The sequence below is a fragment of the Rhinolophus ferrumequinum genome, chromosome 13, assembly GCF_004115265.2.
Source record: "Rhinolophus ferrumequinum isolate MPI-CBG mRhiFer1 chromosome 13, mRhiFer1_v1.p, whole genome shotgun sequence".
NCBI lineage: Eukaryota > Metazoa > Chordata > Mammalia > Chiroptera > Rhinolophidae > Rhinolophus > Rhinolophus ferrumequinum.
Window position 1 is genome coordinate 45,140,765 of NC_046296.1, and position 72,089 is coordinate 45,212,853.

Below are 72,089 nucleotides of genomic sequence, written 5' to 3' on the forward strand. Positions count from 1 at the left end.
TTCTCAGAGTTGTACACCCACCACCCAAATGTAGGTTCAGAACATTTACTCCAAAAAGGAACCCCCTACCCAATAGCAGTCACTCTCATCCCCACCCCCACCCCACCCTCAGGTCTAGGCAACCACTAATTCATTTTCTGTTTGAGAACAAATATTTTTAAAAGTTTGATTTTTCTGCTGGAAAGTCAGTAGAAAGCACTATAAAAATGAACTTCAGGGTAGAAAGTTAGATTTAAATATATTATGAAAAGCAATTCATCTGCTGTGGTAGAGTTTTTTTGTGAAGGAACTGATTTAGGATCACAGTGAAAGCGGGATTTCTAAGCACCTCATCCCTTTTCTCATTTTGTCCTGAAGAATCATGCTGTTTTTCTAAATTTTGTCTGTCTGATATTTCAGCCTTTCTTTAAGATGAGTGAGATTTATAAAGATGTAAAGTAGACGTAAAGATACAAAACTCCAAAGTCTCGTAGTGGGAAGTCTTTAATTAAAAAAAAAAAAAAAAAAATTTACCCAAGGTCTGAAAAGGCCAAGCAAGCTGCTGGTTGACAGTGAGTACTGAAGCCAGGTGACTTTTCTTCTCTGCTTGTACAGGGACAGCCCCTGTCACACTTTTAGCGTTATTTGCAAGAGATAATATCCTTTACCTACTCACATGAAAATGGGCAAATGGGCCTGCGACTGAGTAACTGCTTTCATTATTGTTTGCAACATTCCCTCTAAATGTCATATCCTGCTTTCCTCGTATCTGTGGCATCAAGATGAGAGAGAAAACAGGAAATGAAGCATGTATGTAGCATAGACAACGGTCTGTCACCAAGGAGTTCCAGGGTCAGGGCTTTCTGATCAGAGGTTTCAAGAACTGGGGAGTGAAACAGAAAATTTGTGCCAGATAATAGTGGGAAAAAAAAGAAAAAAGAAAAACTGTGCCCAAACAGAAGTGAGGGAACATTTCAGTGAGTCACCTTTGATACTGGGCTATAAACCACTTCAAGTGGAGCTCTTAGCCCCGAAGACAGCAGATTTGAATATTGTTCCTTTGGTTTCAGTCACAATCGAACTAACACTTTTCTTCTCTTAGCTATTTGTTTTTCCCTTTTGTCTTGAGTTACCATCACTAGAACAGGATAGTAACGCAAGACAGTTTGCCATTACAAATGTCGTACAGTTAGTTTAGCTTTATGTCCCTCCCAGGGAGCACTCCCCACGGCCTCACGTTGGGCTTCAGTATCTGAGGCTTTGGACAGTAACTGCTCTCTTGTCCTCCCCCAAATTTTGCAACTTGTTTGTAAACCGTGTAGCCTATAGTTTAAGTCAGATCTTTCTTTGCAAATATTCCTTCTAAATTTAGCAAAAACTGGTCCAGAATCTTACATTGATTTAATTAGCTAGGCAATAGTGGGTTTTACCACTGACTCGTTATGTGATGTGGGTAGGTTATGTAATTTTTCTGAGTCTGAATTTCCAGTTGTAAAATGAGGCTAATAATACCGTATGAGGTTCCTGTAATGAGGAAATGAGCCAGTGTATTTAAAGGATCTTGTGGCAAGGCACATGGAATGTATTTACTAATGGTGACGACAATAATAGCAAACACATGGCCCTTACTAAGTGCTGCATTATTCACGTGCCTTATGTCTGTATTGACTTGAATAAACCTTACAATAACCTTATACATAGGTATTATGATTATCCCAGTGTTACAGGTAAGAAACTGGAAGAAGAAGAAGAGGTCACGCATCTAGGAACTGACGTACCTTGGATTTAAAACCGGGCAGTCTGGCTCCAGAGTCCATGCTCTTACTCCTTTATTCCTATTGTTCTCATGTTGCCCTAATAAGAATAAAAGAAGAGGCGGGTGGGAGATGAGGGTCAGGGGGATCCAATATATGGTGATGGAAGGAGAACTGACTCTGGGTGGTGAACACACAATGGGATTTATAGATGATGTAATACAGAATTGCACACCTGAAATCTATGTAACTTTACTAACAATTGTCACCCCAATAAATTAAAAAAAAAAAAAGAATAAAAGAAGAAGAGCGTGCTCTAATTTCTTGGCTATTGTAATGCTGCAATGTGTACCTTTGTTCTCATATCTTTGTCCATATATCAGATTATTTCCTTAAGACCCTTGCATATTTTCATTTATAATATCAAATCAAAGCATGGAAGAAGTTTTGGGGAATGGAAGGGACTTCAAGAATTTAACACTATTTCAGTAATCCTATGAGAAGAGGGACCCCTTCACACCATTTGCAAAAAACCTCTTATTTCACAGTTCAGTAGTCTCTCAGAGTCCTTCTGAAATGTCAGGAAGGAGATCAAGATCGTTACACTGATCCCACCATCATGAACATGTCTACGAAATGGTATATATGTGGCGTATAAAGGAGAGCACGATGTACACATACTATGCTTGTATCATCATGTTACTGTAAGCTGCGTCCTTGCCTCTAAACCGAACAAATACGAGTCTAGGAGCAATTCTCTCTTGCTTCCTTTCTTGGTGTATGGCTCAGGACCTATTTAAGAGCAATTTAATGCAGTGAGTGGTTGCCATGGTAAATACTTTTCATAAGAACTAAGTAATTGTTGGAAGCTGTTAAAATTTATCGTTATTTAGTTTCAGAGTGATTGGAATGTTCTCACTTTTCCCCTTAAACGTTTTATCTGCGTCGAAACTTCTATTTTAATTTTCTCTGGAAAAGAAATATCTCATTAAGGACTGACCTACGTAATCATAGTGAAAATATGTGCATTTCTTTTCCCCCAAAGAAAATGGGGCAGTGTCGTTCTGTGCATTTTGATCTGCAAGACTTAAAGCATCCGACTCTGACCTCACATTATAGGTCGTTTCTTAAACCAAGCAACAGATCTCAGTCCTCAACAGTTCAGGAAAAAATGGACAATTGAGCCATTTTATCATGGAGGGAGAGTTTTGGAACGCTCACATTATAAATAGGCTCAATAGCATCATAATGGAATCATACTTCATTCAAACTCTAAAAGACAAAATTCAAATGCCGTTTTACAGTGTAGAGGAGTTCTGCAGCTGCGGCAATAGCATCTATTGCCAGGTGTCCCGTGTCTTATACTGTTTATTGATATGTGGTATCCAAAGATACCAAGATAATGAAGTATCCTTAAAAAGAAAAGGACTCTAAAACCACAGTGGCATCAAGAACCTGAATTGTAGGGCTGAGGTCCATGAGGTGGAAGATTTTTGTTGTAGCCGTGCATTCATAAAAATAGCCAACCCAACAGAGCCAAAAATGTCTAGGTATACTTTAATCGCAGGGTTAGAGCCTTGCCATGTATCCTTCTAGGGTAAGCTTTGCTTTTGTTCCTCAAAGTCTAAAACTTCTTACTTTCTAAGATGATATTGTGGAACATTTATTGTGGGCTTATTTGGTTTTTCTTTCTTTTCTAGAATGCATGAGATTCCTGCTTATTAGTGAGTTACTTGGACATGTATTGATCTCTCTTCTTTCTCCCTTTCAGTCTCTCTCCACGCTCCCCATTCCTTCCTCCCTCCCTCCTTCCTTCTTTCCTCTTTCTTTCTTTCTTTCTTTCTTTCTTTCTTTCTTTCTTTCTTTCTTTCTTTCTTTCTTTCTTTCTTTTCTTTCTTTCTTGTTTCTAGACCATTCCAAGGAAATCAGTGACATAGTGATCGTATACATATGGATGATAATGAGTGGGAAAGATGAAAGAAATGGAGAATGTGTATTTGAGGTCGAGTCATATGACAAATTTTGAATTATTCTGAAATAATTTCTCTTAGCTTTCTCTTCTATTAGTAATAAGTGAAATAACTTTCAATTCTGTATTACTGTGAATTGGAGTCTGGGTGTTTTACATAGGTAATTTAATATCCCTAACTGGCTCCTGAAAAACAGGGGCTCTCTCCAAACAGAAAGCTCCTAGTCTTTGACCCTGGTAATTCTCTCCCTGAGGTCATCCAAAGTCCATTTCTTACAATTGGCTTCAAAATTCATCTTCTTCAGGAATCCTTTACTAATAATATACTGCCTCCTCCTGCAATCTCTTCTATTTTCATTTTTTAAAATTTGAAATAAGTAAAACATGCAGGTAAAGGTAAAGTACAGAGTTTTCTTACCTCCCAGAATTGCGAGTTGTTAGCATGCTAGTATATTTGCTTTTAGCCTTTATGTGTATTTCTATGTAATAAAATATTCCCCAATACGTTTGAAGTACCTTTGATCTCCAGTGTCATCACATTCCCACCTCTGCCTCATCCCCTGCAGTTATCAACCATGAATTTGCTGTGAATCCTTCATGTTTGTTTTTCATTTTCTGCTGTTTCTTCATTCTATATCATGAATGCTTTTTTTTATATGGAGTCCTTGGTGGTGGCTCTAGGACAGTCAGTTTTCCCTGCTAGATGGAAATGAGCCAAGTGGCAGCTGCGTCATCCAGAGGCCAGCCTTTGGGTCCAATGGTCTGTGAATCCAGGTCGCCACAAGACTTGGTGAGCAGTATGTCTTGCCTCTCTCCTCAGTATGTATTGTCTGCTCCATACAATTCTGCATCTTGGCCCTTGGTAAAAACAGATTCGTAGAAGAGCTCAAATAAATGCATGATGCTGCAACTAACAACATCTGGGCCCTGTTTTTTGTTTTTGTTTTTGGTTTTCTTTGGGGGGAGGACTCTGTGACTATAACTCCCAACTTGGCTTTTGATTTTCTGACTGATCTAATTTTCCTCTTGTTTGGTTGCTGGAAGCTCGAAACCAAATGTACAGCTGACCTGTATTAACAGGAAAGATCCTCATGACATGGCTTTTGTGTATTAACCACATTAGGCCTTTATTTTCTAAACTTCACTTACCATTTGTCTCAATGTTCTTCCTTTATACATTTTTATCCTTTGTAGCGTGTGAACCTCTCTGAGATGCCCCACAGTTTTTTTAAAGTAAGAAAATAAAAATCTAACAAATAATCTGCTATAGTGGGAGTTTTCATTGTTCCTGATCCAGAAAAACTCAGTGAGCTGGCAAGTAATAGAAAAGAAAATTTATAATTAGGAGGATTAATTATATCTTGTCCTGAGGTACATTTTAGGTGTGGTAGATATCTTCATTTATTATGTTCTATGAACACTGTATAAATCTCCTTTATCTAAGAGTTAAATAGATTTTTGAATGCATTAAATGAAACTCTAATGAAATATGGTTTGTTACCATGGCTTGAGGGTCTCTTTTTGCTTCAAAAAACAAAAATGAAGCCTATATGCTGTCAGCTTAAATATTTTCCTTTTTACTTTATTTGAAGATAGAAATAATCAAGATTCTTTCCTCAGGCATGTAGAAGATTTGTGACTAAGCTTAAGTAGGTGGCAGATACAACCAACCCGTGTGCTGTGACTCAGGAATTCTGATACAGGCCTGGGGCCTCTCGTGTTTCCCCACTGGCCTCTTATATTCTTAAAGCACCAATGTCAGAGTTATGTTGCTTTTGATCTTTAGATTTGTTTTTGGTCTTTCGAAACCTTTTTGAAATGTAATTATCCCTTAGAAAGGTAAGCCATCTTAATGAGAATTTATTTATGAGGACGTTTTATGTTTGCTATCTGGCTGAGAACAAGAGTTTGAAATGATGCAAAAATAGGTAAGTTGGAAAGGACTGGGAAGTATGACAGCAGAAGGAGAGGAAACTTGCTTGTAATTCTATCTAGACTGAATCCCTAGCATAATTAAAAGTATTCCTTTTTTATTTTCCCTAGAATTTTAAGACCTTTCTTCCTTCTTTCCTTCTTTCCAAAATATGAAGTTCAAAAGGTTTTGGTCTATGAAAAAGAATTGCTCTAAGAATTGACCAAACAGGGGGAAGTCGTTAGTACCACATAAGAAATTTCCCCTAAAGGAAATTTTCAGTAAATTTTTCCTTCAGTGAGTCTCTATATGAGAATTTTTCCCTTCAGAAAATTTTAATTTAATTGTCCCATAGAGAATCAAATTTTACCTCTCTACAGTGTGGTTTCCCAACACATGAAGTTTCCTAAAATGAGATTATGCCTCAGTAGTTGTAGCACCAGCTTAAACAAATTCATCTATGGAGTTGTCAGCATTGCTTATAGGGTCAGGGCAAAACTTCTGCCAAATTATGTAAGATAACAACCAAGTACAGCATGACCTTGATAGATTCTTTTCTTATTTTTGCAAGATCGCATTCTGCCTTGAATAAGGTCAAACCAATATTCCTTCTTTACTGGTTTTTCATGAACTTGTCTCTTGATATAAGACGCAATAAGGACAAAGGGGGAATTTGCCTTATTTAGATAATTTACAGTTTCATCTCAAGGTACCTAATTTTCTGGGCCAATCTTTTATAGATTTATCCTGTTTTTGTTTTTTTTCCCTAATGAATGATGCTAAACCATTATTTGAAAAATTACTGACTGTATGGATATTTTAAATTAAAAAAAGTTTTTCTTTTGTATGGCTTGCAAAGACTTGTGCTTCCTTTCTCAGCTTCTAGAAAATCTATGTCTTTCTGATTCCACCTACTTTCTGTTCACTGCCATGCCTTAACTTTTCTATCTATGTCTTTCCTGAAAGTGTAGAATTTCCAATGCTTTATTGTCTTAGAGTTACTGGTCACATAATTGGGCCAGACTGGCCAGCCAAAGCCATAAAACCAACTTTTTACAGTACAGGTTGGACATCACTTTTGAAGATCCAACTAGACGTTGGGCAGTGAAGATGTAGGATGAGAGAGTGGGAGTTGGCCAGGTTGAATGGTATTCAACTTCGCCTTCCGGGAAGTGGAGGCAATATCTGGGGCTTCTCTGGAGACATTTATCCTGACCTCATTTTTAAAACACAGTCAAATGTTGTATCCAAACTCATCACTAAATCAAGCTTGAAAACACTCCATAATAACAGAATGAAATTTATGGAGCCCACTTTCCCAAACGTTAGCAAGTACTTAAAACTCTATTGTTGCCAAATAAAGCAGAGAGGTATGGGAAGTGGGGGGAAAAAAATCTCACACTAAGAGGCAGGAGACTTCAGCTGTCCTCCAGCCAAAATGAATACTTTAATGTGACCCCCCAGGCCTGTTATCTAAACTCTGCTTTAGTTGTCTCATCTTGGCAGACTGAGGCAAAAGCCTGGGCCAGATGACTTTTATTAAAAGCCCTTACTAAAAAACGTAATCATGTGCATTGTAACAAAAGAAAATAAAGCAAGAAATTGTAAAATGCAGAAAAAGATAAAAGAATTACAAATGGATATACATTTGGAACCAGAGTTCTACTTTTAATAATGATTTCTAGAGATAGTATCTAAGAAATATTATTCATTGCAGTATTCCTTTTGTAATAGCAAAAAAAAAAAGGAAGCAACACAAATGTCAATTAATATATAAGTCTTGTTAAATAATTTATGGTTTAGAATGCTATACAGCTACTAAAAAGAAGGAGTAAGTGCTTTTTGTATTGATTTAGAAAGATCTTCAGGACATACTAAATGAAAAAAATCAAGTTGCTAAAAAAATGTGTACAGTATTTTTTTATTTGTGTATAAAAAGAAGAGGGCAAAAAATTGTCCTCTTTCACTGGGAACGACTCTTTGAAGGCTAACCAAGAAACTACTAATATCAATAACCTGTGTTGGCGTTAGAGATGGGAACCAAGTGGGTCTGGGACAGGGTGAGAGTGAGACTTTCTACTGTGAATATTTTTATACTTGTTTGATGTTTGGACAATGTGAATGCATTATCCATTAACATTAAATTAAAATAGAAATAAAAAGGTGCTGTCCTTTGCTTACTAAGATGATACTATTGATTCACCATGAGTAAGACTTTCATTTTTAGTTTAATTTTAACAGTAATACATTTGCATTGTATTATCTTACATTTCTTCAATTCTAAGATGTATATTTTTCCATGAATTAACATTTCTGAGATGAGTAACTTCCTCCCTCCTATTGTATATAAATATACTATAATAGCTATTTGGCTATTATTGGACGTTTAGATTGTTGCCAGGTTTTCCCCCATGAATAATTGTCTCACACTGTTTATTGAATCACTAAACAGTGTTTTGTTTTTTGACAATTAGAAACAATGCTGCAATGCTCCAGTATAGTGTGGCACTTAAAAATATAGGTTCTAGAATCACAATGCCTGGGTTTGGATCCTGGCCCTGGGACCTTCAGGCTGAGTAATTTGGGCAATAACTTAGCCCAAGTCTCCTTATTTGTAAGACCAAGATTACAACACCATCTATTTCATATGGTTTAGCACCATAGCTAGCACATGGTGTTAAGCATTCAGTAATATTATTTTTGTAACAAAAAATATTTTTGATATATAAGAGCAATTTCCATAGAACAGATTCCTGGAAATGGTATTGTTTAACCAAATGGTATTGTTAATCCAACTTTAGGATTCTTGATAGGTGTTGATAAATTGCTCTTCACAAATTTGTGTGTACTTGCCTGCCTATCAGCAGTAAGTACAGTGCCAAAAAATATTTTTAACCTTTTTAAAAAATATGTGAGAGGATAGTATTTAATATTAAATTTTAACTTCTTTTACAACTAAGTTGATGGAATGTTGTTTTGTTTTTTACTGTGTATGTTTAACTGCTATTTGTAATTCCTCCTGTTTGAATTTGCTTACTCTTAACTTCTAGTCCATTTCCTAACATGGTCTTAGTATTTATCTGATCAACTTATATGAGCAGTGCACAATATTGATACTTGAACTCTGTTATTTATGCATTTTAAACTGGTATTTAATAATTTTTAAAATAAACTCAGATTACCTTTTAAATTAAAAATATGAACATATTTAAGCAAGAGTATATATAGCATATTTGTACAGTTTAAAGATTAATAACAAATCGACCACCTCTGTGTTCCCCACTCAGCTTACGAAGTTCAGCATTACCAATACTCTTGACAGCATCTCTGGAGTCACCAAAGTCTGAATTTCATTCCTTGCTTTTAAAAATAATTTTACCAGGTGCATATGTGTCCCTAAATAATATATAGCTTGAATTTTCTTATTTTCAACTTTTGTGTAAATTCAATCATACTGTATGCATGCTTCTAGTAACTTGTTGCAATGCCAGTTCTGTTATATATCATGTAAGTCTATTTATGGGTCATCTAGTCGATTCTGTTAGTCTGTTTGTCTCTGGGTTAATATCACAAAGTCTTAATATTATAGCTCTATAATGGCTTACTGTTCAGTAGGACAAATCTCTACATCTGTTCTTCAGGAGTGTCTTGGCTATACTTGGCACTTTGCTCTTCCATCTAAGTACTAGAAGAAACTTGTAAAGTTCAATGGAAAAAAAACACAAAACCCTGATGGGATTATGATTCAGAATTGCATTGAATCTGTAAATCACCTTGAGAGAACTGACATTTCTAGGATGTGCTATTTATGAAAAAGACATGTCTTTCCATTTATATTTGTGGTAGATTGACTTTGCTGTTTGTTGTTTCTGATGAGTGTCACTTATGGTGGTTTGATTTCTCATGTGTTTTATGATTTTTGGTTGTGAGGTCATGTTCCTTGGAACTTGGAGGGAGTTATCTGAAGCCTCGGTTTAAGGTAAAGAAAACAATTTTTGTATCTGCTAAGTGCTCAGGAACATCGACAATCGAGGATCACTTATGCTAAGTTTTCAGATTGGGGCGTTTCAGGCCATGTAGGCAGTGTGAATGCCCAGGGTTTATGTGAGAGTGCCGGGTTTGTGGTTAGGCTATCTCAATGCCAAGACAGGTAAGGATCTCCCCATCTCACTTTGCTGGGTGAGTTTTTTCTTTAGATGATCTATTTAGTGGGTCAGCTTTAGAGCATTCTAGTGAGGGTCTCTATTTTGATCTCTCATCTTGTGAATGACTCAGGTTTTTCTCCTGCTGCCCATACTCAAGAGGTTTATTAAAGCCTGAGTGTTAGGTCACCAGGGATCAGCAGAGGCCCCAGAGCAAACACTCACCATTTACTTTTCTGGTTGTTTCTGGCCCCCACGGATTTCCTTTATAATCTAGGCAGCTCAACCATGCATTTAAAAAACTGTTTTTTGAACATGCATTTAAAATAAAATACTTTACCCTGCTTTTTCAGGTGTTCTTTACTGGGATAGTTATTCTGGTCAGGCCGCCATATTGCTAAAAATTAAAGTCCTTGATCACCTTTTAATTTTTTCCCCTAAAATCTCAATATTTTATGATGCTTTCGCTTTCAAATTATAAAGTACTTTAGATACACAAAAGTGGATGAAATATTATAATGAATGTCCATCCAGCTCAATAAATAAAAAATTACACATACATTGTTTGTGGTGACTTTCACAATGTGAAAATCCAGTAGGTATTCAGTTCTCTTCTTTCAGAATAACATGGTAGTTAAGAACTCTGGCTCTGGAGTCAGAAAAACCTGGGTTCCAATTGGATCTCAAGCTCTGGAGAATACACCCTTTGGGAAGTCTGCCCAGACCATAAGCCTACTCTGAGAACTGCCCCCAAGAGTTCATGTTTCTACTGTGTGACTGCCTGACTGAACACATTTGATTGGATCAGAAGAGGAAATAAGATTAATCAAATTCTCTCTCCTAATATTTAGAATTGTGACCACCTGGAGTTAGAACAAGTAAACTTACAAGTTGGGGTGGGGGTGGGGCAACTATATTTGGCCATTGACATATGATAGAGAAGCAGAGAATATGCCTGAAGCATAGTGAACAATAAAACAGAAGGAAGAAGATACGCAGAGAATGAGGCAAGAGACCTTGAGGAAGGAAGATAGAAAGGAGAGAGAGAGAGAAAGAGATGAAAACCTAACCACAAAATTACCCTCATGTGAATTCTGGGCATTCGCACTGTCCCTGACAGATTTCCATTTCCTGATTCCAGTCCATCTTGATGCCCTATGTTACTTCCTGACTCTTGGGTTCCTGGTAACACTGATCTTAAATTTCCTTTTTGTGTAGGAGGGGTATTTTAATTTAGCTCGAGTGGGTTTTTATTATTGCCTGCAATGCAAAAAAAAAAAAAAAAAGACAAAACCTGAATCTAACAATTATTTATTAGCTGTGTAATTTTAGGCAAGTTCTTTAACCTCCTATCTTCATTTTCCTCATTGCTAAAATGGGATAGTAAGAGTTTTACCTTGCCAGGGTAGCTGTAAGGATTCTGAGTTTACATATGTAAAATGTTTAACAAAATGCTTGGCATGTGGTATGTTCTCAATACATTAGATGCTATTTTTATTACTGAGTTTATTACTGCCACCATGCTAAGTACAGGATACCTTGTGACACCACCAAGAATTACACAACACCGCTATAACGTGACTTGCCACCTCGATTCAGATACACTCCTGGTCTCACCATCCTCTAAAGCAGAGAGCTATACCCCCTAAGACATCCTGAAAGTCTCAGGTTACACAAGAGACCAGAGTCGGGGCTGGGTACAGTTAAGGGGGATGTCCACAGGAAGAGGTGTTTCTCCAGAGGGACCACACGGAACGCAGCAGAAAAGGGGCTGCTGCTGGCCTCTGGCCCGTTTTCAGACCTGGGGATCTGTGATGGTTGTGAGGGAAGTTGTTAACAGGACTGGCTTGAGATCTGCCAAAGGCTCTGAGACGTGTTTCCTGGTTTTAGTAGAGCTCAATTCCCGGTTTGAGGACTCTTGGTTTAGACTAGTAATTGTTAAATGCTGGTAATCAGGTAACGATCATTGGTAAAATAGCATATCATGCTGGCACTGACACCTGTTTCCCTAACAAAGCTTTCTATCAAGTTAACTGGCAGTTAGTGTACCCATGTGAGACTGTTATCACCAGCATCAAAGGAGGTAAAACAGGTCTTAAGAGTTCTACATGCACATCATTTGGCTTTTGTTTCCTAGCTTTATTGAGATATAATTGATATATAACATTGTGTAAGTCTAGGGTGTGCAATGTGATACATGTATATATTGCAAAATGATCACCACAATAAGGTTAGTCAGCACCTTCATTATCATCTCAAATACTCTTTTGTCTGTGGTGAGAACATTGAAGATCTACTCTCTTAGCAACTTTCAAGTACGTAATACAATATGGTACAACATCACATACACCGTGATGTACATTAGAGCCCCAGAACTTATTCATCTTATAACTAGAAGTTTATACCCTTTGAGTAACATCTGGATTCCTTGGTTGGCCATTAATTTTCATGACTGACTTATAAAAAAGTTCTTTGGAAGCTCTGGATGGAATGACAAGGTTTGTTGCCTAAAGGGCTTTGCTATGGGATGATTGGGTAGTGAACCAGCCTTATTACTGGGGGACCCTCTCATGTCAGTGTCTGGAGATCTTTACTGTGGGACTTCGCAGTTTCTCTCAAAGAGAATCTCTGATTGGGTGAAAGCAGGGGCAGGGCCAGTGGAAATAGGTATATGCTTGGTTGCTGGCATTCTGGGAGCAGGAAAGGAAGTTGCTTAAGGCTTCCATAGTTCAGGATATAGCTTCTTACATAACACACCAGCTTTCAGCTCTGTGACTTGCCCTTGCCCTGAAAGGGCAAGTGGCTTAGTCTCCAAGTCCAGAGCCTCTTGGGTTAATTTTTCTAGAGTATGAACCTCTATTCTCCCGTGAGATGGTGAGTAGAGAAAGGAATATTTGTTTGGCTACTTCAGACTTGGGAAGAACCCACCATTTTCCATACATGTAGTCTACCAATCCTACTAATTTCAGAGTCACACCTTCACTTCTACCTTTTGTGGACCTAGCTGCCTCCAAGAACTGAGACTCTCAGTTTCTAGTTCATTATTCATTGGAATTTCCCTCTGAGGTATTTAGCTTTCAACTGCTTCAGTTCTATTATTAGTTAGGACTTCTCCATTCACTTTCCTTCTTCTGTAAGTTGGCTGAACATTTCTGTTTCCTCTCCATTTTGTTGTTGGGAGCTTACACGTATACCTTTTCACTGTATTCCTTTACCATAATTTTACTGGTGTTTAGGAGGGGGCGTGGCATCTGGTCACGCTACCAGGTTTTCCTTCCGTTTTCTACTTAACCTAATTTTGAATCCCCGGAATTATGGTAGTGAGTATCCCAATAATTGGCTGTAGGAATGAAAACCCCTGAAAATGGTTTAATAGTTCAGCAGATAGTACCAGGAACGTGAATCACTTTTTAGTGAAAGAAGCCCTGGCCAAATGGGCTTAAGCAAAAGTAGAACTTATGGGCTCATGCAAGTTGGGAGGTTCAGAGGGCTGAATGCACAATTTTGGTTTAAAAGAGAAATTCAGAGAGATAATCCATTATGTAGGAGGAAGAAAAGCTATTAGTTAGTAGAAGTACATTAAGTTAGTAAACTCAGGGCAAAGTAAACATGTCAGTCAGTAGTTTTGGAAGAAGAAACAAAATAAGGAGACACGGGCAGGAACTGCAGAATGTCTATGCAAGGGGAACCAAGAACCCAGTGGGGACTGAAACTGGTGTGGTTTAAGATTCACTCGAGCTGTAACGTGCTCTGTCCCCACAGTTGTTCTGGCAATGCAACACCCTCTTTATGATAATGACAAAGACTACATGCAAACGAAGTAAATAACAATTAGGGGACAAAGCCATAGGTAGTCTAGCTAACTGGACCTTGGGGGACTATCTGGAGAGGAGTTTTGCAAGTGATTTTGGAGAGAAGGCTTAGAAATGATTTGACCACAGATAAAAGGAATTATCATGAGGAAAATAATGTGTTTGTCAATAGGATTATCTAGATACTGTGGGCTTGAGAGAGCTTCTAGCTATTTCCAACCTGTTGTCTTTCTCCCTCTTTGATCGAAGTCAATGAAGATAATGAATCATGTGCTCGCTTATTCTTATTGTCTCATCAGTTGTTTCATTGGCATCACTGTCTGGAAGGAAACCCCAGGAACTCAGGACTTGGAAATGGTGGGACGTTTTACTCCTGGTAAGCTGGGTAAATTGTTCTGGGATTGGATCTGAGCCTATTGCTCCAGAGTGGATGGTAGGAGAAGAAAGGGGAGTTAATATGGAGCCAGTGTCAGATATGATTGGATCTAGGGGCTCAGATGATGTCATTACGGCTGTTTCCTTATCTCCCAGCTCTGCTGAACCTTTGTAGTTTCATCCAGGGCTTCTTCAGTTCCAGATGCCTGTGTTCCCAGTTTAGCAAATCCAGCAAAGAGAGCAATCTTCCCCAGTAGCTCTGACAAAAAACTCCCGGAGGTGATTCTGATATGTTCGGCTACGTCAAATATACATCTCTGAAACAAATAATGACACTAAGAAAATGGGAGACCCTGGTTGGCCTGGTGTGGTCACTTGCACAATCTCGTGATGATGGCTGTGTAGCCGTGAGTGAGCGTTCAGCCCCACGTAAGACACCTGAATTTGGTTTGTCACAGGAAAGAAGGGTTCTGTGATAAGGGGGAGGAACCAGACTGTTGAAAATGAGAGATGTCCTTTATAGGTTCGTGTACCACAGATGGATTAGAATCTTCTCCCTATGTGCTGGCCAGCATGGCCCCTAAAACATTCCAAACGTTTAGAATGAACATGGAACTGATTTGTTCTATGTAATTTTAAGTAAATGTTAATTTGTTGTGAGGGTCATAGTACCTGCAGAAATGATGCTAGGACAGCCTCACTCTTTAGACTTCATAAATACTGGGAGCGTAGATGTTTAGGACTGAAGAAGCCCAGAATGAAACTGCGCAAGACCAGCAGAGCTGGAGATAGGGAAACAGCCCTAATGACATCCTTTGAGCCCCTGGATCCAGTTATGTCTGAAACTGGCTCCATATTAACTTACAAGCTTAAAAATCGTGTAGCTGTGCAGGTGAAGACCATGGCAGTGGCTAACAGCGGAGGAATCATTTTAAAGTAGAGGGATTACCCCACTGGCTTGTCAGTGCCTGGCCTGTTCCAATCCAGCCGTCATCTCAATGCCTTTCATTATCAAAAGTTTTTCATCAATTTATTGGAAATTTGCCCCACTGGAATAGAATTTAACGGTCACCGTGTATATAAATTATACCTAAAAATGGCTGCCTATGAGAAAATAGGATTTGCTTTACATTTTATTTATATAGTCAACCTTTCTGAAATATTTATTTTATAAAGTGAGGAGTAACTATGGAATATAAAACTGGGAACTGGTGGAGTATTTTTGTAAATCAGATGTAGTCTAAATGCTGTCACACCTAGTCAGCCTGTGGGAACCAGAAAAGGTCAGATTAATAATACACGCCTACCTGAAAGACTTCAATAACTTTCCCTCCCCAAATCTTCACCAGCTAATTTGAGAATTGTGAGTGTGTTTCTTGCATGTGCTTAGGAATAAATCTGCTCATGTTCCTGTGGTGGTCCAGTCTCCTGGTGGAAGTCTTTTGTTCAAAATTTGTCTGAAGGAGGCATCCACCTTATTCTAGGACCCGCCATGTAAATACTGCTTTGATGTTGCTCCATTCCATACAGCACTTAGTATACTTGCTTTGTTCCACCCATTCAGAAATGAAGACAATGCCCCCCGGCCCACTCTGTCCTTTATTACCTGAGTCTCAAAACAGTAGTGTGCATACACAATCTGAAAAAGTATCCTGAGAAAATTTCTTCAACTTCTGATTCTAACACTTCTTTTCACAAGGACCTAACAAATCCACAGGACCATGTGGGTTGCGGTGAAGTAGAGGTGGAGGGGTGAGAGGCCATAGCTTCTGTTCTACTCTCTCCAGATTCTTGTTCACAATCTTCTTTCTTTCTCAGAGTCCAAATCCCCCAAGCTTCCAGGCATAACTAAGTCAAATGTCAAACACCCCTGTGCTTGCTTACAGATTTAAATATCTGCTCCAGAACAGGAGAGAGTCACCTGCATGACCCTCTCTGCTGAGGCTTAGGTCCACCAAATCACCTGCTTCTCAGATAGATTGCTTTCCAGAATAATGTCATTGAGACTTTCAAAAATAGTTTTTAATCATCTATTCTAATGGAGCAAGGAACAGAATGGCTATATAAATGGTGGCAATGGTTTTACTCTTTCCCAATCCTACAGTGTTAGAGTCGCCTACATTTTCTTTGTTCTGTTTTATACTTGCTGTATTACTCAGCACATATTCATAACTGAGGCTCTATTTCTTGTGCTTACATCCATTAAATGTGAGAATGAACCACTGTATTCTGCAAATGTTTGATGCTGTCATACTTAATAAATTTTTTAAAATAAAATTGGGTATTGTAAAAATATTTTCAATTACTTTCCCATTGAAGCCAAAGATACATTAAGTTCTTACCCAAGTCCAGTAATGGGGATCACTGATGAAATAATTCAAAATTTATTTTTCGTTACTGTACAAAGTTTCCTTTGAAATCAGTGGCAATTCTGAATGTGGGCTAACGCCAAGAAGCATTCTGCAGAAAAAGAATCATGTGCAGTATTAATGAGTTATTCTGTCCTTCTTCCCCATCTGAATCACATATCAATTTGGCTTTATGGGTCTTTAAAAATGACTTTACAATCATCTAAATAAAATTTCTTTTGATGATATGATTACAGTGGTAAGGTTAAAATTATCTCTGATAATGAAATGTATACTAATCTTTAAAGATTAAACCTCCTTAGAAGAGTTTGTGAATCATAACAATAACTCAATCTTATTTTAATGCTCAATATTTTCATTGCAAAAATATTAGAGAATGTTTAAAAACTTCAATAACTTCATTATCCTATTGAAAGTGCCTTTTGTAATTTTTCCAAATTTCCTCCCAGCTATCTGTGCATGTTTTATATAACTGTGATCATAGAATACACATTATATATTTAGTTTATCTACTAAGGATTCTCAACGGGAGGTGATTTTGCCTGCCACAGAACAGTTTGGAATTCCTGGAGACATTTTTTATTGTCCCTAATAGGGGCAGGTAAGTGCTATTGGCATCTCGTGGGTAGAGGGCAAGGATACTGCTAAACATACTACAATGTATGGTTCCCTCTCAAATAAAGAATTATCGAACCCAAAATGTTAATATTGCCAAGGTTGAGAAACTATTGTGTACACACACACAAACACACACACGCATTTGTATTATGCTTTTTAAAACTTTGTTAAATAAATCCTTTTTTAATTTTCGCCCGATTCTTGTAATTATCCCTTATTTAATCTAGTTGAGAAACGTAATTTATACACTTTCCCCACTCTCAGACATCTTCAATACTGTTATGAACATCTTCATACATAAGCCTTCTATTCTAGTTTACACAAATTCTCATGAGTAAAATTACTCTGGCAAAGGGTATTATCATTTTAATGGCTCTTAAACTTGTTAGAGGGACCTTATAAATGTGAACTTTGGCAAAATACATTAATTATTAATAGTTTATCAAAGAGAATTAAAGTTTGCCTTTAACCACAGTTTCTAATGCTATAATTTTGTAAGTGGGAAATAATGGTGTTGGTAAAGGATTATGTCTAAGAGTTAGTTCTAGCTTTTTGGATACACAATGTGATTTCAAGAGCAGAAAAGATATTTCTTTACCCTCAATTATGTTCCTCACTATTGTTTGACATCTCACGTAAGTCTGTTGGGAGGAAAAGGTAACCAACCATATGCCTTAGCCTTCTTTAGGATATACGTACTGACATGGACAGACAGGGTTGTGATGGTGTCTCACTGGAAGTCCTTATTATAAGAGTTGAGTTGGTGATATGTAAATTGATTATTGCTGCTAGTTTAGTTTTCTTAATTTGTTGCAAGAACATTTAAAAAAATTTTTGCTACTAAGAAAGGATTCCAAAACAGAACACACGTATTGGCGAATACTTGACTAAGACTCAATAACTGACATCTTTATCCAAATAGTATAATGCTTCTCACATCATAGCATAGATAGACAATATTAATATTTTTTTCTGGCACCCTGATATAACCTGGAACCAACTGGCCTGGAGGCTCTGCCTGCACCTGGCATCACCTAGCTGCCCCAAAGGGAGAAGGGAATCATTATTTCACCATGCCCATTCATGGGGCAGCCTGCCTGGCCAGGGTTTATCTAAAATGCTGCTATTCAAAATGTGGTCTTCACGTCGTGCAGCTTCAGCAGCACCTGGAAGTTTGTTAGAAATGCAGAATCGCAGGCTCTATCCCAATTTACTGAAATAGAATCAGCATTTTCGTAACATTTCCAGGTGACCTATGTGCACATTAAAGTTTGAGAGCACCCATCTATTAGGTTGGTGCAAAAGTAATTGCGGTTTAAAAGGCTAAAAACAATGGCAAAAACCGCAATTACTTTTGCACCAACCTAATAGAAAATAGTGGGTAATATAAACTAGATGGGAGGTTGCACTTACTGGGCATTAACAAAGTAGCAAATCGTTAAAATATTTTTTTTCCCTTGGAAGAAGTACTAAAATGGTGCTGCCTGGGATCTGAGGTTTGATTTTGTAACTTTCCTGCCATTATGGAGCACGTGCGCTCTCTCTCATATATATGATCTTTCAGTATTCTACAAATGTGTGCTCTACCAAACATTCAGGTTCTTTAGGTGAGTGTAGAGGATAAGAAGAATTGCACTTAACAGCTGTTTCATCCTCCTTCAAGCTTCAAGTATGCTTCCTGTACTGCAGACTGGTAAGCCCAAAATCACATCCTCCAGACACTCTTGCAGCTGTTAGTATGCAAGAAGTTAGGTTTATACAATCTAAGATCTGGACGGCTGTTTCTCTGATAGGCATGGAGGCATTTTATTTTTTTTCATTTTCTTCTGTAGAGGTCCCATTGTTCAGTTATTAGCTCTGTGAACATCAGGAAGCATGGGATGGTACATCCATTTTGCTGCTTCAGATTATGGTTGGTATGGTGTGATTCTGGAGCTGACCGTGCAAGTGGCAGCTTCTTGATCCTGGTGGCTTTCAGGCAGTGGCTGTGGTGACGTAGTTCTGAATCACAAATTACTTGATGGGGTGAGGTGGGCTATTTCCAAGATACTTTTATTTTGCTCAAATTAAAAAAGAAAAGAAGAATTGAGAGCTCATACTTTAAAAAAAAAGTTATTAAGAGCTATTGATCACTTCCAATTATTTCACATTCTATCTTAATACCTTTTTGTTAAGTGTGAGCAACTACTTGTTAATTTTGTTTTATCTATATTTTCATATGCAAGATGAATTTACTTTGATAAATTCTATTTACTCACAACTGTGGAGAGAAAGCTATTTTACTCTTTTTGTTAAAATTATTTTATTTTTTTTTTTGTTAAAATTATTTTTAAAGATCTCTAAAGTACTATCAATTCACATGAGTCAGAGAGAAAAGTAAATGAAATAGTATTATTTCTAAGACTGAAGGTAAGTGGTGATAACTGCTAATGAGAATCTGAATTTTACAAAAAAAAAAAAAATCTGAATTTTACCTGTCATTATTTGGTATATGAGCAGGTCCTTCTAAGGTCATTCTATTTTATTTTCGCAGATTTATCACAAATTATTATTATTTTTTTAAAGAGGCTAAACACAATGGCAGCTGTATCCCCAAAGCAGACATGCATGACAACAGCACCTGAAAGAGAACATCACTGTGGTTACACTTGACTACACAGTGCGCCAGTAGTGCTCGAGTCACTTCCTGTGGGGTGCATCCTTTTGGAACGGTGGCTTCTTTTCACGAAAATAACCAAATTTGGATCGAATTAAAGGGGCTGGTTTGGGTACCAATGCCACTGTGCTCTTTCTTGGTGACCTGTCAAACAAAGAAAGTGGTATCATCACAAATGATGTACTCTGAATTTGACAAAGTCCCATAGGAACTAATTGAATTTCTATGAATGGACTTTGTTCTAAGCTGGATTTATGTTAAATGTGTCTTAATTAAAATACACCTCTCTATGGTTCCAGTCCTTTGGAAATGTGGCTCATAGATGAGGTGTGCATAAAGGTTTTGATTTTTGCAGGAAACAAAAATTTTGTATTTCCAATGAAATAGCAATATTGGAAGCTGAGTTTGGGTATGAAAAGCTCATAGTTTGCTTCTCTACTTGTTCAAATGATGTATCCATCAGAAAGTGATCACACTTTTCTCATGATTTCTGAGCCTTTTCTATAGAAATTAAATTTAAAATGAACATTAAAAGTGTATTATTTTTGCAATTTCCTATGGAAGTTAATTGAATTTCCATATACCAATGAAAATGGTGAAAACTATAATCTATTCATCCCTTCCCAGAATTACAGCTGTATAAGTCCTGGTAGAAATTAGTGAATTAGTATCATAAGTGACTATAAATTAGATCTATATGTTCATGGCAGTAAATACAATAATTAAATCGTCCTTCTTCTTGATGAAGAGTATGGGCTCGGGAATCAGATTGCTTGGGTTCCACTCCTGGCTCTGTACCTTACTGTTTCTAGAGCAGGTCTCTTAATCTCTCCTATGTTTTTTAATTGTACAATGGGCATAATAATATTAATGCCTCTGTTAGGGAGCTTTTATCTGAATTTATTGACATGACTCTTGTAGTAGTTAGCACAGTGCCTGGCTGTTATAATTATTGCATGTTATTATATGTGCCTTATAGCCTATCTTTTGAGTATGTGCCTTGTTTCTTCAACTTGATTGTAAGCTTTCGGATAGCAGGGACCAGCTCATATAATTTTCTAGTCCCTAGCACAATGTCGTATAAATTACATAGTCAGCAATGATATTTAAAACTAAAGGGCAATTTGGGGCTAGATTATAAGGGACCTTGATTCTGTTTTCCTAGGCCTGCTCTGGACCTGTCTTTTACTCTATCTAGTATAACCTGAGTCCTCTGAATTGTGGCAAAGGGAGTTCATGGCTGCCTCTTATCCCAATCAACAGCAGCCAATCCAATGGAACATGCAAACCATCTGCCAAAGGCCCAAGGCTGTATATAGTAGTGCAAAAGATTCCAGAAGGTCACGCCACTTAGGAGCTGTTTCTGAGTTTCTTAGGCATTTCTGGCTACTGTGCAGTGTAATTTCTTAATCTCATCTAAATTAAATCATGTAGTATAGCATTTATTCCCCCTCCTTCTTTACCTCTTCAGTTTTTTTACTTAACAGTTTGATTTGAACTATTCCAAGAAAGAATTAAGTTTAATGGTACACTGAAGTAAACACTGTGTATAGCAGGTGGGTTCGGCAAGGCTGGGTTTCCCTACCAATTGGTTTAAGAGTTGCATTTTAACCTGGTAGAATCCGTAGGTTGGATGTAGGCTTTGAGGATTTAAAATATTTTTACCATCACACAAAATATTTGGAAAGTTAGTATAGGGCTCTTCTCATTCTTCCCAGTGCTCTGCCAATGACACTTCCTTGTCTGCAGCCAGCTCTGCAGCTCCTTCTTTGACGTATTTTTTTTGGTCCACTTCCATTCTATCTTAATTTACAAAATAAATTTCTAATTTTTTTTAAAGTTCTATTTTGTCAGTATACACTTGCAGCCACACATGAATTTGATTATAGCTGCATGGTGTTGTGAAAAACCTTGCAATTGGATTCCAAAATAACAGGCAATGTAAATTGTAAGGCACAAAACACTGTGTTAAAGCACTGTCAGAAATCAATAAAAATACTTTTGGAGGAAATAACTTTGGAAAGGAGAGAGAACTAGGCTGGGAGAGGAAATAATCCACACCTAGGTAAGGAAGAGTAACATTTAGGAAAGCATTTGAGGGACAAGGATGGTGGAAACATGTGACTTTATTTTTATTAAAATATAGGTAACATACAGTATATTAGTTTCAGATATACTATGTAGTTATTCAACATTTATATACCTAATGAAGTGATCACCACAAGTCTAGTAACTGACACATTATTACAGTATTATTGACTCTATTCCCTATACTGTACATTACATCACTGTGACTTATTTATTTTATAACTGGAAATTTGTACCTCTTATTCCTTCACCTTTTTTGCCCTTCTCCCCACCTCTTTCCTTCTGACAACCGTCAGTTCTCTATGAATCTGATTCTATTTTGTTTTGGTCTTTTTGGATTCCATATATAAAATCATATGAGGGGCAGCCGGTTAGCTCAGTTGGTTAGAGTGCAGTTCTCTTAACAAGATTGCGGGTTCAATCCCCATATGGGCCACTGTGAGCTGTGCCCTCCACAATTAGATTGAAACAACCACTTGACTTGGAGCTGATGGGTCCTAGAAAAACATACTTAAATAAATAAAAGTTAAAAAAAAATCATACGGTATTTTTCTGTCGGACTTATTTCACTCAGCCTAATACCCTCTAGAGTCCATCCATGTTGTCGCAAATGGCAAGACTTCATTTTTTTAATGGCTGAGTAATATTCCATTGTATATATGTCACAACTTTTTTATCCATTCATCTATCAATGGACATTGAGGTTGCTGCCATATCTTTGCTGTTGCAAATAATGCTGCAATGAACATAGGGGTACATGTACTTTTCAAATTAGTTTTGTTTTCTTTGGATAGATACCCAGAAGTGGAACTGCTGGGTCTTGATCATAGGCAGTCCTCCACAAAGTTTAAGTCACAGAGGGCAGTTAGGTTGCATTCGATTTGCCAATAACTCTCCTGAAAGATATACTGGATCTTTATTTCGCAAGGACCACTCATTCAGCATTGTTGAGCAACTAACTTGTGAGGGTACTGTACAGGAACTGGGTTTGCAAAGATGAAAACAGCATAGTTCCTGTCTCTAAGCGCTTTTAGTCTTTAAAACAGAACATCCTAAGAGAGAGGTACGAAGTGCCCTGTTGCAAAAAAGAGAAAGCAGCAACTAGAAGCTTGGAAGAGTCCTCAGGGCCCCACAGAGGAAGTGAGCTGTGGTCCCAAGGACAAAGAGAATTTTGATAGGCTTTCGTATCTTTCAAAAAATAAATGAAAATGTGAAATAGTCCAGAAAGGCAAGGGTTGGGATGAAAGGTGAAATTTTATGTAAAAGGTTTAAAACATTTAATTGGAGCAGGAACATACAGACTAGTGTCTGTAATTGTCAGGAAATAAGAAAGGTCCAGATGACAAATGAGTGCTAACTGATCAAACTGAATTCGCTCTTGTGGACAGTCTTCTTTAGACTTGCATTTGGTAAATGTTGACTATTAGAAGTCACTTCTACCCACTTCTACCAGATTTTGCACAGCATAGGGATAAGGCTAGTTTCACGGTTCTAAACCCTTTTCTCCTCTCAACCCCTGTAGTTTTAGGGCTGTGTGAGGTATATCTGCAGGGATTTTAGACGTTTCCTTCACCCTCTTTTTGAAACCAAGTAATAAAAGCATTTAAATTAGCTGAAGGGCGGTTAACACCCGCAGCCCTAAAACCACTGCATGCCTCGTCGCCCGCCAGGGCTCACTCTGCGCCCCGCCTCAGGTTAGCCTAATAGCGTTAACGGCTTGAGGGAAGCAACCGCTCCCGGGAGGCACGCGGGGAGCGTTGCGCGGTCGGGACTCGCAGGCCAGTGTCGAGTTCAAAAAGAAGGTGCAGGGAGGGGGGCGAGACCGGGCAGTGGATTGTTGACGAACAGCCTTTACAGCCAATTGGAAGCCTGGTCGACTTTCCCCCTGCCAATGCGGAGCGAGATCCAGGCTGGGGGGGCGCTTCCCGGGGGCTGCGGCTGGATTCAATCCTGCGCGGCGACAGCGAAGGTGGGGGCGGAGGCTCGGCCTTGACGGCGGGGAGCGGATCGGGGGAGGAGGGAAGACCGGAAGCCACCGTCGCGTCCCATCCTTAGATTCGCTCCCCGGGGCTGGGAGCGGAGACGGAGGAGCGGGGAGAGGCTGAATGTGGGCTCCCTGATAAAGGGGGAAGGCCGCTCCGCAGCGCCCTCCCATCCCGCTCGCTCTCGGCACCCACCTGGCTCCTGGGCGCGCAGCCCCTGCGGACGGACGGCCGCGCAGACCTCTCTGAAGAGGCGCTGCCCACGGCGGGGACTGACCCGTGGCGTCAGTGCCACGCCGCCACCCCCACCCGCCTGCCCGCCGGTCCCTCCGGTCGCCGCCATGTCCTCCTCCTCCTCCTCCCCCAGGGAGACATACGAGGAGGACCGCGAGTACGAGAACCAGGCCAAGCGCCTCAAGACGGAGGAGGGGGAGATCGACTACTCGGCCGAGGAAGGCGAGAACCGCCGGGAAGCGACGCCCCGGGGCGGAGGCGATGGCGGCGGTGGCGGCGGCCGGAGCTTCTCACAGCCGGTAACAATGCGCGGCGCCCCGACCGCTGTGCCGGGCGGCTCCCTGGGAAGCAGGGCCCAGTGGCGGGGACTCGGCCCCAGGCCTCCCGCCCGCCGCGTTTCCCTTTTCTGCTGCGCTGAGCTGGTCGGGAAGCGCCGGTTCTTCCTTTGGGGCATTTATTCTATGCCCTACCTGTTCTCCGCATCCCGATCGCCAGTCTGCCCCGGCCTGGCTACAGGCCCCGGCGGGAGTCAGCTGCCTGCCCTCAACTGGGGAGGGTCGCGGGGCGGGGGCGGCGGGGAGGTGTTGCTTCCGCTTGGGGGTGGGGAGTGGGGGCTTTGGGGCGCGATTAGCTCTTTGTTAGTTTAACTCTTCCGGCTGCTGGCCTGCGTCCCGACGACCCTCTGTCTTCAGTACCTCTGCCCGCAGCATCCGCGCGCTGCTCCACATCACAGGGTTGTTGCGTGGGTCCACCGAGGACTGTATTCGCCTAGGTCCGGAGGAGAGCCGTAACTAAATGACAAATTACGCTCTGGCTCTCACGCCCTAGTTCCCCTAGGTTTAATGTTTTTTTTTTTTTTTGTTTTTTTTGTTTTTTTTGCTTTTGGCAGGCCTGGCGTGCATGCTTTGCTACCCAATGTCATGATTATTGCTCAGTACAGTTAGCTCTTCGGTTTAAAACAATGTGTCGGTAGGTGTTAGAACATCCCTACTTTCTAGTAAACCAAATGTTAAAATCCCCTCAGTTCCTCATTGACAGTTTATCCCAAATTTGCCCCACGAAAGGAGGAGCCGAAATCAGGATTGCATTAAACACTCTCCTAGGTTGTTTCTCTCATCAAAAATGTTAGCTGGAGGCAGAAGGAATGTGAAAAGCCCTTTATCCACAGCAAATAGTAACTCAGCTTCAGTTGCATGGAGACTTTAAGGAAACAAAACAAAAGCAAACGTTTTTGCCCTTTTTTGATGCATTAAGGTGTCTTAATGACTTAGATGTTCTTTAAACATTAAACACATTTTGTGATTTTTTTTTAAGCAAACTTTCCCAGAAATTTGTGAACTAGGATACACACTTATATTCTATTAATAGATTAAAATGTTTTCACCTTTGATAGGAATCAAATGAGAAGCCTGTTAGGTATTGTTTGAATGTTTATGTAAAAAATTCCGATCACCAAACTTCGGTTAGAGTTTCCAGTTCGAGTTTCCAGATACGTTAATGTGATGGATAAGGTTGCAACGCATTTAAAAAAGAACGCTTTAAATAAAATAGTTTTCTATAGCTGGATACTTTTACTTTTGTGCCTCGCTATTTAGTATATTTAAAATGTAACTTGAAAGTGTAAATAATGTAAGTATATTTCTTATTTAAAAGTTGCAGTTCAAAGCCAATTCCATTGTGGAAGTTGGAAACAGGAAGGTTATAATTGGTTATTTAGATACATTGCATCAATGTATTTCTTTTGCCAGAAGGCTTGCTGGAGTTTTTGTGCAGCAGCATGAAATGTCTACCATTAAATGTCTTGAAAAGATACTTTAATCAGTTTATAAATTTAAAAAAAAAATTAACTTTTAAAAATAAAATTCCTCAAATATTAGGAAGAACATATTAAACATTAAGCCAATAGTATAGGGTGTGTTGGGAAGAAAATAATATATAATCAATATATCCGGAGTGATTGTATCTAGCAGTGGAAACAGCACTGGGCAGGGCTTGGGGACAGTCAGAAGTCTTAGTTAGAATACAATTTATGTGACCTTTAGAAAGTCAGTTTACTGTGCTGAGTTCTCTTAGTCTGTAAAATGTGAAAGTTGAACTACATGCCTTCCATACCTGACTGTGGTTCAGTAATTAATGTAATGCAGCTTTTAAATTACCCAGGCAGGAGTTATAAATTCAATTTTTGTTTATCTTACTGCTGGTATGTTTCTTAAGAGAGGGTGAATTGCTTTTATTTAACAGTAGACCCAACATTGCACTGTGAAATCTAATGAATGCTTATTTTTCCTGTTTTTAAACATTTTTCTTCATGTAATGTTTGGTACTCTTGAATTCATTGCAACTATGGAAACCTGTACATAATAAAATTCTATTAGGATAGGAATTTTCTGGATAGCAGTTTACTGTCTAGTGCGTCATCATCCAGAAAAATGGTAATTTATCAAACTGAAAAGGGTTTTGGTTCAACCTCAGTCAGTGGTCCTACAACCCAACCAGAGAAGAAATACTTTTGTGGTACATGCAAATTAGGTACAACGATAAGCAATCTTTTTCAACTTTAGTTGGAAGTTTGTAAAGTGCAAAGTAAGACTTCAAAGATTTACATTGTTTGGCTTTTCATAATTATTTCTGTGAGTGCTTTAATAATAGATTTAAAGAGGAAAGTGAGTACATTCAAGAAAAACAGGGTCTACCAATGCTCCTAATTTAAAGATGAATTGGTCATTGTGAATGATCGTGCTATTTTAAGGCATAAAGAGAAATAAGTTAATAATTTGGACATGAGAAATAAGACATCCTTTAAAATGTGTGTTTTCTGGTACTTATTTTGAAGAGCAAAAGTGATTTAGATTCATTGGGCTGCATTTTTGAACAAAGCTTGATTGTGGAGGTTCCTGCTATGTATTATGGTCACTTTATTCTTACAGAGTAAATGGTATTCTTAAATTTAGTAGATCATATTAATAGTCAATTTCTGTATCTGCTTACTTTTAAGAAAGCAAGCTTGACTTCCAAATATTAGGGCTTCCCTTGGCAAAACTAATTGAGGAATTGAATTGGGAGGGTACATAGAAAAGATCTGCTTTTATAAAGACTGATACCAATAAAAATTTATGGAGTACTGATTTATTTTGGAGACTGTCAAGTTTTTCTTTTACTCTATTCTGCTAGTGAGTAAACAGGCAAATTGAAAATTGTTAAAGTGGTTTGTTTACTGATGAGGTGAATATTTATTTCTCAACTTTTAATAAATACGTAAACTAACCAGATGGCAAAATGCCAAGATAAAAATGTAGATCCTAGGATTTTCAAGCAAAGGAATATACATTATGTAGAGAATCTAGATTGAAGTTAAGATACACTGTTATGCTTTAATGATGTAAATTACAGAGATGGTAGAATATTATGATGGCTTATTGGATGAAATCACTTTTTAAGCTTAGCTCTTACAGGAAAGTTTAGAGACTGTGACAGTGAACATAGTGACTACACTGGGGAATAAAACATTTAAAGGATGTGTGCCCTGGAGGTACGTGCCAGAGCCTTGGGGCTTCTATAGCAGTAATGTTGTTCTATGTCTCCTTTAGCTAAGCTGCTACATACAGTAAGTGAGGATTTTTCAGGCCTAGTTTTGGGAAAGAAATGAAAAGTAGTAGGTTTTACTATCTTTTGGTTTTAACAAGTGACTGTTTCTTCGTATTAGTATATAAAATGAAGAGCTGTTAATAGAGCCATAAGCTGGTGCCTTGGCTCTGCTACCAACATGGTTTGTGACTTAACCTCTCTGGAACTCAATTTGCTACCTATAACATGAGATGGTTGGATGTGATGATCACTGATCTCTTAACTCATTAAAAAAGTAATACTTAAGCCCCTATCATGTGCTAGGTGTTGTTCTTGGTGATGGCGATGTAGTAGTGAAAAAAATTCCATGTCTAAAAAGCTGTGATTCTGCATCATTCAGTGTTTTTTTCTTTTCTCTATGAAATTGAACAAAGCTTTCAAAATTTACAGTTGCAGCTACAGCAACAACTCAGATGAATTTAAACAAGTGATAAGAGGGCAAGGCAGAGAATTTGTTGGCCCATATAACTGGGAAAGCCAAGTTGTGGCACTAGTTTCAGGCATGGCTAGATCCAGGGTTTTAGATAGCACAGAGACTTGATTCTGTCTCTTTTCATCTTTCCACTCTTATCTTCTCTAGTGATAAAGCTAAGCTTATAGTCTTATAATTAGTAAGTAAAGAGAGTAGTCTCTTCCACAGTGCTCGTATTTGTCTCCTGATCAACCATTTTTTATCTCCCCTTTCCTCCAACTAATCACTGGGCTTCCTCTGAAGTTGGGGAGACAGGACTGTGTGACTGAAAATACCAACATAATAGGGAGTTGAAGAGTTGTGTTTTTTTTTGAATTTGGTGTGTTTAATCAAAAGAAAGGGGAAGGGGTTCTGGGTAGGCAAAACCAAAGTACTTCTATATGAGTAAATAAATAAATAAATGTTATTTGAATCATATGGCGGTTCTTTTTTCATTTTCCTGTTATGTGATAAATATACCTAAGAAGTTTGGATAGGAAAATTAAAGAGATTCCCGTATTTTGGATCTGCTGTACTGTTTCTTTTAAAAAGACCAAATTAAAGAGAGGCAACTATTTAATTTAGCAAGGAAAAAAAAACCCTCAAAAAACGTAGTTAATGTGAAGCATATTGTGAATTAAAAAATGTTTGCAGCTGCCTCTTAAAACTAGTTTGTTCTTGGTCTTTATGAAGTCTCCAAAGTCAAAGAGGGGATAATCTTAAATATCTGGAAATCCTGTACTCACTTCTTAGTACTATGTTGATAAATTCTAGTCCAGAGAAAGATTACCAGAATGGAGAAGGCACTTAAAATCACATCATATGAGGAATGACAGAAGAATCTGGGGTAAACTAAAGTGTGATTTAAGAAATCATTACAAATAATTGTAAGGTTATCATGTAGAAGAGGGAAATGCAAGTAAGGGTGGGGATTGCCAACTAACACTTACTGACTGAACCTTTACTCAATAACTACATCTAGCCCTGCTAGTCATTTTACATTTGTTGTTTCATTTATTGTAATCTTGTGTGATAAGGGTTTTGATTTTTTTTTTTTTCTTTAAAATAGTGAAACAGGCTCAGAAAGATTAAGTAGCCTAAGATCACTGAGCCAGTAAGTGTCCAAAGATTCAAACTCAGGTCTGACTCCAGAGGCCATTTTGGGTAGGAAACTACAGGAGACAGATATGGATGCATATTATGAAGAATTTTCTAAAAATATAATGGATTGTCTGTCTCACTGGGTAGTATGTTTCCTGTCATTGGAGGGGTTTAAGGAGAGGCTGGATAATCACTTGGCAGTGGGCCTGTGTGTATGTTTCTTGTAGGGGGACGAATTATTGAATTTGAGGTTGGTCTTAATCCTGTCACTATAGGAGGGCAGAGAAGATTGTTATTGTTCAGTGGCTCTTGAGCACATGTTGTGCATGGAGATACTGGGAAAACAAAAGCCTACAGACAATGTGCCTGGCCTTTGAGTTTACAGTTTAATTATTGCTTTTCTGTATGAATGGATATTAATGGGCCCTGCTCATTCCTCTTAGAAGCTTCATTTATACTCTGCTGAGCTTTCCTTCTCTTTAATAAAACCTGGTCTTCAATCTTCAATGCCAAAATTAGCACTTAAGACTGGTATTATTAGAGTTTGTCCTTGGAGGCTTTGAGGGGCAGGGAGTTTGGAATGGTTGTGACTAGACTGGTCTATAGCAGTGGGGAAAATGATGCCTCCATTATAGTTGACCCAGTTTACCTAAGGAAGGGATTGAGTAATTTAAAAAGAAAAATATATACATAAATTGCAGGCATACCTTCATTTGCTGGGCATTCACTGTTTGATACTTAATAGATTATTAATTAGTCTGATACGTAATAGATATAAATTGATCAGTAGAGAGTCTGAACATTTGAAATGGAAAGAATTTGGGCTTCTGTATGAGAAAGGATTAAAAAAATTCATTAAGCCGGAGAAGACATGATCAAAGTATTAATATGTGGATGGGGTAAACATACTGATTTGTTCACCAATTTAGGAATCATATGCATAGTACACTGCTTCAAAGAGGTAGTTTTAAGGTAGGTAAAAAGAAGCTCTACAGGTGATCAGCTTTATTACCTGTACATAGTGTAGGTAGATATAAGAAAATATTGATTTAAGAAAAGTATTAGTATTTGGGAGGAAAAGGGGTGGTGAAAATACAGTTTGAAAAGTATCTTTAATATATCAGTTTTATATTTGGAAACAACATTAGGTTTTTTTCTTTTTAAATAAATTACAAAAAGGATGAGAAAATTTTAAGTTAGAGAAAAGGGGACATAATTTAAAAATAAAGAAATATCAAGGTAGGTAAATTCATGAATGGCAGATTCTTTGAGTGGGTATAAGGGAAATACAAGAGGTTTGGGATAGGTTTTCAGCCTTGAGATTGAGATAATCGTATCTTCTAAATACCATATAGATTGCATTTACGTCACATCTTCCAGCTTTTATAGAATGACTTGAATCTTGATCTGTTCCATTTAGGAAATATAATTAAATAATAACATATTAAAATAACCTTTTGAGGGATTTTTAAATTGATCCTGTAATTCATTTCTTTGCGAGAAGACCAATTTGAAAAATGGTTATATTCTTTAGCACTATATACAAGATAGTGGTTATCCATCATCGGAAGGGAGGTAGGAGGAAGAGATGTCAACTGATTGGTAGTCTTTTATTTATTAAAATGGTGGTGGGTTAATGAGTATTTTATATATTGTTCTTCATACGCTTTTTTGGTCTTAAATATTATATAATAAAATATTTTCCCAACTTTTTATTATGTATAATGTTCAATTACATACGCAGTTTTTAACATTTTTTTACTTGGGATTTTTATCTCTATATCTATATACATACTTTTTTTCTCCCTAAACTATTTGGGGGTAAGTTATAGACGTGACAGTTCATACTTAAATAGCTCAGCTTTCCTAAGAATAAGGATATTCTTATTACCATTACCATTATCATAATGGCACCTAAGAGAATAAATAATTTCATTATATAATCCAATACACTATCTGTTTAAATTGTCCATTTGTCTTTAAGATGTCTTTTATAGCAGTTTTTATCATGAAATGAAGGCTCACATATTGCGTTTGGCTATTGCCTCTCTTTAGTCTGAATCTAAAATCTTCCTTCTACTATTTTTTTAAAGATTTTATTGGGAAAGGGGAACAGGACTTTATTGGGGAACAGTGTGTACTTCCAAGACTTTTTCCAAGTCCAGTTGTTGTCCTTTCAGTCTTAGTTGTGGAGGGCGCAGCTCAGCTACAGGTCCAGTTGCCGTTGCTAGTTGCAGGGGGCACAGCCCACCATCCCTTGTGGGAGTCGAACCGGCAACCTTGTGGTTGAGAGGACGCACTCCAACCGCCTGAGCCACCAGGTCGCCCCTCTTCCACTGTTTTTTGATTCTAACTTTTTGAGGAGTCCAGGCCAATATAGTTTTTCTCTTGCACTTTTACCTTTGTCAGCCGATTTCTAAGGATCAACAGAGATGACTCTTATTTCTTGCAGTTTATTATTGTCTAATTATTTTTAGAGCAAAACTTGTTATTTATACTTTTTAAATGTATGTCTAAATTTAGCTTTTTAGGTATGTAGAGCTCTTTTCTTACATTATTGTTGTATTCAAGAACTTTAGGGTGATAATGCATATTTGGTTGTTGAGTTTCACCTATGGTGGGCAGTCTCATTTGTTAAAGTTGCTAATATAGAGTATTGGTTTACATAGGGAACAATCAGAATAGTTTATTTCAAATTTAGTGACATATAATAAATATACATGTAACCATAGAAAAGATTCAGCCTAAGCAATTCAAATGAAATTCCAGGGGTTGGATTAGTATTTGCAAAGGACTGAATTTATTTGATTATGTAGAGTGGTCCCATGGTTACTTTGTATATTTAAATTAGTTCTTTTCTTTAAACTCTGACATAATTTTTTATTGGCAGGACATAAGTTTTACTATATTTTCTAAGTGTTCTATAGTACACTTAGATTGGTGAGTCTTTTAAAATAGCCATAAAAGGGTTTAATTTTCTTAAAATGATTCTAAAGTTTTAATGGTAAAATATTAATGCTTTTAGATTAGTCTGTAGGACAAAAAACCTTTGATTTTTTTGATATATATACATATATGTATGAACTTATCTGTGGGAGCATATTCTTTAATTTCTTGTATTATCATATATATTCATATATATAAGGAATTGCACATGGAAGTCATTTCTGAAGTGATGCAAGAGAGGTTTCCAGTGGCTAGCTGAAAATATAAATCTTTGCCTTAGTAGACCTTGAATAAGTAAATGAGAGAGCTATTTTCATTTTCAAAGTAATTCTCATACACAATCCCTTTTAAAATAAACTTTAAGACCACATGCTTACATTTTTAAACTTCCTACTGGGCATTCTGAAAGATACACGACTCAGGTACATGACTCCACAGAAGACCCAGAAGGCTCGCGTTTTTGAGTACTCGCTTCATCAGCAAAGATGATGCCTTGTATAAATGTTAAGTTGTGAAGTATACTGCCAAATGAGTAACTTCAGTTGTAGTGACACTAGATAACCAATTAAACAAGGACGAAGATATAAATCTATATTACAGGAAAAATAAAGTATATAATCTTTATATTAAAGAAAAGTTTAAACTGGGACTTTTTGTTCTTTTGGACTTACTGAGATTTTGATTTTATGGAGGAAAAAAACTACAAAATTGAGTATAAAATGTATTTCTGATCTTAGCATGCTCTGTGTCTCTGCTGAAATTTTTTCTGAGATTCCCTTGACATTGAAAATAAGTTGTAAGTAACTTAGTTTCACTTCTCATTGAGAGAGAATACGCCCTTTTTTAAGAAGTCATAATTCTCATGCCAAGCATTTAGTTGGTGATTTTACTCTCAGGTCCTGTTGCTTACTTGTGAATTGAAACTTGGTTTGGGTTTTTGTTGTTGTTGTTGTTTTTTTAATGTTTGCTTTTCAAGGCCGAGCTGAATTTACTAAAAGATGAAATTTAGACTTCTAAAGTTTTTAACTAGAAATTATTTTCTCTTGCTAGGAGGCAGGTGGAAGTCATCATAAAGTTTCTGTTTCACCCGTGGTCCATGTCCGAGGACTCTGTGAATCTGTGGTGGAAGCTGACCTTGTGGAGGCTCTGGAAAAATTTGGGACGATATGGTAAGGACAGTAGGGACTCAATGCAGACTGAAAACAGTGTGGTGGAACAAGCTTTGCCTCGCCGCTTTGCCTTGATGTTTAACCACAGTATATATCGAGTTTGCTTATGACTGTATTTCTTTGGAACCTTTTAACCTTTCTGGGATGATGCATGTGTGTATTTTTGTGGCCATGATCACCTCTAACTCCCCAACCAGGTTGTTTGTAAAATTGATTATTGCATCCTTCATCTGATTTTCAAATGAGTTCAGGATTCCTTCTTAAGCACTGCTTTAAACCAGCGAGTTGCTTATACCCTTTATTTTCACTTTCAAGTAGTGGTACTTAAACACTGATGTTTAAAAAATTCTTACTTTGAAATATTTAGGAAATAGTTGGCAACTAAAAGTGGGTAGATAAGGGTAGGCATTATTTGCTGAGGTGTGTCTTGCCATGAGCTCTTGTGCATGTCACAAGGCTCAGTATTTTATCCTAGCTTGTTTTTTCCTTTTGTATTCACTCAGGCTCTTCCTTTCTCTTACCATAGCTGGTGTATGCTTAAGAATATTGACTTAAGTGAAAACTAATTAGAAAAGTGAATCTGCTACCAAAAATAAACACTTAAAAATTCTTTCTAAATTATTTTTGGAGTATGCCTGTTGTTCTCTTCTTAGTATGGATAATTGAGTTGATTTTATTATTAGCTTTTCCTTAATGAATATGTTTGGGGGTTTTGTTTTAGGCATCAGTGACACTAACTTAAGTCAAAATACATAAACAGGAGAGAAATTTCTGTATATTTGCTGAGATATATGAGGCAGTGTTAGGTGATAGCTTCTATCATGGCATCTTTTTTATTAATTTCTTTGGTGACCTCATTGAGAGGTAGATGACATGGCAAATCTATTATTCACAACTTATGTACCTCAGAAACCACTGACTTATATATTTTTTATCCTTGGAGGTACAAACTGGGAATCCACATGGGCATAAGAAGGCCCATTTCTTGAAGTATCACTAAGATGACCATCTCACTTCTTAGTCACTTGGAGTGGATCTTGGAACTTATTAAGTCTGTCTGGAGAGTTATATATTGAAGCAGACTCCTTAGATCTTATATAGACTCGCATGTTGGCCCTAGACTAACTCCATTCACTGTATAAGGACCTTCTAAGAGGTACATCGTCCCATGGAGTTTTAAAGAGATGGTTATTTCTGGTTTCTTTTTCTTTTGTTCTTATATGTTTAGGGCTTTTAAGTTACTATTTTCTTATAGCCAAGAAATACTGAAGCAATGTCAGAAAAACAAGTGGATGAGCACATATGGTTGGACATTTTAATGTTCATTATGACCATGACTTAAATGTTGGGGATTAAAGAAATAGAATTATGTGTTTAAGTTGGTGAGTAATTTGAGTTACTTTTGGGTGTGTGTTCATTTTTAGACTCTATACTGTTTGATACTTAATCCATAGTAAAGTGTCCGACATATAAATGTTATTCAGTTAACTTGCATAATACATCATTTTGCCCTCAAGATTGTTAGTTGTGTGGATAGAAAAGTTGTGAAATAATTGGAACAAATTAGTGTATAGTTAACAGCTTAATTGGCATAAATATGAATAATTCCCTGTTTCCCTGAAAATCAGACCTAGCTGGACAATCAGCTCTAATGTATCTTTTGGAGCAAAAATTAATATAAGACCCGGTATCATATATCATATCATATATCATATATCATATATCATGTCATATCAGACCCGGTCTTATAGTAATTTTTGCTCCAGAAGACACGTTAGAGCTGATTGTCTGGGTCGGTCTTATTTTCGGGGAAACACGGTAGGAGTTTTCAGTTGTATGAAATGATACTGAGTAAATGGGAACTTTGACTAGTCTCCAACGAGGAAGGAACAGGTGTTTTGCTTCAAAATGTTACATTTATAGAACCTTTCTTTATTCGTTTATTTTGTGATGTGTGTATGGGATTATAAAGATTGTATAGAAACTGCTCATGTTGAAAAGGTCAGTCACCAAGTTCAGCATATAGTAATTTTATATGGAAAAACTAGATACTTAGGAAAGAAGTTCAGGAGAAACTATTACAAGATGTTGAGAATGGTTATGTCAGGTAATAAAATTGTTGTTTTACTTGTCTTTATTGTGTAGTATATTCACGTATTGTAATCAAAAGAATATTTAAAAATATATACTAAGTCTCTTGTCCTCTCTTCCCCCCTCCCAGTTTTTTATTCCCCCCTTCCATTAAAGGAGAGGATGCTAAGTAGTGATTAGCTATACCGGTTTAAAATTTTGTAACAAAACTTTTGAGACCTAATTTGTGTAGTAAATCTTTTGCCTCCTCCTGTTTTTATTTAAAATTTAGTAAACATGTCTTGAGCTATAAGTTGAAAGCACCAGACCCTTAGCTTTTTTGTTTATTTTTTCTGTCTTTGGCTTTTCAGTTTTCCTCATATTAATGCTCTTTAAAGATAATTAAAAAATTACGTGCCAGGCAATTTTAAGTGCATTCTTAAAATATTTGCGACATTCTAATTTTCCCTTCTTTGTCTTCATATGATACCACTTTCCTGGGTAATCTTTTTAACTTTTAAGTCTGTGCTTCTAGCTCACTTATTGTAGTTCTAGAAAGCAGTTTTACTATGACCAAGGCTATACGCATTAGGTCAATAAGGAATTTATTTTGTGAACCTTTCTGATTTTTCTGTTTCCCAAGAGCCAAAGGCCATTATTAACATATTTATCTGGTAATATCATTTGGCTATTCAGCCAACTTGTATCTGTGAGAGAATATTTATTCTTTAATTTCTTTAATATAGACCTGATTCCAGGGTTTTTTATTTTTTGTATGCCCAAGACTTTGGAACTTCAGCAAGAAGTCTATATTTCTAAGGGAATGTTTCTCTCCTAGGATTTCTGTCTTAGATTTGTAGTTGGTAAATCTTTAAATCCATTCTTTTGGTAATTCTTTAATTTTGCTTGGGTTGGTGGGGAGAGCTAACAAGCCTCATAGACCAACAGATATTGATTGAATGAATACCTGTTACGTGCCAGGCTGTGTTTCTGGATTCAGAGGGATATAAAGATGAATGAGGCAAGGCAAGCAGTTTGTGTGCAGTAACTATAATTTTGACAACAACCTTCCACATTTTATAAATGATGAAGCTGAAATTCATAAGAAATCATATAATTTGCCAGGCTACAAAGTGGTATGTTTTTTATTAATAAGAAACCATTTGCCATTTTTTAAAGTGTAGCAGTAGGTCCTGGATGCCTGGTTATGAAGCAGTGTTGTCACTGAGTACCTGCCCTGGTGTTATTTCTCCGGCCTTCTACTATTATAAAAAACCATGTTAATTGTATTTCAAAACATTTTTAAGGTCCTAGTTTATGTGAATAAAATACATGTTTCCCTTGTTGTGATCCACGTACTCTGATTTCTCTTCCTTCCCTCCCTTCATTTCTTTATTTTTCATTTCATGTATTAAGATACTCTTCTCCCCAAAGTAGTATAAAGTGAAAAGTTAAATACTTCACCCTCTTGCCCATAGGCAGCCGTGATTACCATATTATAGTGAATATCCTTTCATGGATTCTTTAATATTTAAAAATATTTTGGAGATTATTTGTATGAAATTTGATCAGTTTGCAGTTGCTTTTATTTATTTTTGGTTCTCCGTTTTTAGTAAGTTAATGAAAGTATAGTCAGTTATTAGTGGGGGCACTTATTTATTTGTAGTAGTTTCTGTTATTAGGGGTCCCATCTGCTAAACTTCTGTTGACTTTTATCTCTTGGTTTCTGTATGTAGATATTTTCTAAAAGTGGTTGGGAGTAGAAGCCTGAGGAATAAACTGGATGGTGTCATTAGTAACTGATAACAGGAAACTGTGCTTGAGGAAGGCATGAGGAGAATAAGGTTTTAATCACGGGAGGATAAGCTTTCAAATATGCACCGTCTACTGGGCGTAGCATAATTGATTTTGATGATGTTTAAGTGTTGACTAACATTGGCTTAGGTCGTGAAGAATACCGATCTGTATGATTTGACACATTTTGATTGAAGCCTGCTTTTACTTGAATGAGAATAGATGATGTTAATGAATTTATATTTGGGTATTGCCTCCCAATCTCCCTTTCAGCTATGTGATGATGATGCCATTTAAACGGCAGGCTCTAGTGGAATTTGAGAACATAGATAGTGCCAAAGAATGTGTGACATTTGCTGCGGACGAACCTGTGTACATTGCTGGTCAACAGGCTTTTTTCAACTACTCTACGAGCAAAAGGATCACTCGGCCAGGAAACACTGATGATCCATCAGGAGGCAACAAAGTTCTCCTGCTATCAATTCAGAATCCTCTTTATCCTATTACGGTGGTATGTATTTTTAGTATGACAAACTAAATTAAAAGTGATTTTGGAATTTGCCTTTAGAGTGACTAACCTATAGTTTTTCTTCACTGCCATCTAGATATTTTAAAATAGCGTTTTTTAAAGAATTATTAAAATTAATCTTAATTTTGACTGTTAAGTTAAATGAACAAAGAAATGGTGAGCATTGAAGCTAAAAAGGTCAGAAGCACAGTTGTCATAATTAAATAAGCGCATTTAAAAATTTTATTATTTAGCATCAGTGTTAACTCTGTTTCTGATAATAAGGGATTAGACAGACTTGTTGGAAATGATCCTGACATCTCTCCCATTCATATGCCAGCACATGTATTGAGGGCATCTACTAGGTAATGACAGACTCCCATAGTACAGTAAGATGTATATGTCATTCTAAGCTCTTTTGAGGTAGCTTGTTAAAAACCTGTCTGATTTACTTAAAACTCTCTGAATATTAGTGAAGTGATTAGTAACATTAAAAGAAGTGATATTTAAAAGACATGATATTAGTAAAATTTTAAAAAGCATTCATGTTCTGAACCAGTTGAGTTTTCTACTTTATAAATCACATGCTGTTTCACAATAAGCTAAGTGACAAGAACCCTTGAGTTTTGTAATGAATAGAATATTACAGTAAGGGAAGCTTCAGTTCGTATGATTTCTAGTAAGCGTATATGATATTGAGACATAAAACTAAAAGCATAAGATGCTATTTAAATTTAATTAAACATTATTTATCTATTTTTATAATATAGACTTATTAATATACAGTATTAATATATTTACAGTATTCTGTGTTTGAGGGGAAAAAATATAACTAATCTAGTACAAGTACTCTGGTTTGTTTATTGCTGTATCCCTAGTACCTAATGGTGCAGCTGTGTATTTGTAGGTACTCAGGAAATTTCTTGAAAGAATTGTTCTTAAGTGGGTGTTTAGGTTCTCTCTGAGATGAGTCAAGCATCTTGTTTGGTGTCATCTAACCACTGTATAAGTGATCTTCCCTGGATCTTTTCTCAATAGCCATTGTCTTTTGAAAAATGGATAGCGAGTCGTTCTACTACTACCCCTTAATAAATGTTTATTACCATAAATATTTTTATTATTACCAATAAATATTTATTACCATTCAAGTGATTTTAATATGAAACATTTCAGAGTCACAGTTTTGGTGTTAATTGTGTATTGTCAATATTTTAGTCACCTGTTAAGAAAATAAAAATTGAGGAATCATTTAGAAGATCAAATAGGTAATAGTGCTTTTCAAATGTTTCATTGGAACATCTCTAATGTGTGGGTATATTGTGTAGGTGAGGAAATAACTTTAAATTTATTAAAGTGTAACAATTTTAAAAAATTTAAATAGTAATTAATAGAAGTGACAGCTTGCCAGTTTTTTAAATAAAACAAAACAGTGTATAGCTTTACTTTTCCTAAATATAAAATCTGAAGAAATCTTGTTTTCTTTCCTTCTTAGGATGTGTTATATACTGTATGCAACCCTGTTGGAAAAGTGCAGCGTATTGTTATATTCAAGAGAAATGGGATACAAGCAATGGTTGAATATCCTTTATTTGTAAATTATTCATTGATACATATGAATGCTGTGTAACACAGATTTGTTTTTTCCTGTGTAATCATTTCTAGACAGGTGTTTATTCCTCCCTGATCTGTTTTTCTTAGATTTAAGAAATGAAACTGCAGTACCCACAAAGAATTTTACTGGCTACCATAAATCAGTCATTGCTTCATGTTAACAGTGTGCTTTGTCTTTTTAATGGGGAAAACACAACACTATTTCATAATATGTCTATTTGTACCTTTTTTAAATTTATCTCAAATCACCTTTTCTGAATCTTTAAAGTAGTTTGGAAGTACCGAAACTTTAGAATCAGTAGAACCTTTCTTATCTTTCTTTATTGAATTTTTTAAATGGTAATGGTTTATATTAGAACTACTTCTTTTTGTTAAATATGTTATATGTTGAGTAAAAGAGCAAGTTGCAAAATAGTATATATAGTACAATCCCATTTAAAAAACAATAATTAAAAAAACCTAACCTACATATTATGTATACAGGTGTATGTATAGAGAAAGGTAGGGATATAAAGCCTACTCTTAATGGTGCTTACTTCTGGCAAGGTGTTTTGTCTTTTTTTTTTTTTAAGAATTATAGTCTTAAAGTAATTTAAAACAAACAATAAAATCAAGATAGTTAAATGATTATAAAATTCTGCCTTCCCAGATGTATATAAAAATCAAATATTTGTTTTGTATTATTTTGGTTCTTTGTAATGATCGTAAGAGTAAAATACTTTCCATTTTAAGATAGCAAACTATCCTTTGCTAGAGAATGTGACCATGCTCCCTACCCCTTCTCCCCTCCAATTTATAAAGTACTTTTGATGACTTAAAAGGATTAATATAGGTAGTATTAATATAGATTAATATAGGTTGTATTGTTTTCTTTGGTACCATTGATCCTTTTTTATTTTTTAATTTATTTTTCCAGTATAGTTGACATGCAATATTGTATTAGTTTCAGGTGTACAACTAGTGATTAGACATTTATATACCTTTTGATGGTACTATTGATCTTAAAAATAAATTGCTCTACCAAAATTCATCTACAAATTTTATTTGGTAAAACATTTCCAGAAGTGAAAGACTTATTTATGATTATTTTAAGTCCTTAGGTGTGAATAATGATTATTAGACATCTTAAACTAAATTTCCTTAATAGAGCTTATGTTTGAATCAGTCCTTTGTGCCCAGAAAGCTAAAGCAGCGCTCAATGGAGCAGATATATACGCTGGATGTTGCACACTGAAAATCGAATATGCAAGGGTAAATATTTTTTTCAACACTTCGCCAAAGAAATATTTATGCTTTGGATATACAATTTGAACTTACTTTCTTTTTAATTTAACAGCCAACTCGTCTAAATGTTATTAGGAATGACAATGACAGTTGGGACTACACTAAACCATATTTGGGAAGACGAGGTAAGTATTTTATGCATTTTAGAATGTACTTATATCTGCTGACAAAGTTTGACATGCAGTTAGATTCCTTTTTCCTGAGATGAGCTAGTTCATTCAAATGCAAATATTGTTGGTGAATGCTTTTGTTGCAAAAGTCCGTGAAATGCTGGAAAATAACCTTGAACATTAGTGCCCCCTTCTGGTATGTACTGAGTTATTTATATTTAGTTCAATAAAGGAGCCCATACATACAAGCACGCCCGCAGTTCAAGGACTTGCATTTCTCCAAGCAGCTCTCTCTCTTTGGAGGAGAGGAAACTGATTCAGAATATTCCTTACAAACTGCAAACTTGCACACTGCTTCTCTATGGAAAGGACTTTCCCCCCAAGCTGGACGAGGCATTAAGAAGGCTAGAGGACTCCAGCAGGCTGACTCTACACTTCATCATGCACAACATCGGCACCAGCAAAAGCCCTCTGAAAAACTCAGACTTGCAATTCACCTTGACTGCATACTGCATGCACCATCACCCCAAGTTTTTAAAGGAGGACACTTAACAGTACTTCAAACTTGCATGGGATGAACACCATGATAGACTGTGCCCATTTATTCACGTTGTATGTATATATTGGTCTGATTTCCCTTAAGGTTTCAGCTGTAGAATTTAAGACTTTTCACTAACGGATACTAGACTTTATCTACAATGTTGTAAATGTTAATGCCCGTTACTGTAACTGTTTGCAGCTTAGATTCAAATTGTTAATTGGCAAATAACCAGGGCCCATTTATCAGTAGGTCTCGGGAATTGATAATGCTCAACCAATCCACACAGATATTAAAGATAAAAGGATTAGAAAGGTGCACACTTGCTGCACTCTTACCTTTTTTCCTCAAGTGTGGACTTTGAATAGAATAATATAATGAAAAGGTGCATTATATGTAAAAGGCGATTTCCTGTGTGGTTTGATTTTTGTAAAGTGGCTGTTTATAAGTTGTTACTTTTTGTAACAATTTAAGGTTATTACTCATGTTAATTTGTGTAACTAGAAATTTTGACATTTCAAATGTAGGTGAAAGTAACATGTCTGTTCAAGGTGTAGAATATATTTAAACTTGATAAATCTGAAAATAAGAGCATTTCATTTGAGATACATTTTCACCTAAACCTTACAAATGCTAGATTTCATGAGCATAGATTTGACTGATAAAATTGTTCAACTAACTGTGTGGCAAGTCTGGAATATACAGATTAAAATGTGGATCTTGTAAAAACAAGGGGGCTGCAGTATTGGCTACATCTCAACTACAATATCAATGTTTGAACCATATGTTAGAAAAACTCAGTATATCTGTAAAATTCAATAAAGTAGGAAAAATTCTTATGGCATCCAAAATATCTTGGGCAATAGGGACTTGCTAGTGCTGTACTCTTGGCAGAAGAAAAAATAACAAATGTAATGAAATGATTTGCATGTTCACATATTTAGGACTTTTGGATGATTGGCCCCTTTAATTCTCAATTCTCAGGAAATCATCTTGCCTTACATATGGGGTTGCAAACAGGTTTGTTTTGTAATGTAGCTTTGGCTGGACCCCACATTTTTCAGTACTCATAGAAATCTGCTTGGTACAGGCTTGGTGCAGTTGGATACAGTATTGGAAAACAAAGCCTTAGTACTCAAACAATGGAACAAGTGGTTGATGAGAAATCTCTCACTTCTGTCAAATTATAGTCAGTATTGAACATTTGTTTTGCAGTTGTTATTATCAATTTGAAATAGTTTTGGTTACATTTCTCTTAATGTCTCTTAAAACATTTATAGACATGCTTCTTATTTTAATGCTCTTAACATCTATTCTTTTAAAAGATCTAAAATTTACACAGAACCAGTTTATATTAGTTTTTCAGAGAAGGAATTACAGTCAGAAAGATAGATATTTAAATAGTGAAATACAGTTAAAGGAAGTAAAACAGAATTTTATTTTCTGCTTTCAAGAGAAAAGAATTCTTGTTTTTTAATTCCTTACAGAGAGGTACTTGTCTGGCAAGATGATAGCAGTTTATGTTTTTGTAGTGACTTAAGCTTCCATTCAAGTTGATAATGAACTGTAACTTTTTCTACCAAAAAAAGAGCACTTTTATAAACATAACCACATTTTCAAAAGTCCTTTTCAGCCCAAATTACATTTTAGTGCAAAGAATTCTTAGCCTCGACTCCAGAGAATCCCTCCAGAAATGTTAAGCAAAACTTGTGTATATGTGCATCTTTTTGGGGAGAAGGTCCACAGCTTCCGTCATATTTCAGATGAATCCGGAAAAGGTTACAAACCACTATTTATAGACTGATGTATTCAGTATTTGACTCATCTGCAGACTTCTATTGTATGTGACCTAATATTTGGTAGTGAATGCTTCAAATAAAGAGAATTATTGATAATGAGAATGTTTGGCTAAAAGACACCATGGAGATCATCTGCCTTAACTCCTTAATTTTACAAATGAAGATTGTTTGTGATTCTACAGCAAATTAGTGGTTAAGTTGGGATCTTCTGAGTCCTAATCCAGTGCTCTTTCTTTTATAGCACACGGTTAACTGTATCAATAAAACTGAGCCTTGAAGAATTGTATGTAGTATTTGATGGCATGCTTAAATAGAGGACTATTGACAGAGTGTATTAGTGGACTGCATTGATTCAAGAGAGACTTAAATGATGATGCTAAGCCATGTAATGGAAAGAAGGAACCGTGGATGTTTAGACTGGAGAAGAAATGACTTTGGGGAAATGGAGGGAGGATCATAATAGCTTTTAAGCATTTGCAAGGGTTTGTGGAAAAAGACCGAGTAAGTCTGTGAGGTCCCAAATGGGATAGAATATGGATGGAGGACCAATTTCTATGCAATATTAAAATTAATTTTCTGATGGTTTAGGACCAACTGAAAATGTGAGGGAAAGTAGTGAGTACCTTGTTACTGGCGTTAGTTAAACAGAGGCTAGATGGGCCCAGTTGATTAGGATGATGTAAAGAGAATGTATATGCTGAATAAAAGTAGAACTAGATGACCTCCTAGGTCCCTTCCAGTGCTGTGATAACTTGGAGTAGGTAATTAAAATGGTATTTCTCTAGACTGAAGTGAAAGTTAAAGTATTTCTCATCTCCCATAAACCTCGTTTGTTTTAGGTGACTAAGGATACACAGAACGCCTCTCTCTGAATTTTCAGATTAGAATGACTGGACTCTAAAGATACTTCAAAAAAAAAAAAATCTTACTGGACACTATGCTTTGATCAGCAAACTTTCTAAAAGAATTGTACAATGATTTTTAAAATTTACTAACCTACATAGGAAGTGCTATTTTAGAAACTTACAAATCACTTTTATTGAAATCTCAAATTAGATTGGGGAAAATTGGCATGCCTTCCCTGAAAATGTAGCTAGAATAAAAATTATCCTTTAGGAGTATTGTAGTACTCTCATCCAATAATGTAGCCCCCTTGGTTAGCTTTCTCCTGGCATATTAAACTTTGGGGGCTGCTCATAGTCCTGCCTGGTGTTAAGATCTATAGACAACGACCAATCCATGATATAAAGCGGGCCAGTGATGTGCAAATTTCCAGGTCTCAAGTCTGTAGGTGTTTGTAAATATGTGTATATACATACAAAATACTCTGTGTTTACTGATTGTGAAACCATGTAATACAGGTTGTTGTTGGCTTATGCTGAACTTCTTGAAAGAAGCCCACTTTGAAAATGTGTTGCTGTTGAAGCTAATAGTATGATTCAGGTACTGTCTTTCAAAAGTACTGCACTTAAAGCTTGTTTTAAAGACATGTATTGGTAACAACTTCTGTACAATGTCAAACTGTAGCATTGTGTACATTCACTTTCTGAAAAGTATCCATTCTTTCCTTAAATTTGAACGTGTGATTGTATTTGGCATTTGCCAAAAAGATATCTTCAAGTTAAGTGGAGTTTGTTAGATAGAAGTACTTTCTTAAACTTTTGGTGTTTGTATTTAAATTGGATATGAATGGATGTTTAAAGTTAACCAGGAATCACATGTCTTTATGAATTGTAATGGATGTTTTGAATGGGTGTTTCCCATGTGAGAACTCTGTTAAGTACTTGGGTCAAAATTGTTAAAACCATGTTTCTACTTTTGTGTCAGATAGAGGAAAGGGTCGCCAGAGACAAGCCATTTTGGGAGAACACCCTTCTTCGTTTAGACATGATGGCTATGGTAAGTTTGTCAAGGCAGAAGGAAGGTGGTATAGATGAACTGTTAGAAGTTTTGCATTTCTGATGAAGAATGGCACATTTCTTGTTTCTACTTTTCCTGCTTACCTGACTTGGTTCATTTGGGGTCAGTCCCTTATAATGTACTCCCAAGGAGTTGTCAAAATCATTTGCTTTTTTAGAATATTGATATATAATCCTTGAGATAAATGAGAGCTATTGGTTGGGGGTTGAAAGCTTTTTTACCATTACATTTTGTTTTGTCTTGGTTTTGATTAGTAATGGGCTCTGGTCTGTTAGAGGACCAAAAAGAAGTATTATTGCTCATTAAGTGTATTTCCTTCCATTGTAGCAATTATGAGCAAAGAGGAGTTTTGAGTAATAAGGCAGAAAGCGTGTGGCATTTGTTGAAAGGGAAACATGTTTCTGGTTAGATTGTTAATTATTTTTGTTCTACAGTTGCTATTTTGGCTTTGGTTAAATTTGTTTGTATTTAATTCCTCTATTAAAACTTTTTTAGTTTTCATGTTTGCTATGTTGATAAGATTATGAAACCTAGAGTAATATTCTTCCTCAGGAGAAAGTTAGGTATCAGACTATTGCCCTTGTAAGTAAATGTTGAGAATTGCTATTGATAAGACTTTTAACTGGTTATACGTTCTGTGGTTTTAAATATTTTTTAGTTTTCAAAAAGCAGTAATTATTGACCCCACCTATTCTGTGGTTTAAAGTTGAAATACAATGCTATTTGAAGTAGTAGAAAATAGAAATCGCTATCTTGTGCTGTTGGCATTTATCATCGAAAAGCCCCTGGTGTTGCCTATTTTCTGAAATGTTTTCAAATTGCCTACATGTTTGATGATCGTTCTTAGCTGTGAGTTTTAGCTTATTCCCTAATGTCTTTTTTTGAACTCTAGCAATTAAATACGCGCACATGCGCGTGTATGTGTTTAAGTTTCTATAGTAGTCTATATGGCAGAAAAGATTGAAATAATCTGTTATGTCATAACAGTAAGTGTGGTATAGAATGAAAATCTTAACTACTTACAGTCATTTTAGTGAGTGTTCCTTGGATCATTTTTCTTAGTTGTTTCTTTAACTATAAATAGTAAATGTAGTTATATAGATAGTTCTGATCCTGCAGTAAAGAAACACTTACTTGGAGCCCACTGTGCTTTGCATAATGGAGGGTTACCAAAGAATTGCTAATCACAAGTTTGTAGCGTTGTTGTGGAATATATAATTATGTCATGTCAGTCAACTGAAGGCTAGAAATGGCCAAAGTGGGCTAGAAAAGTCTGTGAAAGAATAAATGAAGGACAAAAAACTCTACCTTAGTAGTGTTGACACAGACTGTTTTCTCAGTGTGTTTTCAGGTTTGCCTTCCTTTATAAAATATATCTTACTAAATAACTGTATAAACAAAAATGTTAATATGCCCCTCGAAGAGCTTTATATTTTTAAAAAGCATATTTTGAAAATCTTGTCAGTTTCATGCCCTAATTTATTTAGAGTGTTCGTGTGTGTGTATAAATTTTAAAATGTAAGCTTACTTAGAGAGGAGGTGCAGAATTTTTTGGTGTGATGGTTGCTAATTAGGGGTATTTCAGGCTCTGGAGAGTTCTGAGAAGGAATGATTGTGGTGGGTTTGTGTAAGGGTGTCCATTCTGAGCTATGTCCATTGAAACATTTAACTGAGGATAGTTCTACTTTCCTAGGGAAGTAAGCAAAATAGTGTAAAGGAACGGGGAGAGAGAGAGATGCATAAAAAGAGGTAGAAAATAGAAGTAAGATGAGGAAATTGGGGAAAAGGCAAAGAAGATGAGAGCAGGTACTAGTTATATTGACTACAAATTCTGCAAATCACAGCTGTATCCCTTAGGTTCTGCAGTTCAGAAAAACAGGTTTATTAGCATTTTTGTGTTATATCATGTGTGGCTTTTCCTTTATGATGGTCTGTGAGACAGAGGGAATAGAAGAGGTTTAATGAGGGAGGGGGGTGGTAGATGAGGGTAAAGGGGATCCAATATATGGTGATGGAAGGAGAACTGTCTCTAGGTGGTGAACACACAATGTGATGTATAGATGATGTATTACAGAGTTGTACACTTGAAACCTATGTAACTTTACTAACAGTTGTCACCCCAATAAACTTTAAAAAAAAGGAAAAGGTTTAATGAATTAGATTAAATTTATTATTTAGTTTATTATAGCAGTATAAGTCTATGTTTTGAGAATTCTTTAACTTTTAATTTGGGAAGCCCAGCCCTCTGAGATGAACTGGTAGAAGCCCTTATACTTGAAAAATGGCAGAAGTAAATACACAGATTCATTTGCTGTGAGCCCTAGAAAAGTTTGTATATTAATTGCTAACATCTTTGGATATAGTTCCTGGACCAAAGATTTTAGAGTATCAAAGATGGGAAGTGACTTCAAAATGTTAATAATGCCAATTATGTAGCATTTTCCCATATAAGTGATTTTTTTTAAAATACCTGAAGCATTGGTTTTTTTAAGCACCAAAACTTTTTTGCATTTAGTATAGAAAGTTTTTAAAAGACTTCTGTTTGTTCTTATTTTCTTAAATAATATAGGTAACAATTTATATTCTATAGGTAACATAATGTAATCCTGATGGCCCAACGTCATAATTACAAAACATCAGTTATGTTCTTGTACTGAATTTGATTGTTACCTATGGCAGTGGATCTCAAAGATTTTGGACCTTGGCCAACTTAAGCAGAGTGGAAGGTTTCCACTGCTCATCTACCATATATCTTTCCACTTTCCATGAAAAAGAAAATTTAGTGATAATAGTAAAGTGTCATTACTGTACAAGCAAATGGTGGTAGTTGGGGGGGGCAGTATAATATGTATATATACTATGTATGTATACTTTTACAATAGGGATAATGATTGATACATGTCCTCAGTGTACGTATGACAGTTTAAATTAGACGCCAAAATATGTGTAATTACTAACAAGCAATTCACCATGAGCTATAATGATTGTTTTGATAAACTACCAATTACCAGCAAGAAGAGCAGTTGAAACCTTGACCAATTTAGGGCAACACTGATGACAATGCATTGATAAAGTATTGCTCTATAAAATCGCAGGAATTCAAACCACTTGCATGTGCTTAGTGCTAGTGGTGCTGTGTTATTAAGAATGGCAGCTGTGTTTAGAATACTGAATTGGAGTCTACATAAACTCTTAATAGCACGCTATGATACTAAAATATAGAAGTTCTTAGTAATTCACTTAGTAGCTGACAGGTGTCCCTTAGTCTTACATAAAAAAGAAAGTCGGTAGCATTACATACTCTTTACTTCTTGAGAAACAAGGAAAGGACTTGGGATTTTGGATTGTTTTCTTGCACATCAGGAGGACTTTGCGTGTATCCCAGTGGATGCTCCTGTAATTGCTGACTCAGGAGCGCCTAACATGTGTGGGTTTACATTTCTGAGCCAGCTGTCTCCAGCTTAGTTGCCTCTCCTGAGACGCCTCTCTTCTTGTTGCTATAAATGTACCTTCTGCCTACTTTTAGTATCACAATGTCTCCAAACTCCCTCATTCCCTACTCCATCAGTCTAGCTTTGTTACTTCTAATCTGTTGTGGATGGGAAAACCAGATAAATTAAAGTTGTGTAGAACTACTCTAAAGTTAGCAGGTTGATTCTTAAGGATTATGAGTATAAGACAAAGATTTGTGTGTGTTTCTCTGACAACAGGTTCAGATACTCAGGCATTTTCTTCTGGTTCTTGATGTGGTATCAAAAAATAGAGGTTGCTGAATAATGACACCTGAATAGGTGAGATATTAACTAAATCTGTGGTTTTAGTTACCTAAATTAGAATTGGAATAAAATACTAACCTGAAAGTACATTATAGTAAAATTTATTTAAAAGGAGACAACTTTTCAGTGGAACTAAACATGTTCTTTTTGTTATATCTATATAGAGATAGTTTTCTAGATTTCACTGTGTTATTGTATTAAACTCCAAAAGACGTTGGCAGAAGGTAATTTTTTAAAATTTGAGGTATAATTTATATACAGTGGCCCAAACCCCCTTTTTATGTTGAACTACTCCTTTTTAAATATATAAACTTAAAGCTTGATGTGTGCAGGTCAATGAATATTAGATCTGGTACAAATAAATACAGATTTTATTAATCCCCACAGGTTATATTTGAATATTCACACATTTGAGTTTTTTTTGGACATAAATCAAACCAGTTATATTAAGAGTTTATTTTTTTGTGTGGTGTAGCGTATTTGCTAAAATTGAGTTTTCTTTCTTTTTTCTTTTCTTAATCATTTTTATAGGATCCCATGGTCCATTATTGCCTTTGCCGAGTCGTTACAGAATGGGCTCTCGAGATACTCCTGAGCTTGTTGCATATCCATTACCACAGGCTTCTTCCTCTTACATGCATGGAGGAAATCCCTCTGGTTCAGTAGTAATGGTTAGTGGATTACATCAGCTAAAAATGAATTGTTCAAGAGTCTTCAATTTATTCTGCTTATATGGAAATATTGAAAAGGTAAGTTTTGTTTTATATTAGTTTCTTGTGCTAAGATATATAGTAGGAAAATCTGAAAAGGAAGCAAAGAAGTTCTTTTAGTAGTGAACCACATAAGCTAAAACTCCATTAAGTAGGAACTCCAGAAATTGTTTTTTGTTGGTAAGTGATCAGTATAGGTTTTTAGTACAAAAAATATTTTTTAAATAACTAATGTAAATGGAAGTCTAAAATAGTAATTTAATTAATTACAACAGTATTATAGGCATAAACCTTTTATCTATTTTTAAATCATTTTAAAGAGATTTTATTTTAGCATTTAACATGTTGAACTGTGGAATTTGAACAAGCAGTTACTTGCATGTAGCTTAGGTATACATCAACATGTCTCAGAGCTAGGCCACAAGTCATGAATTTTAGGCGAGTTCTAGATTTATATACTTGCTTCTCAAATGCTAGAGTTCTAAGTATCTCCTGAGGAACAATGTGCTTTTATAGCACAACTAGTATTTGAAATTGACTCACTTTGATAGAATGTGTCCAAAACTTTCTGTCCAGAGGCTAAAAAGTAGTGAAACATTTAAATTTTACATACTTTGAAGATCTTTAAAATTGTAACTTTATTTTTACCAGATAACTCTGTGGTTTCCCCAGATCTGTGATGTTTTGTTCATTGATAATCTCAATGAATCATGGAAAATTTAACTAGGGAAATGGTTGGTAGTCTTAAATTACCAATTGTTTGATACACTTGCTAATTTGATATTCATTACCGGAGTAATGATATTTTTCCTGTTTTAAGTGATTTTAGTGTTCTTTCACAACAATAAGAAAGTACAAGCATGTGAGTTATAAGTGTGTGGGGAGAGAACATGGCTTGAAAAGTTGGTACTTACTTCTTACTTCATTAATTCTAAAGCCTCCTTGATCTGAGGAAACAACTCAGAAAAATCTCTGAAACAAGAATTTCCTCAACATAACTGAGTACTGAGTACATTAAAAAAAAAAAGAAAATTCCACATTTGGTCTAGGGAGTAACATATGGGATATTGCTACTTATATAACTAGCCAAGAATACATACCTAGGACAGATTTAGCAACATTGGGAAAACTAGTTCAGATTTTTTTCACATAGACATTTATCTTACAACTGGGTATATAGTTAAGGTCTAAGAGTTGTATGCTTGATGACTAAATGGGCTTTAATGTATATTTTAACTTTCTTTACATAGTGTACTTTTTTGTTGGTGCTTTTCACATTTGTAGACAAAAAGGATCAGGCAATTAATTTAATCAACATCTTTAGTAGATCTTTGTCTTGTGTTATGACTAATTGTCTCATATTTTAGAAACCCAAATCACTGTCTAATAAAACTTGTCTTCTGTATGTTATTTGAACAATTCTAATCTCTCTCATTTCACATCTCAAAAATTTTTAAACATTTTAAATGATATATTATGATACATTAAACTCAAGTCATCATAATCCTTAAAAGACCTATATGTAGTTAATTTTTCTAACTTTTTAAAAAGATTTACCAGTACAAGAACTACAAACCTAACATATATTTAGTCACTATTAGATTTGTAGGATGTTATTGGATTTAATCAAGAGAGAAATTTTGCCTACAAGAAGACAATTGATTTCAAATAAAACTGAAAAGTCCTGCTATTGCTGAGTTTTGTTCAAGTACAGGTGGTACAAAAATTCTGGGATATCCCATTAAAGTTGATAGTTGCAATGATGGATATAAATGCTATGTTGTTGTATTTGTTGTGTAAATACATTCCTAATATTCCTTTGAGGTTAACAGATAAGAAAGTATGTTCAAGGTATCATGAACATTAGTGGTACTTAATAGCTATTTACAGACTTTCCCAGGGGTAGGCACTGTGCCGAGTGATTATCATGCTTTATCCCATCTAACCTTTATAGCATTTTATACTAAAATTGGAATAATACAAGAGGATAATATGGTCTCTGCCCAAGATGTTACAAAAACTTGGGAAGTATCGCCTAGTTTTTAAACTGTCCCTACCTTACACAAACCTTCCTACTGGCAGTGCTGTCTCAAGGCCATCTTGTGTTATTTCTTATATAGAATTTTGTATATTACTGTAACAGCATGCTGAATATTTGGTAATTATTGCTGACTTTCACATTTCTAACTTACCTACTAGAATATAAGCTTCAAGAAGACCATGTTGTCTATTATGTTCACCATTAAATCCTCAGTACCTAGCGCAGTGCTTATCAAAACATTAGGCACTTAATAAATATTTGTTGAATGAATAAATATTGATGAGTCCTGTCAGGTGTTGTTATCTCCATGTCATAGGGAAGGAAGTCTGAAACTGAGAAAAGTGAGGTAAATTGCCCCGGATCACACAGTTAATAAATTACAGAGCCCGAGTAAACCTATGCTCTTCTTCAGTGTGCTATACAATAGAATTATAGTCTTTTTAACTTTATTGAATTTTGATATGAGATAAGAGCAATAATAGAACAGCTGAATAAAGTTAAGATCTCAGGTGATCTTCTGTATTTGATGTCAGCGACTCAAACCATATTGTTTTTGTTTTTTTTTTTTTTTAGAAATTCTGTTACTGTAAAAGGGAATTAAATGGTTATCTTTTGGGGATTTTTGTCTTTACAGGTAAAATTTATGAAGACCATTCCTGGTACAGCACTGGTAGAAATGGGTGATGAATATGCTGTAGAAAGAGCTGTTACACACCTTAACAATGTCAAACTATTTGGGAAGAGACTTAATGTTTGGTAAATATCTTAAGTGGTAAATTAAAAAAGATTTTAAAAATCTTTATAAAGACATTAACTTTAATTTCAGGGTATTTTAATGTAACTGATGGCACATCTGAAAACTAGCTATAGTGTTGTCATTTTAGACAGTTTTAGGGTCATGTAATTCAGATTTTGCTTACCTATACCTAGTTTTTAGTTTTATGATCATACAACAGTATGTTTAAATGGTTATGTTTTTATGGTAAAGTTTTTTAATATGAGAACATATTTAATAGATTTTTCTTTCTAATTGATGTCTATGCCTTTTTTGTTAAGATTGATGCAGGTATATATGTTAACATTTTGAGACTACCTACTTGCCGCTTTTTGTCTAACAAGGTATGTTCTGTACCTTTTTTCCTTTCTAATATTTAGTGTATCTAAACAACACTCAGTTGTTCCAAGTCAAATATTTGAGCTGGAGGATGGTACAAGTAGCTACAAAGATTTTGCAATGAGCAAAAATAATCGCTTTACAAGTGCTGGCCAAGCATCTAAGAATATAATCCAACCACCCTCGTGTGTGCTGCATTATTACAATGTTCCATTGTGTGTCACAGAGGAGACCTTCACAAAGGTAGGCACTGAAATACAATTTGTGTAGAATGTTTCTGTTTTAAAAATGTCATGCGTTAGCCTCATTTTAAAGTCTCGCTCTGTTCACCTGCTTTTGATGTTATTAGTATTATTTTATTTATTTGGTATTTTATATAGTTCATTTTTTGATCTTTATACTTTTTTGGCCTCCATTATTCATTGATTTTTTGTTGGTTTGTGGCTCAATCTTTATGAGAGTTGGAGTTTGTGGCTCAATCTTTATGAGAGTTGGAATTAGAATGAGGTACTCTTACTCCTACATTCAGAAAGTATTTTTACTGTGTTCTTAATTCTCACCCATAAAAAATTTTATGTATCCCTGCCTTTTTCCCTAACTGTGGGAAATGCTTCAGAAAGGAATTGATTTTCTGGAACTCCACTCCCTAGTGGTCAACCAGTAAATCCTGGTCAACTCCGAGAAAACACATATTGTAAAATTATTTATGTAGTTTATAGAATATCACTATTTTTAATTGATTTCCTCAAACAGCTTGTTAATCTAAAAACATACTTGGTTTAGTTTATTCATGCTAGACTCAAAACTCAAATGCTGCCATAAAGTTTACTTTCTTAAAAAAAAAAGTTAGGAATATGATCTTGGCTGTATTTTTTTTAACGGAGTTTTCCCTTTTTTTGACAGTTGTGTAATGACCATGAAGTTCTTACATTCATCAAATACAAAGTGTTTGATGCAAAACGTAAGTGCACATTTACTTTTTAAATTTTCTGGTTAAGTTGATAACAAGCAAATAACAACTGGATTTGTGTTTCTTTGTTTTTGTTTTAGCTTCTGCAAAAACGCTTTCTGGGCTATTAGAGTGGGAATGTAAAACTGATGCAGTAGAAGCCCTTACAGCACTTAATCACTACCAGATAAGAGTTCCAAGTAAGTATAGTTGTCATAATTATTCAATGGGAGTTACTATCAGAAACATTGACAATTATTTAAAAATAACATTTAATGAGTTGGGTTTTATTTTGGAGGAAAGAGAAGTATGAAGGAAAAAGGCATATAAATTCCACAACCCACATAATCCTATTAATTACCTATTGCTGTGTAACAGATTATCACAGCATTTAACACCTTAAAACAGCAAACATTCTCTTACTATGTATGGAAGATCAGTAATCTGTACAGTTTAGCTGGGTTCTCTCATGAGGTTGTAGTCAAGCTATTGTCTGGGTTTGCGGTCATTTCTAGTCTTGACTGGGAGCTGGAAAATCCACTTCCAACCTCACCCATCTGGTTGTTTGTGGGCCCAGTCAAGCTACATTGTCTATTTCATGGTAGCTGGCTTCCTTCAGAGTGAGTGATCCAAGAGAGATGAGAGCAAAAGACCAAAACAGAAGCCACAATGTCTTCTATAACCTAATATTGGAAGTGACATACCATCACTTACATTGTATTCTTGTGGTCACACAGACCAACCATGGTACAGTGTGGGAGGGCATTATACAGAGCGTGAATACCAGCCGGTAGGGATCATTGGGGCCATCTTGGAGGCTGGCTGGCTTCCACAATTCCTGTTGCTCTATTTAGAAGAAAGCAATACATATATATGGTTAAAAAACTCAAACAGTACATAAAAGTACAAAATGAAAGTTAAAGCTTTGTACACTTCTAACCTTTTGTCTCTTCCTTTTATTCCTCCCCCAGTGTATGTATAGGTGCATTTTAGAACTTACATAAAATGGTTCTTCTGTATATACTGTTTTGTGCCTTGCTGTTTATATATTTTGGAGCTATTTCTATGTCAGCACAATGTAAAACTACCTTTTTCTTTCTTAAAGCATTTGCAGAATAGCTATTCATATTAGAGATGTAGCACAGTTTATTTGATTTAACCGTTTCCTTACTGATGAACACTGGTTGTTTCAGTTTGTTTTTTTTCTATTTCTGTAATAGATATCCTTATAGTTGTATTTTTTCTATTTGTAGGACAGTTTCCTAATAGTGGAGAGCATAAGGCTTATATTTTAGTAAATCTTGCTAGCTTGCCCTTTAAAAAGGTTGCGTCAGTTTACATTCCTGCCTGTGATATATGAACATGCCCATTGCCCAACACTCTTAGCAACCTGAGTACTGTCAGACTTTCAATTTTGTGTTAATTTGTATTAAACGAAATTATCATTCTTTGTTTATTCTCTCCCTTGTGGTAAATGGCTTTTTTTTTTTTTTAACTGTGCAAAGTACACTCATACTCACGTATTTAACTTTCGAAACTTTGTGCCGATTTACTTTGATTCTGGATCTAAGGAGTGTTAAAACTTCATTTTTCTAAATAGTGGGAAAAAATGATTAATTTTATTAGGTGATAGTTGAGAAAATAAAGAAAAATAAACACTGAAGGATTTATGGATGGAAAAACCTATCTGGGGTTTGCTTTAAAATATCCCAGGCCCCAAATTGTGTGGAGGGGAGGTAGCTGACATAAGACTGCCAGATGCTGACAATTGAAATGAGGTGATAGATATGTGAGCGCTCATTATATTATACTGCTCTATTTTTGTATGTTTGAAGGGTTTTTTTAAATAAAAAGTTAAATAAGTAGGAATACTTCTCAGTTTACTTCTAGTCACAAAGGTGAATTTTAAGTAGTGAGCCAGGCTTAATTTTTGATAGCAAGTTTAAAAAGTCTTTAAAATTATATGCATATTTGAGATACATTCAAGACAGTATATGAATTATAGACTCCTTTGAGACAGGTACAGTTGTTTTATCCTCTGTGTGCAGTGTCTTTTTTTTTAAGTTTTAGGAGTCCTCTGCAGTCTCTTACAAATACTTGTTGATGTATATGCTTTTTCCTTTATACAATTCTTTTTTTCCTTAAGGAGCTATGGTTTTGAATACTAAACTTCTGGTACATTAAGATACCAGAATTGCTTTTTTTGCATAATCAATTGATGAAGAGTTATTTCTGCTTGGTCTTGAAAATTCAAGAAAAATGCATGAAATGGAAGTATTTCTGTGGATTATACCCATATATTTTTAAAGTACTTTTAGAATTTATATTCCCTTTTGATCAGAGATTTAATACTAATCTCCTGGAACTTTTTCAGCTTACTGATCCTTCCTGTGCATTCCAGTCTTGTCTCACTTCCAAAGCTATCTTTGAATTGGTTTTTATAGAGGAATTACCATTGGTAATGTTTTCTGCAAAGTGACCTTTGCGCATGGACATAAGCTTAATCCTGATGCTATTTATCTGTAACGATTGATTCACTAAAAAAAAAAAATTGAATGCCTTCTATGTGTTAGAAAATGTTTAAAACAGTAGGAATAGAGCTATGGACGAAGTCCCTGGCTTCATGGAGCTTACCTGCTAGTAGACATGAACAAAAGTAATCTTCCCCTTACATAGAAATTTTCTGTCTTTATATTCCTGCTTCTAAGACTGTAAAGAAGTGAAATAATTTACTTTGCTAATTGAGGATAATCTTGAAAGTTTGATGAAATGAACTATTAACTTTGTTTTTTAAATTTTACAGATGGCTCCAATCCCTACACATTGAAACTTTGCTTTTCTACATCATCCCATTTATAAGAAGAGAAGAGCATGTTAGAATTTATGTTCACCTTTATTACCATTTTAAAGCTATACTTCGTTTAAAAAATCTAAAATGGTTGACCTAATGTTGCCTTGCTTACTTTGACTTAAGATCCTGTTCTGTAATAATCAAATATTTTGCCTTGAGTAAATTTGTTGTAAACTTACATATGGAATTGTTTTCATTTTAAAATAGAATATCACTATGTAGACTATCTACAGCTTCCTTGTAGATTATGCAAATACATGATTTCTAATCTTATTATTTTTCTTCCACAGTGAAAATATATTCACATTCTTAATGCTAATCTGCAAGTATTTTTCCATTGTGTATGAGATTAATGCAGGTGAAAGTATTGCATTTTAATATTATAGAATTCCTATTATATGTTTAGATGTTTAAGTATGTTGCAGTTATTCATATTAAACATAACTTGTATTTATTAAGTATTTTAATCAAGTTTGAGAATAACATTACACATATTAAATTTTAAGTACTACAGGTTTAGTTGGTTTTATATTTCTGGAAGGCTAACAGACATACGGATACACTTGTACAGTATGAACTTAAACTTATTTAAATTGGTGGGGGTTTGTTTGTGTTTTTTTTTTTTTAAGTCATTGTCCATTTGTATTGACATGCCTCTGTTTCTAATTCCAGTTTGGAGGTTTTATAAAGTTACAACAATGAATTAATATGTTCATTTTCATTGGTTGCATGTGACTTGACCTTGAAAACACATCTGGTATTTGGCATTGAGATTTTAATAGAAGTTATGATTAACAGTTTTTCTTTTAGATAATCTGAGATCTATAGATGGTCTTTAGGGAGTCTGTGAATCCCCTAAAATTGTATGTAGAATTTTGGGTACTGCATTTTTATTTTTTACTCTTAAATCCATCAGTAATATATGTATTTTTCTATATGGTGCAAGGTATAAGGATCTAATTTTATTTTTATTCCAAACAGATAGCTATTTGTTTCAACACCATTTATTAAACATTCTTTCTCCCAGTGGTTCTGTTTTTTTTCCTTTTATTAAAAAATAATATATCTCATACAGAGGCAAGTGAGATGTAAGGACGACACATAGTATTAAGATACTATAACACACTTGTTATCAAGTTCATAGCTTTTTTATAATAGAAAACTGATAACCGTGTTTCCCTGAAAATAAGACCTACCCCAAAAACAAGCCCCCGTTCAGATCGCAGCCAGACGGATGCATTTAGTACGTACGTCGCGACGCTGTTCCGGACGACATGACTGTAATTGAATGAATGCAGATTGTTGTACATGAAAAAATAAGACACCCTCTGAAAATAAGTCCTAATGGAGCAAAAATTAATATAAGACCCGGTCTTATTTTCGGGGAAACAAGGTATAGTCGTTTTATTTTCATCTTTAAAAGAAGGGAGAATAGGTTTCATCTTCCTAAATAACTGACGTCTATAGTTGGCAATAACAGTTTTGTGATCTTGAGATTTTAGTTAAATGTGCATGTCGAAGTTCCACTTAGATCTTTTGTAAAACCTTTATCTTGAATCTTAGCATAAAGAAAGGCAGTTTGCCTTAATCCTTTTAGAAACGAGGCAGGGGTTTTAAAAAAGTTTAAGAGCTGTTGGTTAGAGAGTTTAGATGGAAACTAACATTTATTTCCCCCTTAAATTTTGACAAAAGTGGACCAGTGTCCCTTTAATCCTCTAAAGATCTAGAAAAATTTAAATTCAATCTAGAAGCATTTTAGACCATTGTCATGGAAACCAGTAAGTTATACTAAAGGTAACTTGTGTACTCATATGATACTGGGCTATATGTTCTTCATTCATTGTCAACTTAATACCTAAGTTTACTAACGTTAAAATAAAGCTTTTTTTTCCTCCCTATAAATACTTTTCTACATTTGTTGCAAAATTGAAATATCTTAATTTAAAAAGGTAACTTTTTAAAAAAAGGTTTTTATTAAAATATAGCTAACATACAACATTATATTAGTTTCATGTGTGCACCATAGTTATTCAACAAATGTACACCTAAAGAAGTGATCACCACGATAAGTCCAGCAACCATCTGACACTGTACCATGATATCACAATATTATTGACTATATTCCCTATGCTGTACATTACATCCCCATGACTTGTTTTATACCTGAAAATGTTGACCTCTTATTCCCCTTCACCTTCCCCCGCTTTTTAAATTTTACAATTACAGTTGACATTCAATATTATTTTATATTTCAGGTATACAGCGTAGTGGTTAGACATTTGTATAATTTAAGAAATGATCCCCCTGACTAGTCTAGTACTTACCTGGCACTATACATATCATATTATTGACTATCTTCCCTGTGCTTTGCTTTACATCATGACTATTTACACCATGACTATTTTGTAACTACCAGTTTGTACTTCTTAATCCCTTCACCTTTTTCACCCTGCTCCCCACCGGCCTCCCATCTATCACCCCAACAAACCTAGTAACCATCTGACACTATACATAGTTGTTATAATATTACTGACTATATATATTCCTTATGCTATACCTTCATTCCCACAAATACTTTGTAACAACCAATTTGTATTTCTTAATCCCTTCCCCTTTTTTCACCCACAACCCAAACCCCCTCCCATCTGGCAACCATCAAAATGTTCTCTGTATCTATGAGTTTGTTTCTGATTTGTTTATTTTGGTCTTTAAAAGGATTCCACATGTAAGCAATATCACATTGCATCTGTCTTTCTCTGTCTGACATACTACTCAGCACAGTACCCGTCAGGTCCATCCATGCTGTTGCAGATTGCAAGAACCTATTGCCTTCCCTGGCTGAACAATATTCCATTGTATATATGTACCACCTCTTCTTTAGCCATTCATCCATTGATGGACACCCAGGCTGCCTCCACATCTTGGCATTGTAAACGGTGCTGCAGTGAACATATGGATGCACACGTCCCCTTGAAGTAGTGTTTGAGTTTCTTCAGATAAATACCCTGAATTGGGATTACTGGGTCCTTTGTCTCTTGTTATAGTCTTTGTTTTAAAGTCTATTTTGTCTGGTATAAATACTGATACCCCAGCTTTTGTTCTTGTTTTTGTTTGTTCCCATTTTCATGAAATATTTTTCCATCCCTTTCCATCTGTGTGCGTCTTACAATCTGAAGTGAGTCTCTAATAGACAGCATATGTAAGGGTTTTGTTTCTTATCCTTTCAGCCCTCCTATATCTTTACATTGAAAGGAATTGTTGATAGATATGTAGCTATTGCCATTTTATTCATAATTTTGATTTTTTTTTTTTCCATCTTAAAGAAGTCCCTCTAACATTCCTTGTAATACTGGTTTGGTGGTGATGAACTCTTTAGCTTTTTCTTATTTGAGAAGTTCTTTATCTGTCCTTCGGTTCTAAATGACAGCGCTACTGGGTAATCTTGGTTGTAGGTCCTTCTTTTCATCATGTTGACTATTCTGTGCCTGTCCTTTTCTGTTGAGAAATCAGCTGACAGTCTTCTGGGAGCTCCCTTGTAAATTACTAGCTGCCTTTCTCTTGCTGCTTTTAGGATTCTCTCTTTGCCTTTAACCTTTGTTATTCTAATTATAATGTATCTTGGTGTGGGCCTGTTTGGGTTCATCTTGTTTGGGACTCTCTCTGCTTCCTGGACTTGTATGTCTATTTCCTTCACCAGGTTAGGAAAGTTTTCAGTCATTATTTCTTCAAATAGGTTCTCAATCCCTTGCTTTCTCTCTTCTCCTTGTGGTACCTCTATGATGTGAATGTTGTTATGCTTGATGTTGTCCCAGAGGTCTCTTAAGTGATCCTCATTTTTTTGGATTCTTTTTTTCTTTCTGCTGTTCCAATTGGATGTTTTCTGCTACCTGTCTTCCACATCACTAATTCGATCCTCTGCTTCATCTAGTCTGTTGGTGATTCCTTCTAGTGTACCCTTCATTTCAGTCATTCTTCATTTCTGACTCGTTCTTTTTCATGGTGTCTATATTCTTTTTTATGCTTGCTATCTGTTGAGGTTCTCACTAAGTTCCTTGCGCATCCTTATAACCATTGTTTGGAACTCTGTTTCTGGTAGTTTTAGTTCTTTTTCTGGAGTTTCCTCCTGTTTTTAGTTTGGGATGTATTTCTTTGTTTTCTCATTTTGGCTGTCTCTCTGTTTGTTTCTATGTATTAAGTAGATCTGCCACATACCCCAGTCTTGGCTGTGTGGCCTATGTAGTAGGTGTCCTGTGGGGCCCAGGTACAGTTTCCCTGGTCACCTGCTCTGGGTGCTCCGGGAATGTCCTTTGTGTGAGTTGTGTGTGCCCTCCTGTTATAGTTGAGCCTGGGTTGCTATTGGCACATCATTGGGTGGGGTTGACCCTCAGGATGATTAGCTACAGGGTTTGGCCATATCTACAGACTACGGGCTACTATGCATGGGGATTACCCAAGAGTGGGATTTGCCCCAGTGTGCTCTGGTGCCTATTGAGACTCCCCTTTGGGTGTGCTGCTTGTGGGGTAATTGGGTGGTGCTCTGCTGTGATCTGAAGCCAACCTCCAAGTACATTGGTTCTGGGGCCTCTTGGGAGGGGCTCCAGGCTAGGCCCAGGTCACCCCACTCTGACCAGGTGGGCACTACATGGTAAGAGCAGCAAAGTGATCCACAGTTTTTTGCTGCCTGTGCTAACCCTGGAGTTGCATGGGAGAGGCCTTGCTGTGAACCGAGGATTCTGCCACAAGTACTGGGTCTGGGGTAGCTCTGCAAAATGCCAAGACACCCTGAAAATGCCAAGACACCCTGAGGCCTGCAGCCACCTGCCAGCTCCCTTAAGGGTCAGCCACCGATAAAGCCTCATGCAGTATGCAAGTTGGGTGAGGCAGGGTCTCAGGGACTAGAGTGGGAAGAGTTGTGGTCAACAGGTTAATGTAAATTCTGGTTTGCTGCCAATGCTGAGCCTGAAGATACTCAGCAGAAGTCTCAGAGTACACCGAGTCCAATCACCGCTTGCCTGGGGTCTGTGAGACTGATAGTTTTCCAAAAAAGAGTGCAATGTGGGCCACACTGGTTGCTCTAGAAGAAAGTGCTGCCTGATTTGGTGGAGTTGGGTGGGATGGAATCCCAGTGAGTCAGCGGGGCATAGCAGTGGAGCTCAGTAGACCAATGAGATTCAGATTTGGCCGTAAGCGTAGGAGGCGGGTTCAGCACATTAAAGATGGCGCCAGCCGGCTGGTTGCACTGGAGGAGGACCTCTCACAGGGAAAATGCTGACTCCTCCAGCCCTTGTCCAAAGCCGTATAACTCAGTCTGCCCTCCCTGTCCCCTCGCCTATGTCTCCAACACCATCCAAGTTACTCTCTCCGCTGGAGCCCAAGGTGAGTGTCTGGGAGTGTGCATGGGCCCTTTAAGAGGATGACAGTTTCCTGCAGCGTTCCATCCCACCTGTATGGTCAGAATCCCCACTGTTTTTCACAGCCAGATGTGGCGGCTCTTTCTGGCACCAATACTCAGGTCTGGGGTGCCTCGCACTTGGGGGAACCTCCATGGCCAAAATACCCTCCCGGTTCTCAACCGCCACATGGAATTTTGGGGTTAGCCAGTTATGCGTCTCTGCCCCTCCTACAAGTCTCGTGGCTTCTTTATATCCTTAGTTCTAAAACTCCTGTTCAGCCAGGCTTTTGATGGTTCTCCGGGTTGATTATTGTATAATTTAATTTGTATTGTATAAATTATTTTAATTTGTTAATGGAAGGAAGCAGGCACGGTGTTCATCTACTCTGCCATCTTGTATCCCCCTTCTCAGTAAAAGGTAACTTCTGAGTTTATGTAATAGTTGTCTCTTTCTCTTCCCTTTCTCAGAAAACTGGTACAGATATCAGTTATGGATTATTTAGTGTCAAAAATTTTATTAGGTTGATGCAAAAGTAATTGTAATTTAAAAGGTTAAAAATAATTGCAAAACCCGCAATTACTTTTGCACCAATCTAATAGCTTTGAGTGTTTTAATATTGAAATTTCATTCCATATCCAAATCCCATTAAATATTTGATGATAACAGATTTCAGAACTGACTTATGGAATATAATCTACCTTTTAAAGGTCATTGCTTTTTTTTCTCTAAAACTTAGCATTTCCATTAATTAAAACCTGATACATTTTAATTCAGCAAATCACCTACCTAGCTATCTCACTTTTAACATGTTTTGAACTTGAAAAAAATACAGTTGAGTTTGCTTTACTAGTATACGTTTCTTCAGTATAAAGCCCTTTATCTGGGGAAACACTTGAAATTCTTTTAGTTTTAATTTATGAATGAGAAAGTTAGAAATGGTGGATATTGCTGCCTTTCCACCCTTCCCCATTTTGTAGAGTAATCAGGTTTTAGTGATCCTGACTGACTTAGTCACATCCCTCTAGCCCGTGCTCTTAATAAGGGAGGTACTGCCCCGTTGGGGACATTTTGACAGTTTATAGGGGTGCTTTTTTCAGTTTGGTGGATACAGATATTTGATGGTCAGGGACCAGGAAGAATTGTCCCTTACGTACTACATGACTTTCCAGTATCCCATGAGACATTATCTGATCCTGGAACCTAACTCTGTGTTGTATATATAAACACAAAGTATTTTTGTATACAGTACACCGAATTTTCTAGGAATGCAACTACCTTGTAAATCTAGTGAAGATGATTGTTTTGTTTACACTATTTCTAAGAGTTGTTCACCATTTTGGAAAAGTACATCATCAAATTGGTATTTGAGTTGACATTACAACACATGAGGGTCAGTTTTCATTTTTAGCAGTCACATTCATCTCTTTATGTGTTCAATTGTAGCCATTCCTGAGTATAACACAATATGCATTGGATTGTTTTATTTCTCCTTTATATTACAGTTAGGGTTTTATTTTGTTTTTCTTCAATGTGTGTGTGTATATTATATCTATCTAGGAATATTTCAGCATAATAAAAGGATGTCAGATTGTCTGGGCTGGGAACCATTGCTTTAAACAAAGTCATTGGGTTCTGGGTTGAACAGGTAAACCTACACTGATCCAAAGACAGTGAAACCTAGGATTTGTTGAAGAATGGATGACAAGATGCTCTCCCAAAGGGTTGTGGTCTGCTTGGACTGCTATAACCGTATTTCTATCTTGAGAGAACTAGCTGGTGGAAGAAACACAGAAGAGGGAGAACTTAATTTAGGCCCCTAATTTAAACAGCATATGGAAACCACCGTGAGCACAGGCCATGCTGATCACTTCATGCTCAGTAGACCCTGTCTTCAGAGTTCTCTTTTCAGTTTGAAATCCTAACTATATATTTTAAGAACCTCCAATTGCCTAAATCTCACTTTTAGCCATTCTAATGTAAAAAGAACAGTCAAATGAAATAGCTTTAAAAATTGTTTGAAAAGGGGCCCACCCTATTTTTAAACCTGAAATATGTTTATCTTTTTGCCAGTCATAGGCCAATGACCCATCTTATTTTCTCATAAGTACTATCATAAAGTTTAAACATAGGTGAAATATTTCTGGACACTTTTCTATACTGAAAATAATCTCTGTAGATTTGTTAATGATTCCCTTTATTTTCAAGAGCAGAAAGCTTATATATATATATTCAACTTAAAAATTCTCTCTGTTGTATAACTTAAATCCTTTTATGAAAATCATATAGAATTGCTAATTGAATAAAGTAGGAGCATTGAATTAGTGGCAATTCCTGATTTGGAAACATGTACAGCTCTTTTGTGTGACACAGTAATCACATAGGCTTAAAGCTGCTAGACAATCTTGAAATGTTTGCTTTGAGTCGATTTGATAATTTGGCTGTCATTTCTGGTTTTGTTTTTTTCTCCCTAGAAATAAAACCCAAGAGAATTCAAGAACAATATTCCTCCTTTCTGGGGAGTAGTTATGGATTATTGAGAGCCTGGAAAATAAACCAGTAAATGGCCTGAAAGATTATGATTGCTACTATAATTTTAGAGTAGCTTATTAGACAACTGAATACCAGTGGGATAGTTTTGGGGCTTTAAACTTGATTATAATTTATGATTGTGAAGCAGGTTACTAAGATAATTTTTAGATGTGATTTTATCTGAAATACCTTCTTCTTAGGACAGTAGCAGTGCTTCTACTTTTGCTTAAATGACATGGTAGATAATGCTTGTGTTGCACAGCTATATTTTAGCAGTGATTCTCAACAGTGAGAAAAGACGATTTGTCGGTTGGGGTAGGGATGACTCCATGAGTACAAACTAGAATCATGTGGGGAGCTTTTAAAACTACTGATATCCTGGACCATCTGCAGATACTGTCTTAACTGAACAGTGGGTATGTGTGTGCATGTGTTTCTAATGTCAAAGCAAACTGTAATGTTAATTTCCATTTAAAGTTTATCTTTGTGATTTTATGATATCACAGAGCATAATGTAAAGTAGATGAGATTATTTTTGTTATCATTTAAAAGTATAAAAGAAAAATGGCAGATTGAACCAAAAAGTCTTATTTTCTACAAAAAAAAAAACAAAAAAAAAACATTCAGAGCTTTCACTTGGAACCATTTGGCTTCTTGGACATTTAACTCATTTATTTTCCCAACATCCATCAAGTGCACAAAATGTGCCAGACCTTAAAAGTTCAAGCAGACAGTTTTAAAAAATCAGTAGGTTAATTTGAGCTTATGAAGGAAATAGAAAAAATGGCAAAGGCATCTTTCCAGATAGGAGGCAAAACCCTATTTCCTAAATAGGAGGTACTGAAAATTGATTAGTGAATCTCTAATCTTTGAGTAATATAAGCTGAATCTTTTCTGCTTTTATGAACTCTATAAAATGAAAAACTGAGGTCAAGGAATGGTTAGCACTGCATGGAGTGTGGAGGGAAGCAGGTACGGTAATTCTATTTCACACATTGATGAGAGACCCAGGTATTGGGACCTGCCCAAGTTTAACAAGACAAACCTATAGGGATGTTATGACCTGAAGTTAAACTTGGTTTAGAATCCAGATGTTAATCCTCAGAGTTCTTATACAAACAAAAAAGCCTTTTGCCTCTTTGGGTTAATTGGTCTTCCTCAGTAACTGGAAGTATTGGCTGTTATTAGTCCAAACTATTAATTACTCTGGTAAATGATTAGACAGAAAGCAAAATAGTGCTTGCCCAGGGACTGGGGTTGGGGAGAATGAGAAGTGACCACTAATGGGTACAGAATTTCCTCTTGGGGTGATGAAAAAGTGTTCTGGAACTAGATAGTGGTGATGAATAAAGGAAAGGACAGGCTACCTACCAATTTCTTGCATCATGATTGCTCATGTGAGAATCCTTAAAGCTGGAATAGGTCACCGAATTACCTTGGATTAGGAGAAGAACATGACCCCAGTTTATGGGAAGCTAGTTGAGATGGTTACTAAGCAACAGTGGTTCAGTTCCATGGGATTCCGGAGTACCAGCCACCTCCTCTTACTCAGATTCTGGTTGTGGATGTGGGGGCTGGAGTATGTGTTCGGTTGCTATGATGGGGGAGAGAAAAACGATAATGTTGGCACACCTGGGTATTGGGTTTATCTTGAAAACTGCTCTTCAAAGACCAGCATTTCTGAGCTTGAAGAAATATTTGAGATACACCAGATCCTAACTCCGAGACATGGAAAAAAGAAACAATAATTAGAACTTTGATTTTTTTTTTCTCCCTTGAAGCTATGTGGCTTTGAGAAAAATCTAGACATTTGTGGTCACAAGAAAACCTCACTGTGCTGTTGGCCTTTTAGTGGTTACAGGGAGTGATCATAGATACTTGAAAAACTTCTCCATTAAGTGGGAGAGACCTTGCAGGGAAAACCTGGACTGGAGTCTGTCTGGACTATAGTTATACTATATCAATCAGAAATCCAGCTTTGATCATGTATACACATCTTGCCAGCTCCCACCGATTCTTGGAAGAAATATCTCTGTGCTGGCAGACATGCTGTTAGATATCCTGCAGGAAAGAGTGGTATTTTTCTATTAAGGCACAGTTTCTACATATCCCAAGATAATGTTTTGGAGTTAAGAAGGGACAGAAACACCTCATTACATTCTGGTCATTTTGGATGAGTCAAAAATAATTTTTAATAACTTCAGGGTAGCATTGCGTAATAGAACGCTAGCTTGGGACCTGTAAGACCTAAGACTTCTTGTCTCAGCTGTACCAACAAATGAGCTGTGTGACTCTGAGCAAGTCATTTAGGGGAACTTTTAAACCTTAGATTCCTTTTTTATAAAATGAGAAAAATAACGTCTGACCCACTTATCTCACAATGAAATATATTGTAAAGGACTTTTGGTGATACTCAATACAAATCTCCAGGAGATGCAGGGGCACTTCCATTCGAGAAGGCCTCACGCTGCCACATGATAGACACTTGGGAAGGAAACACAGGCTGCCACAGTCCATCATTGCCATTTTGAGTCCATGATCAGCAGCTCCTTTAGGAATGTTTTGGCAATAAAAATGGATTTTCTAGATAAAAGGCATAGCTCAGGTAATAGAAAATCCAGCAAGTTGGTCATTCAAATTATTTCAACCTATCTGGATAGCCTTAAAAAAAAAAAAAAAGCCTTGGCTCACTCATCAATAAAAGCCCTCCTACATGCTAAAGGCAGGCAAAGTTAATTTAACTATTAGTTTAAGAGAAGTTTGTGATAGAACTTTTAGTATTGAATATATACAAATTATGTATATTTGTATGCACATAGTAAATAGAGATCACTTACACAAGCAGGATGTGATACACAGACCCTTTTCTTTTTGATGAATGTGGAGTTTTGAAGTCACTGGATTTTAATGCTATGTTGGCATTATCTGTGATTTATCTGACATAATAGTCCCTTGGTGAAGACTCTTCATCATACTGCTGGGAACTGGGAGACAATGGGAAAACAATTTAATTCCTGATGATCAATTTAGAATATTTTTCAGGAACTCACTGTTATGAAGACTTTTCTGGCTAGCACTATTTCATGGAAGGACAGAGTTTGATACGTTTTTGCTCTGTGAAGAAGTACTTTAACAGGAGTTTGAAAGGTGACAGCTAGATTATAGCAAACAGTGCCTGTCGATCTTAGTTCTGTCAGTCTGAATTTGATAGTTTTTTCCTCAGCTGTAAGCATTCCTAGGCTGAAGAGTTCCAATTTTTTCCTTTTCTTTTTTTCAGTTTATTCTAATAATGTAGCTCTTCTTTCATCAAAGGTCCAAGATTTCTTCCATCATTTAGTTGTCACCTTTCTAGGGTGTTTGAGGTTCTGGGATGTGGCAAGCAGCACTGTCTGCCAGCAGTGTACCCACTGCAGTTCATAGGAAGAAGCTATTAAATGTCTCCTTTATCTCATTAGGTTGGTGTAAAAGTAATTGTGGTTTAAGAAGTTAAAAACAATTGCAAAAACCGCAATTACTTTTGTACCACAGTGACATTTTTCCATTTTGGTTTCGATACCCTTAGAAGGAAGAATGCTGAGGGGAAAGGAGTGTAAGATTTGGAGTTAGATATTGGGTTCATGGCCTTGCACTGCTCTTTATTGGTTATATGAGTCTGGACATATCCTTTAAAATAGCCTGAGCCCCAGTTGTTTATTAATCAATAAATGTCTCCTTTATCTCATTTACCCACTTAACTAAGTGGTCATAGAGTGGGCCTTGGGTCCATTGCAGTGACCCTATTTTCTTCTCATTTGTGAAAAAGGCCACTAGACTGTGAACTCCATAACGGCAAGAACCTTTGAACTGTTCTTTCCTTCCTCGCAGCACCTTACCCATAGTTAGGATCTCCCACATGAAATGGTTTTCCCAGATGAGGGCTGTCTGTCTCCACTGGTGCCAAGGCCACAGTTTGATCTTGCCTAACTTTGTGACTGAAATGAAGGAGCAAGCATACTTATCAAGGGGAAGATAACACAGATCTAAAAGGAAGTTAGAATACCACAGACCACAGAATCAAGATTAAATACTACCTCGACAGGCTTTGGACAATCAGATGAAATTTAACAGATAAGTTTCCTTATTTAAGTTTCATATGTAACAATAACAGCTAACAGGTATATATCTTATATGTCTTAGGCATTCTGCTAAATACCATGTTTCCCCGAAATATAAGACCTAACCTGAAAATCAGCCCTAGCATGATTTTTCTGGATGACATCCCCTGAACATAAGCCCTAATGCATCTTTTGGAGCAAAAATTAATATAAGACCCAGTCGTATTTTCGGGGAAACACGGTACGAGGTTGGACAATTAAGTTCGCGAACTTATTGCAATGATGTTGCTTACCTTTCTCAATATCAGAGGGATTATTTGTTATGAATTTGTACCAACTGGATGAACAGTTAACCAAGTTTACTATTTGGAAGTGCTGAAAAGCCTGCCTGAAAAAGTTAGACGATCGGAACTCTTCGCCAACAATTCGTGGCTGTTGCATCACGACAATGCACCAGCTCACACGGCACTGTCTGTGAGGGAGTTTTTAGCCGGTAAACAAATAACTGTATTGGAACACCCTCCCTCCTCTGGCCCCCAATGACTTCTTTCTTTACCCAAAAATAAAGGAAATATTGAAAGGGAGACATTTTGATGACATTCAGGACATCAGGGGTAATATGACAACAGCTCTGATGGCCATTCCAGAAAAAGAGTTTCCAAAATTGCTTTGAAGGGTGGACTAGGCACTGGCATCTGTGCAGAGCTTCCCAAGGGGAGTACTTCGAAGGTGACCATAGTGATACTCAGCAATGAGGTGTGTAGCTCTTTTTCTAGGATGAGTTCGCCAATTTAATTGGCAGACCTTGTATACATGTTATGTAATTCTTATGACAGATGAGGTAGATACCATTATTATAAATATGAGGAAATTTAAAGTAATCTGTCCAAGATTGGTCAGCCATTAAGTGGTAGAACCAGGATTCCGACCTCTGAGTGTTCCAAAGTGCACACACACACACTTAACTGCTATGGCCCTCAGAATAACGCTACTTCACTCCCCAAGATGTCCACTTCCTAATCCCCAGAACCTGTAAATATGTAACCTTTATGGCAAAAGGGACTTTGCAGATGTCAGGAAATTTACTGACCTTTAGATGGGGAGATTATCCTGGATTATCCAGGTGGGTCCAATCTAATTGCATGAGACTTTGAAAGTGAGAAATTTTCCTATCTGCAGTGAGAGGGAGAGGAGACAGGAGAAGGAAGAGAGAGTTGACGCATACGGCCTAAACACAAATTACTCAATAATCTTTGTTTTTCCAAAATGGAATAATAATAGCTAACGCATATCAAGTGCTTATTGCATGACAGGCAGGTTCTAAGCATTTAACATATACTTATTTAATCCGTACAGCAACCTTATAAAGTAGGTATTATTATATTTGTGCTAATGATGGCAAACTGAGGAACAGAGACACCAAGCAACTGGCTGAAGGTTGAACAAGGGGGTGGTGCGAGGATTTGAACCCAGGTTGTTGGTTCCCAAGGTCGTACTCGTAACTACTATTCTAAATTTCTTCTAAATGAATTTAAGAAATGGCTTTCGTGATTTTTCTGATTATAAAAATAAGTGATGCTTATTACAAAAGATTCAGTCAAAATAAAAAGGTATGAACAAAAGGAAAATCATCTCTTGTCCACTATAATTTTTGATTGCTGCAGAGTAGTCACTGTGAGATAGAATGGAAACTCATTTAATCAATTCCATGCTCATGGGTTTTTGCATATAGCTTTCCAAACATTCACTTATGTGCTCATGATACTCCTGAAACTGGAGTTTCTTGGTCAAAAACTATTCATATTTCAAATTTTGACAGAAATGCCAAATTGTACCCCTCACTGCAAATCTTTCACTGCAGGAAAGATTGACCTGTTAAAATTTGTTAATCTGATAGGTGAAAATAAGCTCAATATTATTTTAATTTTCACATTTATTGCAATATACTTTCATGTATTTTAATCATGTTTATTTTTTTATTGGGTGTTCATCTTTGCATTGATTTGTAAGCATTATTTCATTTTTTTAAAAAAATATTAGGGCCATTCTGTCTGACATACACGTTGCAATTATTTTTCACCTGTTTGTCATTATAGGATTATAGAAATAGTGATCTTAATTTTCTTATATATCTTTAAAAACTATCATATATTCTTTTTAACTTGCTAATTAGTGAGTGAACCAGACCCCACCTTCCAGCTTCACTCCTTCCCTTAGACTTAACCCTATAGCCTCATTGGATCAGGGCTGCCACTTAGGTTTATTAGTTGGTAATTCAAAACTGTTTGGCTTTTAGATAAATTTTGTGGACTGCTCACATATGCAAAGGATAAACACGTTTAAATTCACATAGGACAGGAGAAGCCAGTGAATTAGAGATGTCAACAAACATTGGAAAATTGGAAGCAGAAAGACAAGTGGTAACTAATCTAGCCTATAGAGGAAAATGCCAATGGGAATACCAGTTAGTGTAGCAGACCTCTGAAAGGTTCAGGCATTGGAGGCACCAGGTACCTCAGATAGCTGGAGGGAGAGAGGGGCTCATAACATGGTGAGTTGTTGAAAGACTATAAGGAACAGTTAAACCACAGATCCCTTTCTACACCCTACCTACGATGTGACTACCTCTCCTTTAACCCAGAGGAAGGATGTTTAGTTTCTTAAGAAATTCAACTATAGAAGCATCAGACTCAGGAACAAAGGCAGAGAGGATGCGTGTTGAGGCACAATCCTGAAAATGAAAATTAAGTGAAAATCTATATATGGAAAATGGAGATTCCCTCAACCCTTGGTCCTTAGCTGGCCCCCTTTCCCTTCTTTGAACTTGGCTCTCTGGGCAAAAATTGAAGGATTCTTCTCTGGAAAACCTGTCTAGCCCAAGGTAAAAATGCTACAGATTCTGACATTTTAAGGTTTCTTGTAAATGGGCAGTTACCTACAGAGATGGCTACTGGTGAACCATGCTTGTCCCGTGCATGCAGAGCTTCTGATTGGCGTTTTAGTTTTTCCCTCTGAATATGAATGGACTGCCAAAAAAATAATTCCTTTAACATGAAAGATAAAGACCCAAATAAATAGGAAAAAAAGAAACCTAGTGAAAGCATAGACTATTCAGGGAGCAGAAGAAAATTAAAAGGAAAAACTTTTACATTCTTGGAGAGATGAGAAGATTTTGCATGAGTAACACAAGTATGGGATGATTTTAAACAACAAAACCATAAAGAACTCTAAGAAATTAAGAAATAAAACTCAAAATTAAGAAGTCAATGTGTACTAACAACAAATAATCAGAAACTGAAAAAATTTGGCACCACTTGCAAAGCATAAACATATGAACTATTTAGGGAATAAATCTGACAAAAGATGTGTATGACCTGTACACTGAAAACTACAAAACGTTGCTGAGAGAAATTTAAAAAGACCTAATTAGAAGACTCAATGTAGTTAAACCGTCAATTCTCCCGAAATTGATCTGTAGATTTAATGCGATCCCTATCAAAGTCCCAGCAGGCTTTTTTTTTTTAAATTGAAATTTATAACCTGATTCTAAAAATTCATATGCAATGTGAAGAATCCGGAATAGTCAAAACAACTTTGAGAAAGAACAAAGTTGGAGGACTAAAACTACCTGGTTTTAAAAATTATTGTATAGCTATAGTAATCAACACAGTGAATGGTGGTATAAGATAGAAATAGATCAGTGGAACAGAATAAAGAGTGTAAAAATACATCCACACATACATTAATGACTGATTTTTTACAAAGATGAGAAGATAATTCAGTGGTGAAAGGATAGTCTTTTTCAAGAAATGTTGCT

General features: G+C 36.3%; 1 protein-coding gene across 2 annotated transcripts; it reads left to right on the top strand.

The window, feature by feature from the left end:
* Positions 1 to 23,715: 23,715 nt before the first annotated feature.
* On the top strand, positions 23,716 to 57,502 carry HNRNPLL (heterogeneous nuclear ribonucleoprotein L like). 2 transcript variants are annotated; one of them, XM_033124996.1, is made up of 13 exons: positions 23,718 to 24,189; positions 33,063 to 33,181; positions 37,319 to 37,556; positions 39,046 to 39,131; positions 40,319 to 40,415; positions 40,501 to 40,573; positions 44,723 to 44,794; positions 49,123 to 49,340; positions 51,977 to 52,098; positions 52,498 to 52,699; positions 53,360 to 53,417; positions 53,507 to 53,605; positions 56,209 to 57,502. In XM_033124996.1, exons 1-13 carry the CDS (start codon positions 23,998 to 24,000, stop codon positions 56,262 to 56,264), a joined length of 1,632 nt encoding a protein of 543 aa, XP_032980887.1. In that variant the 5' UTR covers positions 23,718 to 23,997; the 3' UTR covers positions 56,265 to 57,502. The 2 variants fall into 2 exon arrangements, with proteins under 2 accessions (XP_032980888.1, XP_032980887.1); XM_033124997.1 differs by lacking the exon at positions 44,723 to 44,794 and having other exon boundaries at positions 23,716 to 24,189.
* Positions 57,503 to 72,089: the final 14,587 nt, after the last annotated feature.

Coding starts and splice junctions, on each gene's coding strand:
- HNRNPLL (XM_033124996.1), top strand. CDS start 23,998: ATGTCCTCCTCCTCCTCCTCCCCCAGGGAGACATACGAGGAGGACCGC. Junction 52,099..52,497: donor GGGAAGAGACTTAATGTTTG/GTAAATATCTTA, acceptor TCTAATATTTAG/TGTATCTAAACAACACTCAG. Junction 52,700..53,359: donor CAGAGGAGACCTTCACAAAG/GTAGGCACTGAA, acceptor TTTTTTTGACAG/TTGTGTAATGACCATGAAGT.